Raw genomic sequence first — 72,089 nt, forward strand, 5'->3', positions numbered from 1 at the left:
GCCCCGGGTGAGGGCTCGTCAGCACATACTTAACACAGGCTGTTTACATTTAGTCTGACCCATGTTTCCTTGTGGCTTAAAAAAGAGAGAAGCCGGGGAAGCTGTAAAGAGAGTGGGCCTTATTTTACCAAATTTACCAGCGTATAAAAAGCCAGCACATTTATTTATCAGCTTTAGACAAAAGGATGAGCCCAGACTGGATTAGTAACAGCCAAGATAACCATCAAAAATTTCAAGGTCTACATCATAAAACTGGAACCTCACCAAATGATCTGATAGATTTCTCAGGTTGATATTTGATGTGTTCCAATATTAAAGACACTGCATGCATATTTAAGAGAAACAAATTTATCTTTAGCTAGATTGTCCTCATTTCGGTTTATGGAAAAAGCCCAGCTCTAGTGACAGAATCTTGAAGGGCTTGAAGGGATTATTTTGTTAACTTTGGGGGCCTTTCTTTCGGAAAAAATCTTGTCCACTTGATCCATCTTAATTCTCCATCTGCTCTGCGTGGAAAGAAACCCTCTGACTCTTGACCATGTCTGCCCCCTTCTGGAGATGGTGAGTGAAGACCAGGTTTATATTGGAGAAAGAAACGCTTTAAAATAACAGAGATATTTGCAAAGTGGGGCTTCCCTGGTGGCTCAGTGGCAAATAATCTGCCTGTAAGGCAGGATACGCGGGTTCTATCCCTGGGTCGGGAAGATCCCCTGGAGAAGGAAATGGCAACCCACTGCAGTACTCTTGCCTGGGAGATCCCATGGACAGAGGAGACTGTTGGGCTACAGTCCATGGGGTCGCAAAGAGTCAGACAGGACAGAACAACCAACAACAAGGAAACCCTAAGGCTCATCAACAACAACAAATTCTTTCAGGGTTACCTGTCAGTTGCTTATCTCTGCCTCTTGTCCTTCCATAATGTTGAGCTGGTCTTTTATTTATGGGCACTGTTGTCATCTAAATTTCTGTTCAAGCTTTTCCCCAGTGCAATTTCAAACACCACAAACAGATCTCTGAGGTCTCAGGTGGACGCGTTGTTTCACTTGATCCCGATTCTGAGGTTAACCGGCACACTGTTCATTTTTTCCATCTCAGCCAACAGACCCGCTGAGGACACCCTGCAGGCCCCCGCCTGCGACTTCAGATCCTGCCTCCCGTTCCGGTGATACCAAAACTACCCTTTCTTCTCTTGGTCCGTTTTGGTTTCAGAGTATTCACGTTTTGCCTCAATGTGGCAGCTTTCCCTGTCCAGATCATTGGTGGTGGGCCTAAACCAGTTGAGGTGACACAAGGGTCTCTGAAGATCAAGAGGTCTGAACAATGAAAGGGATAATCTGCTTAGTTAAGTGAAAACTTGGGAAACGATGAAATGTGGGGGCACCTCTGCTGATAACGAGCGTCTGTCGACATTGTAGTGTATACGCTGATGACTGAAGATGTCTGATATAAGTAGGATACTTCTGATAGAAGAAAACAGGTTAATGCCCCAGAAAGAACTTGTGTGAACACCCTGGGGTCTTTCTGCATCTTTTCTCAAAAAGTCTGAAGCCAAAGCCTTGTGGCAGGAGAGTGAGCCAGTCCTGGGTTACCCAGAAAGTGGTCAGTTTCCACCAGGATCCTTTCATGCTCCCGAGTTGCTATGGTTACTTCAAGTCTGCCCTTTTATTGGCATTTGTCCAGATAGCTGCCCAGGTCTCCTGAAAGACCTGTGATTTACCAGGTAAATGGCTTTGATTTGTTTTTTTTTTAAAGCACTTTTCCCTTTCCCCCAAATAAGAACAAACTGTGAGAGTAAAATGAGAGATGTGAAAATGATTTGGAAGCTGAATACCAACATTATTAGGACTACCTTATCAATAAGATGGGCCTGGTATAGCTCCTCCAAATACTTGTTAAAAAGTACAACAGAAGTTATACTTTCTATTTGAAATGTTCATCTCTTCTCACTTACCTGGCAAAAAGTCTCCCGTTTAGGCAAGCTCCAAATACATTTATAGATGCACTAAAGCTTAAAACTGTAGCAGGTATGGCAAATGTCAAGTTCAAGGTGTCAAACTGGGTCCAGGTTTTAAAGTGTCCGAGAATAACAGACCTAAACTGATGGTGTCCCATTGAAAGTTGTATTTAAGGGAAGACAAAAGAAGCTAACTGGTTTCTATGTTTACTACAGAAGATGTGGTCATAGATTAAGTCTAACATGAGGCTTCCTGTGACAAGAAGTCAAAACTAGGGAGAAGTCCCAGGGCTGATACCCTCCCACTCTGAACACACACAGGGCCTTCAGCAGTCTGAAGTCTCTCAAAATTGGTGTTTTCTCAGCTCTACAATGTCTCCGACCCAGGTTTGATCCCTGGTCGAGGAGCTAAGACCCCACGTACCTCGAGGCCAAAAAACCAAAGCAAAGACATAAAACAGAAGCAATATTGTAACAAATTTAATAAAGACTTTTAAAATGGCTCATATATATATATATTTTTTTTCATCTTAAAACAACAACAACAAAGACATTACAAGTGTCTTCTTATAAGACATCCTAGAGTCCTACCCACTGATACTAATTCCCACTAAAAAAGAAAAAGCGAAAGGGACAGGAGCACTGTCATTTTATGAAAATCTGTGCGGTCCTCTCTCTGGTCTCTTAAGTACCGTCCTGATTTCCTTGATAACCTGGTATGCACGTGTCTCCCCGAGGCCACTACAGACCACGCTGTGTCCTGAGACTTGTGCTTTTCAGGTCGGACTCTCTGGAGCTGAAGAGACCAACACCATCTCTGCGGAACAACAAGCAAAGCCAAGAAGCCCGCCTGCAGCAGGATCATGGTCGTCAATGACTGCACGCAGCCGACAGGCAAGTCAAGAGCATCTTTCAGGGGGTTTATGCTGACTGCTTTGGCTTCCTTATCTTGTACATATTTGGTTTTGAGAACGCAAGGAATTTGCTAGCTGAGCAAGTTTATCCACTGTTTTCTAAGCAGGCTGTTTCCCACTGAGATGTGTTTTTAAAAAATTCTCTCGGCAAACTTTGCTGCCAACGCAGCACACAGTTCAGTGGGACGGTTTAAACCTGAGACAAGTCCTCTCTAAAATCCTAACATGCACAGTATGGAAACAGACTGTGAAACAGAGGTACCTGGACTTACTATCAAAACTCACGGCAAAGTCTAGGAGGACATCAACCTTCCTCGTGCACAGGATTCATGAGAGGAGGAAGCCCACGGGACAGGGTGTTTGCCGAGAGCCCCCTGCAACAGGAGATATTACCTCATTCACTGGTGAGGTAACTGAAGATCACAGAAGTGAACCAACCTGGTCAAGTTAAAATCCTAAATGGCAGAACAGGAATTCAAAACCAAGTTTCACAGTATGAGACTGGTTGTGATACACAGGTATATTCCTTTCATCCCAACAGGCTGACCAACTCTGCAATTAAAAATCACTATAGACTTTTAAAGACCAGCAATGAGCTGGAGCACAAATTTATGAAAAATAGAAAAATCAAGGTCCAGATTAATGACCTGCCAAAATCATAAAATTAATGTGATTTTCCAGTTTGTAAGTGAGCCCTGAACACTGTATCTTAACCTTCCTTGGAAAATTAGTGATAACCTGGATACTCTTGGTTTTTCTTATATTTCATTTCTTCACATGTATCTTTATCAGAAAAACATACATTAATATATCTTATAGAGATGAATCCAGAAGTATAGGCTGATTTAATTACGGTCGGTTCATAGATAAGAATGGCCAAAAGCCAGGATAAAATGAAATAGAACTCTTGCACCATCTAGTGATAAAACTCTCTCTTTGCAGGAAAACCAACTAATGTATTTCCATTTTACAAATCAATCCCCAGAACTCTGAGCCTGAAGAATATTCATAAAATTGGCCTAAAGAAAAATGATAACAATGAATTGTTGTTTAGTTACTAAGTCGTGTCCGGCTCTTTTGCAGCCTCATGGACTGTACCCTTCCAGCTCCTCTGTCCATGGGATTCTCCAGGCAAGAATACTGGTGGGTTGCCATTTCCTTCTCCAGAGGATTTTCTGGACCTAGGGATCAAGCCAGCATCTCCTGCATTGACAAGTGGATTCTTTACCACTTGAGCCATCAGGGAAGCCCCAAGAACAAAGAATATAGAAAATTAAAAGTAGATAAACAGGAATAGTAAAATGGGACAGATTATTCTGTTAAGATTCTGCTAGAAGCTGGATATAAACTACAGTTCTACTCCTCAAATCTGCCATAGGTCCTTTTTACCTTTTTCTTTACACCCTAAAACTTTAGGTACTATTTTAGGAATTAGCAAATGTGGCTCTAGTGGTAAAGAATCTGCCTGCCAATGCAGGAGATGCAAGAGGTGCAGGTTCAGTCCCTGGTTGGGACGATCGCCTGGAGGAGGAAATGGAAACCCACTCCAGCATTTTTGCCTGGAAAATCCCATGGACAGAGGAGCCTGGCGGGCTACAGTCCATGGGGTCGCAGAGTCGGGCACGACTGAGCATACACACAACTTTAAAACACAGATGACCTAAGTGTCCACTTGATAAGTCTGAGATATTCCTCCTCCCCAAGAACTCATTCTCCATCGGAAAACAAGCTCAGGACTTCCCTGGTGCTCCAGTGGCTAAGATCCTGCCTGCCAATGAGGGGAACACATGCTGACCCCTGGTCTGGGAAGGTGCCACAAGCCACAGGGCAACTGAGCCCGTGCCACTACCAGTGAGCAGGCCTGATGCCACTACTGCTCACACTCCGTCTGCACAAGAGAAGCCGCCGCAGTGAGAGGCCCGCGCGCCGCAATGAAGAGTGGCCCTGACTTATCACAACTAGAGAAAGCAAAGCCTGCGTGCAGCACCGAAGACCTGGCACAGCCAAAAATATAAACTTTTTTAAAAAGGAAGAAAGAAAACAAGCTCCGTCTAAGAACTGAGGATCTTTCTTCTAGATTACTTTCCCCTCCGGTCTTATTCTAAATGGGTGGCAACAGATACAAAATCCAATGCTTTCTTTCGATGCTCAGTGAATTATCAAAATACCCAAAGACAGATTTCCTTTTACAAAAATACTTTAAAAATATTACTTCAAGAGCCCAAAAGAATAAAATCAAAAGGGAAAATTTTAATCTCAAGATTTTTATTTTAAGGAATTTTTAAGACTCATGGTCAGGAAAGAAAATATATTTAATAATTTTATAAATCTTATGGTTGAATGGAGAAGTTACCTAGAAATAAGAAAATACATTTTAATGAAGCGATAAATAAGTCAGTATATACGGGAAAAAAAAAGTTTACACTTTCTTTGCACAATTTTTAAAGTTAATCAAGTTTTCACACTAGCAGTGTTTGTTAACAATTACAGTGATTGGCTTTGTCATCCCCAATCTCTTCTTAGGCTGCAGATTAGTGGAACCTAACTGGGTAAGTTGGAGAAGGCAATGGTACCCCACTCCAGTACTCTTGCCTGGAAAATCCCATGGATGGAGGAGCCTGGTAGGCTGCAGTCCACGGGTTCATGAAAAGTTGGACACAACTGAGCAACTTCCCTTTCACTTTTTACTTTCATGCAATGGAGAAGGAAATGGCAACCCACTCCAGCGTTCTTGCCTGGAGAATCCCAGGAATGGGAGAGCCTGGTGGGCTGCTGTCTATCGGGTCACACAGAGTCAGACACGACTGAAGCAACTTAGCAGCAGCAGCAGCATCAACTGGGTAACTAGTATCATGTCTTAGGAATCCCTAACAAAAATTCAAAATATGCCTAGATTTGCCAATACAAATCCTGAGGATGATTTTTCAAATCCCCGTAATGCCATCTAGTCTTTGTCGTATCTCAATACACGGCTTCCCTGGTAGCTCAGTTGGTAAAGAATCTGCCTGCAATACAGGAGACCCCGGTTCGACCCCTGTGTTGGGAAGACCCCTGGAGCAGGAAATGGCTACCCACTCCAGTGTTCTGGCCTGGAGAATTCCATGGTCTGTATAGTCTAAGGGGCTGCAGAGAGTCGGACACAACTGAGTGACTGACCGATCTCATTACAGGCTCCCTGATACTTCACAGAAACCAGCACAGCACAGTGGGGGGAAAATATAGGTAATAAAGTAAGAAAAGCCCACCTCAGCATTATTAGCTGTGTGACCTTGAGAAGCTGCTCACCCTCTCTGAACCTCAAATGAGTCACTCATAAAGTAAAGGATTACCTTCAGAATTCTTAGTAATCCCCTTAGCCTGAAAGGCTACATAAGTGTTAAAGAATGCCTATTGAAAGTGAAGTCACTCAGTCGTGTCCGACTCTTCGCAACCCCGTGGACTGTAGCCCACCAGGACCCTGTGTCCATGGGATTCTCCAGGCAAGAATACTAGAGTGGGTTGCCATTTCCTTCTCCAGGGGATCTTCCCTACCCAGGGATCGAACTTAGGTCTCCTGTATCGCAAGCAGACGCTTTAACCTCTGAGCCACCAGGGAAGCCTCTAACAGACTAAGTACTCAGTAAAGGGTAGTCATTTCTTAACAAAAGTGACAATGGGCTCTTTAAAACAGTGATTCTTAGAAGCAGATGCTTATGTGGCCTGGCACTGTCCTCCATAAAACTGTGAAGTAGGCCGGGTTTGTCTCTTACATGTGATTAACTTGTCAGTGCTGTCTTCCAAATCCAGTGTAAAACTGACCCAGAAAACCTGACCACAGGGTAAGAGCAGACACTTAGCCTTGTGTCAGGTTTGAGTCTGCAAGGAATGAGTTGAAAATGTATGTCACAAAGAGTCACACGCACCCCATAAAGCTTTTAAAGACAGGTTTATTTATATATAAGTGCATGAAATTGAATACAGAAACTTTATTAAAATACTGTAATTACAAATTTTAACCCAATAAGTTTTGTGTAATGACACTTCAGTGCTGGACTCGCTTTTAACAGTTGTTCTGTGTGTATCAGTAAAGAGCTCACCCTGTCTATTACAAACAGGAGAGACACATACGGACCTCAGAAACGGTCCTGAGATTAGACAGTGTATGATGTTAATTGTGCATCTTTTCTTTAAAGCAATGAATTGGAACCTAGACCTTGTCTTTGCAGACCAACGTTCTGTAAATCAAAAATAACTTGCATATATTTATTGCTGCCCTTTGAAGAAAATGAGTGGTGGAAAATAATTTAAAAATAAAGATCAACATTTCTATGCTTACCACAATTAAACCTGATGCTTACTACAATTAAAAATTCACCGCGAAGTTTGTGTTCTCCAGGAAAGTAGACTATATACACCATGAGATTTGTACATGAGTTGGAAATAAAAAATTGCTTATATAAAATTAAAAATCAATAGTATACAATATTTACAGCTTGTTAGGTATTATAAATAAACATACTTTTTAAATAACCCTTCAAAATTAAACGGTATTATGTAAACATGCAGTACACATACTCATACAGTGTAGGTTACAGTCTTAACAGAAGGGGGAAAACTGTGTTCACATAATGCAGGTTACTTCATCACATACCCCTTTGTTCTGTGCATTACCCCTCCGAGGTCTCTTCTTCCTGTCTTTAAGTTTCACAGTACGTTAAGTATTTCTAGAGTAAAAAACAAAAAGTCCCTGATGGTAAACATATTCCTAAAAGTGACATGAAGTGTCTGCCCTTGAACTACAATACGAAGCTGACACTGTTCACGCTAGCATCTCTAGTTCACAACAAAACCAAGTTTTAACATTCCACATTTAACTGTCTTGACTACATTTTCTCCCATTTCAAACTTACTTGGAAAGAGGGAAAAAAAAAAAAAAAACACAAACACCACACATCATGATAATGTAATGAAAGCAGCTGTCATCTGTCAAGGATGAAATAACTGACTTTTTACTAAACCACAAGGAGTTAATTCAATTACATCCTTCCTCAGCTCTGAATTCCCAGCAACAGGCATACCAATCCTGAATTCTGCTAAATTCACTTTGCGAAAGTATCTTAACTTCCAAGGCACTAAGGCATCATTTAGCTTTTAAAAACTGCACTGTGGTTTACTAAATGATTCATCAGTGGTCTGAGTGTTAGCACAGTTTGTAAGTGAGTTTGTAATACCTATCAGGCAAACTATATTTCTGCTATGTAAATAAGAACGTTTTAGCTGATTGAGATAGAGTTAATCCCCTTGTTCTAGAATGATGAGAGTCAGGAGTTAATACTTCATGGTAGAATCCTATGAATTTTAACCTAGTTAATTAAATGACTCAAATGAAAAATACTGCAGAATTGTATACTGTTCATCTAAATATGCAGAGCTCATGTGTATGTGTGTGTTTGGGAGACAGCCAGAACTTTTAAAATTCCTCCAGTGTAAATGCATGTGATGTCACAAATACTAAGAAAGTGTCAACAATCAGACTATCAACTCATCCAATATTGAAAGTAAATAATTTTTGATTATAAGTCAAACAGGTGCCTCTCTTTTGCCTTCTATGGAGAAAACTTTAAAATGTCCCTACCCAAAGATACTTAGTGATGATGTATAAATACGGTACAGACAAAGGAAACTTCTCACCGCCATTAGTACTATCAAGTTACCATTCATTCATACAGGGCTACAAAAAAGTGATGAGCTTTAGAAATTACCTATGTGCAATATGTTCAGAAGAAAGAGTGTCATAGTTATGGTGATTATACAATATAGCTCCTCTTCCTATGTATTTATGTTACACTGCTTCCCAGTTTCAGTTACACTCTTAAATGCAGTCCCCAAAAGAGGACAGTCATGTCACCACTGAGCAGAGATATATATTGGTACAGGACACAATCCTAAAAAAAAAAGAAAACACGTAGGAGGTTCATGCTCTCTTGACTTGCTTATAGTATTTAATTTTCAGCAAGATTACAGCTGCATAACCGTAAGGTGTTGAGAATATTAACATTCTCTTCCTAACCAGTACTTCTGATTCTATCAACAAAATGTACATATGTTTAAACTATCCCATATGAGATTTGTATAGAAGAGGGAGGAATTTAAAAAAAAAAACAACTGCTAAATTAGTTCTCAAAAATCAAGTCAGGGTTATTATGAAACCTCAACATACGCGCAATGAACGTAAAAAACGTGAAAACAAGGCCCTTGTGCTCAGGGGAGGAGATGGTTACAGCTCAGTGTACTGAGAAATTTGGGTGTTGCCAATAATCTAATAATGTATCAACCGGTTTATCTCCACATTTACGGAAAATACTGTATATATTAAGCGTTACTTTCTCTAAACAAATTCATAAATAAATTTTTAGACAACAGCTTCAGCAACCTCCTTAAAAACACTGTGTTGCCAACGCTGAACAGAGATCTCTGAGTGAGTAGGACAAACCGACCATCACACGCACGAAACTGCAGAACGATTTCAGATGCTTTGTGCTAAGTTTAGTCTCACATATAAAGAAACACATTTTGCCAACATGCAGTAAATATACTCACACAGTGTCATCTGTAGTCTTAACAGAAGGGGAACCTGTGTTCACATAATGCAGGGTGTTCTGTCAAATGTGTCTGTTTTTGTGCATTACCCTTCTGACCTTTCTTCCCATCTTTAAACTTCCCGCTGCTATAAATATGACTACATGTTTGAAAAATTTTTTCATTTTTTAATCAATTAATGTCCTTTTTATGCTGTAGAGTCTTCCTCCACAATGTTATAAAAAGGACAGGAAAAGGGAAATTGCTAGTCAATTTCAACCACTGAGATTCTCAGCCTTGAAACCATTTACCCAGTTACCCAAGTGTTGCCAAACTTCTCTGCAATCTAGGTCACTAGAATTTTTTCAGTAACTTTCTACATTCTTCACATCTTAAAAACAAATAGCGACTCTGAAGAATTCTACGACTTTCGGAGAGGAACGTTTGTTACAAGAGTCAAGTGGCTTGAGAATATTTCAGAAAGTCCTCAACATCTTATTTCTTGAATTATAAAATGGACACAAATTTAAAATAAAAGTATTACCTTTTAAGTTAGAAACAAACAAACAACAAGTAGGGCTTAAGCACCTTTGCTCCAGTTCTGTTCTCCCACAGGCTGGGGTGGCAGGGGGGTAACTTCCCAACCCCTAAAATGGGCAGAGTAAGCTGCATGCAGTGGAGATTTAATGGGTATTACGCAGGCTGGAGAAAATAAGGGGTAAGTCCTGGCCACTTCTCACTTTTCCTGCTGTAACTAGTAATACGCACAGCCTGATACTGATTTCTGCTTGCCCTGGCCATTTCTATCACCACCAGCCCCCAGAAGCGCTCTTGGAAAAATATCTGCTGATTAAAAAAAAAAAAAAAAAGAGGTTGAAAGTAGGTAAAGAAAGCAACAAAAGAGAATTTTTTTTTTAAGTTTCCTTCTTAAAATGCATGTAGGGAAAATGTGGAAATGAAAGACAATAGATGATTCTTACAAAACAATGTATTTACTTGGTATTGCAAAGTTTAATTTAAAAAATTAAAATGACTATCTATTGATCATTTCCTATTAAATACTGAGAATTTTCTTAGTATCTACAGGGGACTGAGTCCAGGACTCCCATGGGTACCAACTTTGAGGATGTTCAAGGTCCTTATGGAAAATGGTGCAGTACTTGCATTTAACCCACACAGACCCTCCCATGTACTTTAAGTCATCTCTTGATTACTTATACTACCTTACACAATGTAAATGCTGGGTAAATGGTGTAAACACTATGAAAATGTTCTGTGAACTGTTGCCTGTGTGGGGCATTTTGCTTTTTGGAGCTTTCTGGATTTTCTTTCCAAATATTTCCATCCAAGGTTGGCTGAATCCCTGAATGTGGAACCACAGATATGGAGGGCAAACTATACATTTCCACCATAAACAAAAGGTCAACAAGTGAGAGGTCCTGGATTCAAATCTGTGTCACTGGTGTGCATTCCAGTGTTCTCGTTGCTATGCCACAGCAGTGGGATCTCAGTTTCTAAAATTCCATTTAGTGAATGAGAAAAGTCAGAACTGGGGGAGGCGGTGGGCTGGGGGAAAAGGACTTAAACTCTCAACTAGGAGCAGGATGTTCTCCCAACTGTTTTAGGATTTAAATCATCTCAGTAGCTCTCGGTGGACTCAAGCACAGGGAGATCCCATTTGGGGGCATCCTTGTGCTTACTACAGAAAATACTAGGCTCAGCACTTTGTATATATTAGATCCACCAAAAATGCTTACAAAATTGAATTAGTTGGTATGTAAGTGCCAGCCTGGGCACATTGACTTGGCAGCTCCATTCTCCCGATCTTTATTACAGGTTCTCTAAAGACGTTTTCCAAGAACATTTTTTTAAACTTGTTCTTGTTCCTTATACCACAAATAGGATATACAGGGTAGCTTATTTCTTTATTTCTCACTCAAAGCACAAACAAAATCTTCACATTTTGGGAGGATGGTGGAAACACACGCTGCAAATACCAAGAAAGCACACTGGGCTACAAACTGTAAAGCTGCTGGGTAAACACGAAGATCAAAAGGAAGAGTAATTGACTTGTGTGAACACAGAACATGGACAAAACTTAGGACTCACGTTATTCCAGACCACCAGTGGAATTGTCCAGGGGGGACTGCTGGCACCTTCTTCATTTAAAGGTTTTAAGCATCACTTGTAGCTCAGATGAGGCCCCTAACTCTGATCTATGGACATTTCTGACCAGTGTGTTAAGTAATTAATGATTAGTTTGGGCAGACAGGAGTCTCTTTCTCGAGGAACTGATTTCACTGTCAGCCATATTTTATTAGCATTTCTTAAGATAAAGATGTATAAACTGCTGAGGCTCTCAGCCCCCTTCCCTCTTGCATTTACCACACACACAAAAAAGTTTACTGCTAAATCACACACAAATTTTAAGAATAACCCAAATATATCAATATGGACTGTTGTTATATCACAAACAAGGATATTTAGCACTAAGAAAGCAAGAAAAATTTCCAATTCAAAAATCTCAAACTTCCTCAAATCTGTTTAAAAGATCATTCAGCTGAGCAAATACATTAAATTCTCCATTACATCAAAGTGTTCACTGAACAAAAGCTTTCCAATTAGACTCTATTCATATACAGCAGCTTTACATATATATGTGTGTGTGTGTGTGTGTATAATAACATATATATGTGTAGATATATATCATTCAATGGTTTCTTTGCCTCTATAAGAAAACCACTGACCTTTTAAAAAAAATCTCAGAAACAGCTATTAAAACATTTCATCCATTCACACTATCAGCTGCATTTCACAACATCAGAAGAGTAACAGTTGCACAAAATCCCAATGAAAGTAACTAAAAACAACGGAAGAAACCAAAAATTCCCCCAAAGTTAAAAGCACAGGTGCAGGCATACACACACACAGAGCTCGTAATATAAAGCAACTTGGTAATGAGATAATTGCAGGGCACTCTACAAACTGATCCACCTTCTTACACTTCTACCCGAGAGCAAAACAGGAGTTTAAATCTCTTTGGTCCATGCAGCCATACATTTAACATGTCCGAGTTATTTTCTGGCTAATTTCAGATTTTGAACCACGTGCCCCAGTTACCTTACCATGATAACTTTCTGAAAACATAAACTAATCATGTGTTAAAATAAATATTCATTTCTGTAGAATCTCAATTTCAATACATTATTGATAATTTCTCCCCAGGAATATGAACACTTTAAATTACTGGCAGAATAACCAAAGTAAAGGAAGAAAGTGATTCAAATCTAACAGAAAAGGATAAGTCAAGTTGACTTGAGAGATTTAGACCTAAATTTAAGAAAACATCAGGAATATAAAGAACATGTGAAACTAATTTCAGGCTGAACATAATGAAAATAATCCATTTTAAGATTTTCTTTAAAGATCTCTAAGAATGCATAGTTGCTTCTTGGCTTCTTTTAAAACAGATTTCCAAACCACAGTGTTATTAAAACTACCCTGCCCCAAACTGGCTTCATACTGGAAAAATACCCCCAACACATCATCGAGTTGCTGATATATTCTGCTTTTTGGTAGAGAAAAGGTGTTGTGGGTAACAAAGGTCTTAAATTTGATTGGGACCTAGCAGAAACTTACTTGTTACCAAGTTAGATTATAAAAGAGCGAGGCTAGAGTATGGAGATTATCTTTTGGACTGTCCATAACTTCCTATTTTCTGCAACTGGCTCTTCTTTTGAATTAACATATATATAATCATGGGCTTCTCAGGTGGCGCAGTGGTCGAGAATCTGCCTGCCAGTGTAGGAGATGCGGGTTCAATCCCTGGGTCAGGAAGATCCCCTGGAGGAGGAAGTGGCTACCCACTCCAGTATTCTTGCCTGGAGGATCCCATGGACAGAGGAGCCTGAGAGGGGCTGCAGCCTATGGGGTTGCAAAGAGTCAGACATGAATAGCAACTAAACAACAATGTACAATTGTATCTAGCGCTCAAAAAGTCTCAGGAGGGGACGAATTCAACCAGCTTCTATGCTTCCCTTACCTCTTATACTCTCAAATACAATTACGTATTGCCAAAACCTCTTAAAATGTCTTATACTAATAACTTTTTCATTCTAATAAATGTCATTGTAGATGCTAGTAAATTTAAATAACAAAATAAAACAAGAGTTGAAACACTGAAATGAATCACTTAAATATATGTTCAACACTATACTGATATGCTGAGAGTAACTGCCAAATTTTAAAATTATTCACTATATTCCCCAATTTTTACTTAGAGATATTATGATGCTACCATACTCAAAATAAGATCATTTATTATTCTTCCTATATGACTTGTTTCTTAACTTGTTCCTTACAAGTGATGCTTCTTGTTTTCATAGCCTAATTTAGGCCACTCTTTATATATATTTGATACTCCAGGATGAAAGACTGCTTACGTTTTGTCAAAAATCAAGATATATGCAATAAGCAATATAATCCCACTGAGATACTAGTTGTAAAGATGTTTTCTCCATGAGATACATGGCAGAAACTTTCTTCAGAAGGATCAAGAATAGGATGTGCATTTCAGAGTTTTCTTACAAAATTTATAAGAAAATTTTCAAATTAAATTTTCATGACACACAAACTACAATCAATATGTGTGACCCCAAAAGTTTTTAAATTCATAGCAACAGGATGTTTATGTATGAGGGAAACTATTAAAGAGTGTTATTTGAGTGAGTGAAAAGGATGCACCCTACAGATCTACTTTGAATCCTTAAAAGAGTCTAGCAGTTTTCCACTCAGTATTATTTTCCATGTAAAGTAAATAACAATAAATACCTAGTTTATATGAAAGCCCTAAATCCCAGAAACGTTCAACATTAAAAATCAGGTAATTTGTCTCATAAATGATTTGATATTCAGCACTCATACAGGATTTAGCATTACAAAACAAAATTTCTCACTACATCACCTGAATTCATGTCAAATATGTTCACAGCACTCATCTACAGCTACACTTGCAAATTTCACATGATCAATGTTAAAAAAAAAAAAGAGTTTGGCACATGTATCAATTCTTCAAAACGTCCCTGTAACTTAACACAACACTGTTAAGGATGATGATTCAACACCAGTGTTAACCTGATTGGCAGCTAAACAAGGTGCTTTTTCTTGTAGCTTCACGCAGCGGTGCGCCTTGCCCGGGACGGAGGCACGTAAGGTGCGGTGCGGTAGTGCAATCATTGAACACCAGAGGGCGATCTTCCCACACGGCCCAAGGCCTTGGGTTTCGACCTGCTCCTTCCACGTCCTTGTACGATCTCACGCCCACTCGCTAACGACGCCGTTTTCAGAGAATCTGTATGTCTGTTTCCTTGTGTGAAGTAAAGACATTCTCACAGAAACCTCAGAGTGTGGCGAGGATCCTTGAGAAGGAGATGATGAGCGTCAGTACTGTCTGTCCAACGCCCCACACCAGGGCTTCCAAGGGGGCCATGTTCTTCCCGGCCACTCGGTAAATGCCGGCCACGGCTGCACCTGGCGAGAGAGGAGAGACAACACGTTCACTCCCGAGGCACGCTGCACGGCTGGGCTCGCTTTCCCCGTGAGCCAAACAGCAAGTCACCAGGCATTCTCATTTTACAGTTTTCTAGGAAAGAGTTCGGAGAAGGCAATGGCACCCCACTCCAGTACTCTTGCCTGGAAAATCCCATGGACAGAGGAGCCAGGTGGGCTGCAGTCCATGGGGTCGCTAAGAGTTGGGCACGACTGAGCAACTTCACTTTCACTTTTCACTTTCATGCATTGGAGAAGGAAATGGCAATTCACTCCAGTGTTCTTGCCTGGAGAGTCCCAGGGACGGGGCAGCCTGGTGGGCTGCCGTCTATGGGGTGGCAGTCTGACACGACTGAAGCGACTTAGCAGCAGCAGCAGGAAAGAGTTTCCATGTGACTGGTTACCAGTTACACCCTACCATACCACACTCACCCACAAAACCGAATAACAGGCTTTTCAATTCGACTGCAAAACACGTATTTATGGTATACGCTGCTTAATTGACACAAGGTATGTTCATAAAAAATGAATCATTCATTACTGTAATCTCTCAGCTGGGTGTTGACTCGGCCAGATCCCATGAGTATTTTTAAAAACATATGACACAATATATTGATAATTATAAATAATAATATAGAAAAACCACACAATTTAATATAATTTCTAAATTATTCAAGAAAGTTAATATTAAAAAAACTTTTATTTCTTTCAGTACAATGAATTCTTACATGTCATAAATGATATCAGAATTTTGAATAATGTACTTTACAACCTACCATATAAAATGGTTTAAGTATTTGTATAAAACTGTAAAGTTATCTGGAGACTAGTATTTTGACATCTAATAAAAGTGGAAGATGAACCTGGCATCTGTTCCAGGAAAATTTTTTAGGTATCAGGCACTTCTGAGAATAAGAGAATCTCAGGCACCTTAGCGCCCTGAGGCTCTGGTTCAACACTTTTATCTTATTGCTATATATATATAGTGGGATCTAAGAGTCTGACTTTAAAAGTACACTCAGAAATCATAAAAGGAGGAAACATTTAAACTACGTTTACGGCATTTAACAGGTTGAAAAGGCCTTAAAACTTTTGTCTAGAAAAAACTGTCTATATATTCCTAGAATGGTCAAACAAAAGGAAAGAAGAACAGAAATGTTATTTGAAGACACTTGAATTACAGTCATTTGAGATAGAAATCTACTCACAAAAATTAGCTAAGAATTAATTCCATAGTTCATCTAAATTTTCCAAATAAAAATTATTATTCTCCTCTACAGAAGATACAAATAGGAAAAGCAAATTATTAATTTAAGCCAAGGGCTTTCATATACATATTTTAAAGAAATCAATTAAAATGTATAGTATATTTATAGTATGTAACTTGTCAGAAAATTTACAAATATCATCTTAAATATCATACCACTCCTGAGTATTATTACTTAATTTAAAGATGAAAAAAAGAGAGGTTCAGAGATTTTCAGTTACTAGTCCAAGAAAATACAGTTAAGTACAGAGCTGGAATTTCAATCCAGATTAGTCTGGCTATAAATCTCCAAATCATTCTATCATTTTACATTTACACCAAGTGAAAAAATAGAATAAGAAATTCAGTAACTGATAATTACATCAATATTAAATAAAATTCCTAGGAACACCAACATTTATTCAATCAAGTAGAAAACTTCACTAGTATAATTGGTCATATCCTTGAATTTTAATTTTTTTTTTTTTTTGGCTACACAGTGCAGCACACAGGAATTCAGTTCCCCAACCAGGGATCAAACTCAAACCCCCTGCAACGGAAGTGGGAGTCTTAACCACTGGACCACCAGGGAAGCCCTATCCTCAAATTTTAGAACTGGATAACAACCTGAAAAAAATTTAAATATCTTAGGCTTCTCTGTTATCAGAAAATATGTTAAAATAAACCTGAGAAATACTGGTTTTACTTTGGATTTTCCCTAGATTTCCATGACTATCTTCAATTTTAAAAACCACAATTTGGCCTCCATTTCTCCAGCACTAAATTCCCCTGGTGGCTGAGATGGTAAAGAATCCGCCTGCAATGCAAGAGACCTAGGTTCGATCCTTGTGTTGGGAAGATCCCCTGGAGGAGGGAATGGTAACCCATTCCAGTATTCTTGCCTGGAGAAGCCCCACAGACAGAGGAGCTTGGCAGGCTACAGTCCATGGGGTCACAAAGAGACTGAGCAACTAAAAAGAAAAAAAATTTCAAAAATGATTTAAGAGGTGAAAAACATAAGCTCAGGCTGCCTGGGAAGTACCAAATATGTTAATTCCAACAACTCATGCTTATATAAAGTTAGGAACATGGATTTTGGAGTTAGACTTGTGGGTTAAAATCCGAGCTCACTTATTAGTAGCTGTGTGACAATGAGCAAGCACCTAACCTCTCTGTGCCTTATTCCCTCAAATGTAAAATGTGTGGGTTTGAAGAGTAAGAGATATTTGGAAAGTATTTAGAATGGTGTCTGGTCCTACTATGTACTCCATCTTTTGATTAGTAGTTGTCTCAGTAGTACATGATAAATGAATTTCCAATCAGTGATTCATCATTCAATAAGTTCAGTTCAGTTCAGTCGCTCAGTCCTGTCCGAGACTCTTTGTGACCCCATGAATCGCAGCACGCCAGGCCTCCACGTCCATCATCAACTCCCGGAGCTTACCCAAACTCAAGTCCATCGAATCAGTGATGCCATACAACCATCTCATCCTCTGTCGTCCCCTTCTCCTCCCGCCTTCAATCCTTCCCAGCATCAGGGGCTTTTCCAATGAGTCAGTTCTTCACATCAGGTAGCCAAAGGATTGGAATTTCAGCTTCAGCATGAGTCCTTCCAATGAATATTCAGGACTGATTTCCTTTAGGATGGATTGCTTGGATCTCCTTGCAGTCCAAGGGATGCTCAAGTCTTCTCCAACGCCACAGTTCAAAAGCATCAATTCTTCAGCGCTCAGCTTTCTTCATAGTCCAACTCTCACATCCACACATGGCCACTGGAAAAACCATAGCTTTGACTAGACAGACCTCTGTTGTTAAAGTAATATCTCTCCATTTTAATATGCTGTCTAGATTTGGTCATAGCTTTTCTTCCAAGGAGCAAGCATCGTTTAATTTCATGGCTGCAGTCACCATCTGCAGTGATTTTGGAGCCCCAAAATACAGTTTCTCACTGTTTCACTGTTTCCCCATCTATTTGCCATGAAGTGATGGGACCAGATGCCATGATCTTAGTTTTCTGAATGTTGAGTTTTAAGCCAACATTTTCACCCTCCTCTTTCATTTTCATCAAGAGGCTCTTTAGTTCTTTTTTGCTTTCTGCCATAAGGGTGGTGTCATCTGCATATCTGAGGTTATTGATATTTCTTCCAGCAACCTTGATCCCAGCTTGTGCTTCATCCAGCTTGGCATTTCACATGATATATTCTGCATATCAGTTAAATAAGTAGGGTGACAATATACAGCCTTGATGTACTCCTTTCCCTATTTGGAACCAGTCTGTTGTTCCACGTCCAATTCTAACTATTGCTTCCTGACCTGCATCCAGATTTCTCAAGAGGCAGGTCAGGTGGTCTGACATTACCATCTCTTTAAGAATTTTCCACAGTTTGTTGTGATCCACAGTCAAAGGCTTTGGCATAGTCAATAAAGCAAAAGTAGATGTTTTTCTGGAACTCTCTTGCTTTTTTTGATGATCCAGCAGATCCTGGCAATTTGATCTCTGGTTCCTCTGCCATTTCTAAATCCAGCTTGAACATCTGGAAGTTCATGGTTCATGTACTATTGAAGTCTGGCTTGGAGAATTTTGAGCATATCTTTGCTAGCATGTAAGATGAATGTTGTATGGAACAATTGATAGCCATTTGGAAGAAATAAATTTAGGTCCCTATTTCATACCACTCCCCAAAGTAAATTTCAGATGGATTAAAAAACTAGATGCTAAAAACAAACAAATAAAATGAATTTTCCTTGGAAGGTTGTACTTACACAACCATAAATAATCCACTTTTCTTTATACTCTTTCAAGAAACAGAGGGTAAGATCTTCAAGCCCATGACATTAAGGGTAGAAAACCCAGTGTACAACTCCAGTTTCCAAAATCAAGGGAGACACTGTAGTGTTATACAGAAAATGAAATGAACTGCCGTCTTCCTCCCTGTGGATAATCAGGAACCAGTGTGTAAGTCATAGCTTCCCTCTGAAAGAAGCACTTCACAGTAGTTCCCACGGCCTCACGTCATTGCACAACCCGGAGGCACTAGTTAGAGAAGACTGTTCCGGTGGAACTCTTCAGGAAAAAGATCGGAAAGAAGACAGTTTTGTGTGCCTATTAAATGATTTTGGAAACACTGCTATTAAATACTGAGCACACAGGAAGCAGTATTTACAAAATATATGTAGATTATAAAATTAAAACCAACAGATGCCCAAGTACCATCATCCAAATGTTCACAGGAACATTACTGTTTCATGTGAGGTTCCCATGGACTCCCCTGTCACACCCCATTTCCTCCCAAGTTTGGTTTTCATCATTCCTTTGCTTTTCTTCAGCATTACCACCCACCTATATCCTCAGATATTAATTTTTTTAATAAGCAAATTTTATATAATTTGATACTGTAAGTATTTTGGAATTTTTGGCTGTTTGTGGCTCAGATGGTAATGAATCCACCTGCAATGTGGGAGACCTAGGTTCAGTCCCTAGGTTGGGAAGATCCCCTGGAGGAGGGCATGGCAACTCACGCCAGCATTCTTGCCTGGAGAATCCCACGGACAGAGCCTGTAGCCTGGTGGGCTACAGTCCATAGGGTCGCAAAGAGTTGGACACGACTGAATGACTAAGCACAGCACGTATGTCAGGAAATTATCCAGGCTGTTGTATAATATAGAGCTGTAATTCATACATTTCCACTGTTGTGCAGAATTCTTAGTATGGATATACCACAACCTATTTGTCCTTTCTAATGTGGATGACACTGTTTCTAATTCTTAACAATGACAAACCCTGCTTCTGTGAACATCCTTGTAATATGACCCCCAGCACACACACACTAAACTGAGTTTCCCTACAACATGTGGGTATGCCTGTTACGGCACTTTCAACTTTACTAGGTCATGCCAATTTGTTTCCAAAGTATTTGAACCAATTTATATTCCAGTTACTCCATATCCTCAGGAGCAGCTGATATCTTTAAAAACACTTTTTTTTTTTTTGGGTCAATCTGGGTAAGAGATGTTATCTCTGCAATTAATTTGTGTTCTCCTGATATTTAATGTCACAGAGCTTTTCCTCACATATTAAAATCTGACCATTAGGGTTTCTACTTTTATGAAATGCTTGACAAATCCTGTGTGCATTTTTCTACTGGACTGTCACTTTCTTCTTTGATTCATAGGGTTTTAAAAAACATAGTTTGGGTATTAATCTATTGACATTTATATAAGCTAACAAATGTCTAACTCCAACTTGTGCTTCAGTTTTCACCCTTGTTAAGGTATATTTTGCTGAACAGTAGCCGGCTGAAAAAGTACAAATATTCTGATCCTTATTTTCTTGGTGAAATATATGCAAGAATGAAGAGGGTAGAAGTGTAATAGGCTGCATGAAATAAATGAAACATGTTTGGAATGGCCACTGTGAACGATGGCAGAAGGTATCAGCTAGAAATAAGTAAAGATTCCCCAAAGCATTAGGGAGCTAGAGAAGACTGGCATAGCAAAGATGAAGTGGGGAAAACAATTCTGCTGAATTTTTTAAATGGTTTAAAAAAATCAAAGGAAGAGGATTATTTCATGATACATGAAAATTATATGAAATTCAACTTTTAATGTCCATAAATAAAGTTGCATTGGCATATAGCCACAGTCATTTCTGATACTGAACGATCTTTGCATTTCCAGGATAACATTTTTTTTTTTCAAACTTTAAACGTCTTGTTTTGTATTGGAGCGGAGGGGATTAGCAATGTTGTGGTTGTTCCAGGTGAACAGTGAACAATACATATGCGTGCATCCATTCTTCCCCAAACTCCCCTCCCATCCAGGCTGCCACATAACATTGAGTAGAGATCCGCATGCTGTACAGGAAACCCTGGTTGGTAGGAGAATATTCCCGAAGCAAATGAACCTATACTTTTCCATTTTTCTGTAGTCTGCATCTTGTTTAGCAAGAAGATTATACTGATTCAGCAAACATGCTGTGCACAGCTTTTAACCTTTCCATTTTCTGCAATAATCTGGATAAATAGGAACTGTTCCCGGAAAATCTGGTAGAACTCATCTGTAAACCTCATTTGAGGTTGGACTTCTTTCAGGGAAGAGGGATCTTCAATATTTCAACTGTTTAACAATATTTATTGTATTACTCATATTTTCTATTTCTTCTTATGCCAATTTTGACAATTTATACTGAGGAATATATAGCTGTGTATAAAACTGCTATTTTTATAATTTTTTATTCTACCTTTACTGTCAAGCCTGTACTTATTTCTTCTATTTTATCCCACATTTTATTTCTCTGTCTTAACTATTTTAGAGCTAAGGAAGCAATATATTCACCTTATTATCTCTCTAGAAAATCAGTTTTTTGCTTTGTTATTAATCTTTCATAAACTTCACTTAAAAAAACAGCAATTCTTTATACTAATAAAACTAAACAACATACCATGTACAACAACCATAATGTAATAAGGGTTTAGGAATTAACTTAATCAAAATGTATAACTCTCCAATTGGGAGAAAAAAAAACTTTTAAACTCTAATTAAAAAAAAACAAAAAATGACCTGAACAAATGGAGATACATTACATGTTATTGCATGGAATAATTTAATATGTCAATTCTTCCCAAATTAACCTCTTACCTTGTATTAAATCCCCACAAAAATCACAGCTATACTTTTTGAGGAATTCAGTAGACATATTCTAAAATTTATATGAAAGAATAAAGGTCCACGAATAGTTATGTGAACTTTGATAAAGAAGAAAATGAGGGACCAGCTCTACCAGATATTAAGAAAGAGTACAAAACAGGAGAGATAAAAAAGGAGGCCTTGCTGAAACAACAGCTAAAAAGACTAAAAAAATCAGAACAGAGTTCAGAGACAGATCCATGTACCTTGAGAACACAGTATACAACCAAAGATGGATCAATGGATGGATTTTTTAGGATGTGGTAAAAACTGACTTACTCTGTGGAAGGACAAAAAAAACACAACACCTGAAATCCTATCTAATTCCAAAAATGAAGACAGACTCTAGACCAGAAGGCAGATTATGACCTGAATGTTCAACATCTGCCTTTGCAAATAAAGTTTTATTGGAAGAAACCACGCCCATTCATTTACCGGTATCTATGACAATTGCACTCATCTCACCTGCTGGCAAAGTAATGCTCAAAATTTTCCAAGCCAGGCTTCAGCAATACGTGAACCGTGAACTTCCTGATGTTCAAGCTGGTTTTAGAAAAGGCAGAGGAACCAGAGATCCAATTGCCAACATCCGCTGGATCATGGAAAAAGCAAGAGAGTTCCAGAAAAACATCTATTTCTGCTTTAATGACTATGCCAAAGCCTTTGACTGTGTGGATCACAATAAACTGTGGAAAATTCTGAAAGAGATGGGAATACCAGACCACCTGACCTGCCTCTTGAGAAACCTATATGCAGGTCAAGAAGCAACAGTTAGAACTGGACATGGAACAACAGACTGGTTCCAAATAGGAAAAGGAGTACGTCAAGGCTGTATACTGTCACCCTGCTTATTTAACTTATATGCAGAGTACATCATGAGAAACACTGGGCTGGAAGAAGCACAAGCTGGAATCAAGACTGCCGGGAGAAATATCAATAACCTCAGATATGCAGATGACACCACCCTTATGGCAGAAAGTGAAGAGGAACCAAAAAGCCTCTTGATGAAAGTGTAAGTGGAGACTGAAAAAGTTGGCTTAAAGCTCAACATTCAGAAAACGAAGATCATGGCATCTGGTCCCATCACTTCATGGCAAATAGATGGGGAAACAGTGGAAACAGTGTCAGACTTTATCTTTTTGGGCTCCAAAATCACTGCAGATGGTGACTGTAGCCATGAAATTAAAAGACGCTTACTCCTTGGAAGGCCAACCTAGATAGCATATTGAAAAGCAGAGACATTGCCAACAAAAGTCCGTCTAGTTAAGCCTATGGTTTTTCCTGTGGTCATGTATGGATGTGAGAGTTGGACTGTGAAGAAAGTTGAGCAGCGAAGAACTAATGCTTTTGAACTGTGGTGTTGGAGAAGACTCTTGAGAGGCCCTTGGACTGCAAAGAGATCCAACCAGTCCATTCTAAAGGAGATCAGTCTTGGGTGTTCTTTGGAAGGAATGATGCTAAAGCTGAAACTCCAGTACTTTGGCCACCTCATGCGAAGAGTTGACTCATTGGAAAAGACTCTGATGCTGGGAGGGATTGGGGGCAGGAGGAGAAGGGGACGACAGAGGATGAGATGGCTGGATGGCATCACCGACTTGATGGACGTGAGTTTGAGTGAACTCTGGGAGTTGGTGATGGACAGGGAGGCCTGGCGTGCTGCGATTCACAGGTCACAAAGAGTCGGATGCGACTGAGCGACTGAACTGAACTGAACTGATGGCTGTTTTTAAGTCCTAATGGCAGAGCTGGAGAGTTGTGACAGAGACCATCTAGCCTGCAACATTTAAAACAGTTATTATCTGGCCTCTCAAGAAAATTTTTGCTCAGTCCTGCTCTAGATAAAGACTTTACTACAAAGGTAAAACTATAAAATTGACAAAACAGAATATATAAGAATATCTTTTGACCTTAGTGTGGGAGAGAACATAAATAAAATTATAAATTATAAACCACAGGCAAAAAACTCTTTAAGCTGGTTACAGAGAATAAGAATTTCTGCTCAATGAGCCATATCATGAATAAAGGTACTGCTAAAAGACAAAGAAGTTATTTGAGAAGTACAAAACCAACAAGACACCAATATATCTAAGAAACATCTATCATTTAATAAGGAACAAGGACCCCAAAAGAAAAGCACAGAATTAAACGTAGTAATTTGCAGAAAAAAAGCCTAAATATCTAATAAGAATAGAAAGAGATGTTCAAATACATTAGTAATCAGAGAAATGCAAATCAAACCAACAAAGAGATGTCACTAATTTAGCCCTCAGACTTGCTAAAATTAGACACCAACACAATGCCAAGCAATGGCATTATATAGAAACCCATTTCCTTCCAATTCTGGTATTAACTATCAGTACTAATTAAAATGAAAAGTCACCCTATTCTGGAAATAAAAATCTAAGAGGTAGTAAAATTTAACAGTTATGTATCTATATTCAGTCGGTCATCATTTTGCTGAATGGAATATATAGCTGTGACTGTGCTATCGCTCACAAAATGCATTTAAGAAAATAAATGCAGGTAAATATTCACATTGGATAGTTTTCTTAATTCAAGTGTTTGCAGGTCAGAAAATTAGCCAGAAGAAATTTGTATGTTTTATCGTTAACCTGGATACAAGTTTTTACTCGAAATTGTGTCAGACATATTTGTGATAGTCACTCAGTCATGTCCGACTCTTTGTGACCCCGTGAACTGTGTAGCCTGCAGGCTCTTCTATCCATGGAATTCTCCAGGCAAATACTGGAGTGGGCTGCCATTCCCTTCTCCAGGGGCTCTTCCCAACCCAGGGATCAAACGCCGGTCTCCTGCATTGCAGGCAAATTTTTACAGTTTGAACCACCAAGGGAGGCCAGACATATCTGTAAGGAATTCTAAATATGACAGTTTCTAAAATCATTAGTATGTTTTATTCTTGACTGAGTTGAAAGTAATGCACACACCCATCATTAGAGATACACGGAAGTAGAATAATGTTCTCTTTAAACGTTCACAGTGACTTATATCAATAAACACACGTGTAATACACACACTATTTTCGGCTTCTGAACAAGCTGTTCCCTCGTCCTTCCGCCTCTGCTCACGGTTCCACAGTTACAGCAGCGGCCACATCAAAAACACAAGCCGTCCCGTTTCAGGTCTCCTCGTACGTCTCCACAGCGAGCAACGACTCATCTGCACTCTCCCCTTTGTGACAGTCTTTGCAGCAACTCCTCCATCTCACTGCCACAGCCTATTTCAGATCCAGCCTCAAATTCAGACCAAAAATTAAAGCCTCAACTCTTTTTTTCTCCCTCTCCCCCTGCCCCCTCTTCCCTCCTCCACTTTCTTCTTCCTGCCTCTATGCTTCCTCCCTCACTATGTCCATCTATCCAACCAACCAGTATTTCCTGAGCATCTGTTACATTCCGGGGTCTGTTTTATTGCGGGAGATTCAGCAGTGATGAAGACAGGCAAGGCCCCTGCTCTCTCAGTTTCCTTTTGGTTCTTCCTTCACGTATATTTATTCTACATTCAGCCACAAAACAAAGTTTCCTAGTGAACTGCTCTGCCCCTTGCCAATCCCTTTCTAAAATATGTATTTGCTTTCTGTGGCCTGCAGAATAAAGTCCAAACTCTGGCTGACCTTCCAGGATCTTTGAGGATCTGGCTTGTCACAGCTGAATTTCCCATTACTCCACTCTGTACACTTGGTGCTTCAGCTAAACCTGATTGCTTGTTTTAAACCCTATGGCAAAGGGAATGAAGTAGCATACGAGAAAGTTACAGGTGAATACAGCAACAACAACCAAAAAACCTAACACAAGATGACACACAAGAATAGTAAATGAAGAAAGGAAGAGAAAATAGACTGCTCACTGCTTCCCACAGCTGTGCCCAGGGCAGACCCAGAGCCCCGGGCACAGGGCTTTGTTCTCAGGCAAGGCACACTGATCACTCCATGGAAAGGTGACTGTGCCACAAGAGGAGGGAGGCCACAGAGCTATGGTAGGAGCAGATTTCCTCTCATCTCTGAGCTGAGGAGGGTCTTGCACACATCCAGTGGTGGCAGGCAGCTGCCCTGACCTCACGGAAGCAGGCCAAGTGACCAGCAACAGAAGCACTACTGTTTGCTGGTGGTGATGAGACCACGGCAGCAGACGACAGCACCCAGTGTCGAGCAGAACCACGTGAAGGAAGCGGCTGATACCCCTCCAGGCTCAACAGGACACATCAAAGTCCTGACTTAACTAGCACAGCAGAACCTAAGGCTAGAGCTGGGGCCTCAATGCTGTGGTAAGAGGTGAAGGTCAGAGGGCATGAACCTGGGGCCTGCAGGACACACACATGAGGCAGGGAAGTGGAAAACCTCCAGACAACTGGAGGACGCCATAAAGTGGCTAACAGTTCCTAGCAGGCCAGGGGAGGTTCATGTCGTAACAACTCGTGTTTAAGAAGGAAGTGCACGATTATAGTCAATTAATCTCTGACAAAGGAGGCAAGAATACAAAATGGAGAAGAGACAGTCTCTTCAGTAAGTGGTTCTGGGAAAATTGAGAAGCTACATATAAAAGAATGAAATTAGAACCTTCTCTAATATCCCAAACAAAAATTAACTAAAAATGGATTGAAGACCTAAATGTAACACTGGATACTATAAAATGCCTAGAGGAAAACACAGGCAGGACATTCTTTGAAATAAATTGTAGCAATCTTTTTTTTCGATCCATCTCCTGGAGAAATGGAAGCAAAAGCAAAAATAAATAAATGGCACCTAATTAAACTTAAAAGCTTTTTGCATAGCAAAGGAAACACAAACAAAATGAAAAACACAACCTATGGACCAGGAGAAAATATTTGCTAATGATGGGACCAACATTTGCTAATGGTTTCCAAAATATACAAGCTGCTCATAAAGCTCAATATTAAAAAAAACCAATGACCCTATCAATAAATGGACAAAAGACCTAAATGGATATTTTTCCAAAGACGACATACAGATGGCCAACAGGCACATGAAAAGATGCTCAACATCACTAATTATTAGAGAAATGCAAATCAAAACTACAATAAGATATCACTTCACACCAGTTAGAATGGTCATTATTACAAAGTCTATAAATAATAAATGCTCGAGAGAGTGTGGAGAAAAGGAAAACCTACTACACTGTTGGGAATATAAACTGGGACAGCCACTATGGAGAACAGCATGCTGCTGCTGCTGCTGCTGCTGCTAAGTCTCATCAGTCGTGTCCGACTCTGTGCAACCCCACAGACAGCAGCCCACCAGGCTCCCCCGTCCCTGGGATTCTCCAGCCAAGAACACTGGAGTGGGTTGCCATTTCCTTCTCCAATGAATGAAAGTGCAAAGTGAAAGTGAAGTCGCTCAGTCATGTCTGACTCCTAGTGACCCCATGGACTGCAGCCCACCAGGCTCCTCCGTCCATGGGATTTGCCAGGCAACAGTACTGGAGTGGGTCACTACTGCCTTCTCCATGGAGAAGAAGTTCTTTAAAAAACTAAAAATACAGCTTGTGTGCGTGTGTTAATTGCTCAGCAGTGTCTGACTCTGTGACCCCATGGACTGTAGCCTGCCAGGTTCCTCTGTCCATGGAATTCTCCAGAATTCTGGATTCTCGGGAATAATGGAATACTGGAGTGGATTGCCATTCCCTTCCCCAGGAGATCTTCCTGACCCAGGAATTGAACCCAGGTATCCCACACTGCAGACAGATTCTTAACCATCTGAGCCACCAGGAAGGCCCCACATGATTCAGCAATTCTACTCCTGGTGATATAACTGGAGAAAACTCTAATTAAAAAAAGATGCATGTACCCCAGTGTTCATCGCAGCACAATCTAAAATAGCCAAGACACAGACGCAACCTAAATGTCCACTGACAGACGAATGGATAAAGATATGGTATACATACACAGTGGAATATTATTCAGCAATTAAAAAAGAATGAAATAATGCCATTTGCAGCAACATGGGTGGAACTAGAGATCAATGTACTAAGTGAAGTCAGACAGAGGAAGACAAATATCATATATCATCACTTGGATGTGGAATCTAAAATATGGTACAAATAAACTTTATTTACAAAACAGAAACAGACTCACAGACACAGACAGCAAAGTGATGTTTACCAAATCGGAAAGCAGGGGGAGCAATCAACCTGGAATTAACAAACTACTCTAGGAAAAACAGGTAACAAGGACCTAGTGTGTAGCACTAGGAACTACATTTAATATCTTGTAACAACCTATAAAAAAAAATCCCACGGACAAAGGAGCCTGGCAAGCTACAGCCCATAGGGTCGCCAAGAGTTGGACATGACTGAGTGACTAAGCACGCACGCGTGCACCCACACACACACGCAGAATAACCTATAATGAAAAAGCCCCCAACTGTACCTGCATACAAAATGACATTCTTAAAACAGCATCCACTTACTAGTGATCATCGCTCCAGTCACAGAAGCCAGAAACCCGATGCTGACGGCGATGACGGAGATGACTCTCCCTTGCCGATGCCTCTGCAGCATCACAAACATCAGCACTCCGGCAGCACCATGGACGAACAGAGAGGAGAAGAGGGCCCAGAGGAAGACCCAGTACCACATCTCTGAAAGGGAAGGCAAGGCGTTGAAAACTGTGCTGGAAAACATCTTGGAAAAATCCAGTGTAACAAAGCATGAGCACCCATGGTCTGGGTGAAGGTTAAAAGCGATCATAGATACAAACATGCCCAGTACAATACTTGATACATAGTAGTACTAAATAAATTTTAACAATTATCATCATTACTACAGCTTGATGGGGAAATCAACCTCCATGATTTCACCAGGTCAAAGCCACACTCCAATTTCCTCTAAATGTCCCCATGACACAGCTATGCTCTATTATTTTCTCTGATACACCCTCTTGTTTGCAAATCTCCTGGAATTATATGTTAATTAACTGCTGTCTGATATATGATTTTCTACACTAAGTGTCTAGACGCTAAAAAAAAAAAAAACTACCCCTTAATTCAAATAATTCCAGATGTGAGTCAATGATTTTTGTCTTTTACGATTTTAAGAAGTGCAGATCCTTTCCCTCTTGGCTCTCAGCTTTGTATACTAAAGAATCGTCAGAATGTTTTACGTGCTTTGTCTCAGGTCATATAGTGGTCCTTCCCCAGAACTCATCAATGTGGCCTCAACTGCTTTCACTGAAGTCGGCTACAGACACCCAATGGGCATGCCCTTCGGTCTCTCTCTAGCACCCACTCCCTTTCTTTCTGGCTACCTGTCCCTCCATCGTGCACACAGTTCCTGTGGAGACAGCCTGTCCTCACGCTGACTCCACCCCCCTGACCGTGCCTGTGGGGAGGAACATCTGGACAGGCCACTGATCCAAACTGAGTCCATCAGCCTTCCCCTGGGAACTCTGAGCTGGGACCAAACAGAGCACCTCAGTCTTTATCCTTCAGGCTGAACCTGAAGGCCTCAGGCTTTGTGAACAGGCATCTCATCATCACGTGATCAAACCCATGGTAACAGGATAAAAGAAAAACAGAAGCATCAAAGGCAAGAGACAACCAAATCCCTTATTCCAGTGCTACATACAGCCCTGCCATGTTAATACCCTTAGATTCAATGTGATAAAATCTCCTTGTAATGCAATCCTTTTTAATTGGCCCATGTAAGGTTTCTGTTATTTATAGCTGAAAGAACTGACTCCAAAATATTTAGATGTCACCTTGAGGATCAGCCTTGGTATGCAAACATTCTGCAGTGCAAAATATCTCATCTGCTATTTGCGCTATTTGTTCACTCTCTATCAAGTGAAAAAGATGGGCAATAAAAACGTCATGAATAAAGAGAACAAAAATGGATTAATTGAAACTTATTTACTCAAACATCACTGGAGTACAGATATACACTGCTGGTGGGAATGTAAAACAGGGCATCAGCTACGGGAACAGTGTGGTAGTTCCTCCAAAATTTAAAAACAAATGATCATTTGATCCAGCAATTCCATTTCTGGGTATAGATCCAAAAGAATTAAAGCAAGATTACGAAGAGACAGTTGCACAACTATGCTTACAGGAACATTATTGCCATTGCCAAGAGGTGGAAGCAACTTAAGTGTTCATCGACGGATGAAGTAATGAACAATAAGGTTTATATATACAATGGAATATTATTCATTAGGAGAAAATTCTGTCACATGCTACAGTATGTATGAATCTTCTGGACATTATGCTAAGTAAAATAAACCAGGCACAAGAGGACAAATACTGGTAAATTCCACTTCTATGAGGTATCTAAAGTAGTCAAGCAAACAGAAACAGAAAATAGGGTGGTGGGTGCCAGGGGCTTGGGGCAGAGGAAATGGGGGACTTCTTGTCTTAAAGTGGGTACAAACACAGGGGATCACTGCAGCAATGGAGCTGTTCTGTATCTTGATTGTGGTGGTATGCACATAAACAAGTGGTAAAACTGTAAAGAACTAAATATAAACACACACGAGTACAGATGTAAATCTGTAAAAGGTTGGTGGATGTTATCAAGGTCAACATCCTTGTTTTGATATTACACAGTGGTTTTTCCAAGATGTTCCCACTGGGTAACTGGGGTATAGCTCAGTTGGTAAGGAAGCCGTCCGCAATGCAGGAGTGAAGTCGCTCAGTCGTGTCCGACTCTTTCGACCCCATGGACTGTAGCCTATCAAGCTCCTCCGTCCATGGGATTTTCCAGGCAAGAGTGCTGGAGTGGATTGCCATTTGACCCCAGTTCAATTTCTAGGTCGGGAAGATCCCCTGGAGAAGGGACAAGCTACCCACTCCAGTGTTCTTGTGCCTTCCCTGTGGCTCAACGGGTAAAGAATCTGCCTGCAATGCGGGAGACCTGGGCTCGATCCCTGGGATGGGAAGATCCCCTGGAGAAGGGAATGGCTACCCACTCTAGTATTCTGGCCTGGAGAATTCCATGGACTGTAGAGTCCACGGGATCGCAAACAGTCAAAACTCAACTGAGCAACTTTCACTTTCACTTTTCAACTGGGGTAAAGGCCACTTGGGTTCTCTCTGTATTATTTCTCACAACTGCATGGGAATCTACAATTATCTCCAAATTAAAGGTTGAATTTTTAAAAGGGAGGATATATAGCAAACAGATTTTATTAAAAAAAAGAAAAAAAAAATCAGTTTCACCCTGCCAAATTCATAAGAATTGACACTTAGAATGGACTGATAATTTCAAGGAAGAGAAATCTGATAAATCTCTGTGTTAAAGTACTACACATGCTTCTCTATGGCAGAAGAGAGAGACGCTCATGATTAAGGAAAAACAGACAAAGCTTGCCTTTCAGAGGCTTCTCTCTCAGCTTTCAGGGAAACAATGCTTTCATGCTGTCACTCCCAAACAAACAGCTTCAATTTATAATAAATGCATTAAAGACAAAAGCGCTTAACTTGCCCAGATGATATTTGTATTTTAAAAGATATAACTTTTCAGACTGAATCTAACAAAGTGAGAATATAAGAGAACAAAAATAGGGGGTGGGGAGGTTTTCATCAAGGGAGCTTTGAGATGAGGGAAGAATCTGCAGCAGGCAGCAGGCGCCCGCTCTTAATAAGAGGCAGGCATCAGGCATTTGCCTTGATCCCCAAGCCTGCTTCTTACCAGACTGAGCCCCCAAAGCACTTTTCTTTGTTGTCCTTGTCATGCAGGTGGGGTGAAAAATTTCTTGATTGTATGTAACACTATGAACAGGAATTATTTGACATTATTAAGTAATGTTGTCTGCCTACTGACGATACAGCTATTGACCTCAACAATAAATTTGCCTAGTAATTAGGAAAAGTAAATTTTTAAGTCTAATGTCTTATAAAATCCCCAGATATCAAAGAATGATATAACCAAAAGGCAGAATCTCAAACAGTCCTGTAAGGATCAGGCCAGGATTACCCCTGAAGCAGACAGAGCACAAGCTGCTGCTGCTGCTGCTGAGTCGCTTCAATGGTGTCAACTCTGTGCGACCCCACAGACGGCAGCCCACCAGGCTCCCCCGCCCCTGGGATTCTCCAGGCAAGAACACTGGAGTGGGTTGCCATTTCCTTCTCCAATGCAGGAAAGTGAAAAGTGAAAGTGAAGTTGCTCAGTCATGTCTTGACTCCTAGCGACCCCATGGACTGCAGCCCACCAGGCTCCTCCGTCCATGGGATTTTCCAGGCTGGCGTGGGGTGCCATCGCCTTCTCCGGAGCACAAACTACCTAAGCTCAAATTTATTTTTATGTTTTTTTTTAATCACACTATTTGTCACAGAAAAAATAACCTGAATGCTGCTCAGAATATCTAGAATTAATTTAGGTTGCATGTGGTTACTACTATTTTAAATTACCTGATAGATCAATACCAACCACCCCATCAGTGAACAAGGAGGGCCTCTGAAGACGTGGATAAACAAGTCTAAGGCCTGACTTCTGCAAATGCAGGACACCTGGAGAACTAACTGCAGGCAAAGACAGATGCCCCAGAGCCCCAGAGAAGGAAGAGGTGCCGAGACCAGGAGAGGAGGGGGACCACCTTTTTTCAATTGGTGTGCACTGCACGGCTCACACGAACAACCCCAAGGCCCAGTCTGCTCTTGCCACTCATGCCCTGCCTAACCTGCACTTCCAGCAACTGAGCAACAAGGAAAGGAGGAAGCCAGAGGGAGGCTTCTGCTGGTGCTAAACAAAATACAAAACAAAAAAAATCAAAAAACACTCTACAAAACAGAAGCATGCCATCCCTTCAATCACGGCCTCGATAAAGGGAATGAAAACAGAGTTGTTTAGGTCCATCATCTAGAGATAGTTTCAGCTGCTCTGTGGGTAATTCTTGTGAGCAGCCTGGGTTGAGAAGCACTGGCCTCACAAAGCATCTTCTCCTTTGATGAATTCTAGAATGAAAAACTATTTTTAAAAGACAGTGTATCTGCAGTAAAACTGTGTGTGTGTATGTGTGTGTGTGTGTGTGTGTATGTTTACCTTCAGTGGGATCAGAGGCAGGGGAGCTGTGATCTGTTCCAGTGTGTGTGTGTGTCTGTATGTGTTTACCTTCAGTGGGATCAGAGGCAGGGGAGCCGTGATCTGTTCGCGCGCGTGCGCGTTTGTGTGTGCTGTGATCTGTTCACGTGTGTATGTGTGCTGTGATCTGTTCAGGCGCGTGCGTCTGTGTGTGTGTGTGTGTGTGCGTGCACGTGTCTGTATGTGTTTACCTTCAGTGGGATCAGAGGCAGGGGAGCCGTGATCTGTTGGCGCGCGTGCGCGTTTGTGTGTGCTGTGATCTGTTCGCGTGTGTATGTGTGCTGTGATCTGTTCAGGCGCGTGCGTGTGTGTGTGTCTGTGTGTGTGTGCGCGCACGTGTCTGTGTTTACCTTCAGTGGGATCAGAGGCAGGGGAGCTGTGATCTGTTCCTGTGTGTGTGTGTGTGTGTGTGTGTGTGTGTGTGCTGTGATCTGTTCACTTGTGTGTGCCGTGATCTGTTCAGGCGTGTGCACGCGCACGTGTGTGTGTGTGTGCGCGTGTGTCTGTATGTGTTTACCTTCAGTGGGATCAGAGGCAGGGGAGCTGTGATCTGTTCCAGTGTGTGTGTGTGTGTGTGTGTGCTGTGATCTGTTTGCGTGTGTGTGCTGTGATCTGTTCAGGTGCATGCACGTGCACGTGTGTGTGTGTGTGTGTGTGTGTGTGTGCACGCGTGTCTGTATGTGTTTACCTTCAGTGGGATCAGAGGCAGGGGAGCTGTGATCTGTTCCGGTGTGTATGAGTGTGTTCGTTCTTGTCATGTATGTGTGTTCATTCTTGTCGTGTGTGTGTTTGTTCTTGTGTGTGTGTGTGTGTGTGTTTACCTTCAGTGGGATCAGAAGCAGGGGAGCTGTGATCTGTTTCAGCCTTCAAGCAATACTAGAAATAGCCTCGCTCCCAGTCTGGATCTCTCATCAGCCCTGCTTGCCAAGTCACTAGAAATTATCTTCTGTGCTTTTGTTTTTAATCCTTGGACAAAATTATTTCTGGGAAATGAATTTCTCTAGAGTATATTTAACCAAGTAAAAACAATTCAAAGAATGGTACATATTGTATGACCCCATATTTGTTAAAAATAATAGGTACAGAGAAAAACAGAAAATAATGGCTATCTTCTAAAAGTAAGAGAGGATATGCGCGATATTTTACTCTTCACTGGTTATGTTTTAGCAACCAGCCTGAAGTTCTATTTGTTTTACTGCAGATACACTGTCTTTTAAAAATAGTTTTTTGTTCTAGAATTCATCAAACGAGAAGATGCTCTGTGAGGCCAGTGCTTCTCAACCCAGGCTGTTCACAAGAATTACCCACGGAGCAGCTGAAACTATCTCTAGATGGGGGACCTAAACAACTCTGTTTTCAATGCCTTTAATCAATCATGACATGCGATAAAGATAGAAATCACTTCTCTAGGCTAAGGTTACACAAGAGGTACCTATAAAAAAAAAAAATCCCAAAGGCATAAAAACAACAAAAACGTATCTTTCTAGACAAACACTAAATATAATCTTTAATCCTCTATAGTGGATCTAACCCTTCTAAAAAAATCATACTGAACACTTCATGTACTCAACATACTCTAAGTCTTGAGGTGACTATAATACACCAGTAAGACTAAACTTGGGGGCTGCTCATAGTTTCCCTCTTCTTAACAGAAATGGTCCTCACTGTACATTTAACTAATCTGTGTTCAAATTGAGTTATCTCAAGCTTCCAGCAAATCCAAGGTGTGGCAAATGCCCCCCTTAGTTTCTGACACGAGATCTCTCTGTCTTGGGGATGTGTCCCACACTGGCGGCTCATTCAATTTCAGGGAGATGATGCCTTTATAATCTGAGAATCACCTAGCGTAGGGATTGGCCGAGTATGATCCACGAGTCCTAACAACCACCTGACTACGGGGCACATATTACCACAGGGACAAAGAACCAGAGGACGAAATATCAAGAAAGATCCCAAGAGAATCTGTTACCACCTGAATTGTTAATAAACAGGACTGAACCACTGAACTGAATGATAAAACATACTGGAGATGGAGGAGGGTGCGGGGGTGGAGAATGGCTCATGGTTCTCAGGCCTGGCTGGTACTCAGGCCCAACAACCTCTGGTTTGGCTACTGCCAAGAAATACCGAGAGAAGATGCTCTGGATTACAACGTGGGCTGGGACCAGAGAGGCTTTTGTTGCAGAGGGGAGGCTGCTTATAGACACTAAAGATATAGTCTTCATCACAAAGGCTGAAGGTAATAATGAGCCAATGAAAGACTTTAAACAAGGAAGTGATACAATCACATTTATCTTTGAAAACAAATTGAATATCCTGGCAGATATGGGAGAGGGGGACTAGATGGAGATAAGAGAATATCAGAATGTTTCAAGAATCCAAAGAGAAACTGAGGCCTGGATTTAGGCAATGGCCAGAGAGTTGAAAAGAATGTGAAATATCTGGACTGGCTGACAGTCTGGATGATGGAGGAGAGGAGATGCGATGTCTGGCTTCTCCGATTCCTGCTACAGACACAGTTGAATAGAGCACAGGCCATCAGGTATGGCAACATGGGAAATATATTCGGTACATCTGCAATATATTCAAATGTTGATGAGCAGCAAACAGTGAAGAAGCTAAAGGAAAGAAAATGTCAAGTAGAAAAATATGAAGATCACGTATACATTTATATTATGGGATGTGTTTTTAAAAAAGAGTAAATCTCAAATTTTTAGTATCTCTAATCTTCCTAACTGTGTGACTTGTCAAATTTTAAATCTATGATTACTAAAACAATTCTGTTATTAGATACAAGTTTGAATCAAACTTACTATAAGGAATGTCATTGTTACCCTAACAATGAGAAGAAGATAAACTACAAAATTACAGCTTTTTTAAGCCTACCAGTCAGGTGACCCTGCAAGATAACACAGTAACATGAATTCCAAAGAGGGACCCTCCAGGGAAAGGGTCTCCTGTGGCAAAGCACAGGAGCAACAAATGGGTACCATGTGAGCAGGAAAGAAGATCAGCTGAAATTCTAACTGAAAGTTGAAGTTCAGGTATGTGGTTAACCTGTTAGCCTGGAGTAAGTGACACGGGAAAGCACAGGGTCCCTGTAAGCTCTCTTCCACTGGCCTCTACCAAGCATTCCCTGGAAATTCAGGATCTCGGGCAGGAGACTGACGAGAATAAGCAGCAAGGCTGTGACTGGGGGAACGTGTGTGGGAAAATCTCTCCCAGGCAGGTCGTGGGCCTGCAGAGATGGCTAAACACTGGCAACACAGCACTAACACCGCAACGACCCCGCAGCACTGGCCCGCGCCCCACGCACAATGCGCAACACCACCTTCTAGAGAACTGGAAGCCTAACCACTAACAAGAAAGCTCAAACTCGGAGCACTCCTGAGTCAGTTAAATGAACCTGAACCCCACCTGGCTAGCTGAGGAGGCCCATTTCCAGGCACAAATGTGATTCACCTCAGTCACTATACATGTGAAGGCCTGAATTCAATAAAAAGTGTAAGACACTCTCAAAAATAAGAAAAACAATTCATCATCAAAAAATTAAGTGATCAGACTCAGATGAGCAGACAGGGACTTTATAACCAATATGTCAAAGACAGTCATAGAACAGGTGAACAACTCAAATGAACAGATGGGGGTGGTTCAGCAGAGAGACAGAAAGTCCAAGAAAAAGTCAAATGAATATCCTCAAGAAAAAAAAAAATCCTCAACACAACAAAAGACAAACTAAAACACATGATACCAAAGATGAAGACTTCCTTCAATGGGCTCACCAGTAAACTTGACACAGCTGAGCTAAGAATAGGTGAGCTCGTCACTGCAGCACTATTTGCAAGAGTCAAGACATGGAAGCAACCTAAGTTTCAATTCACAGATGAATGGATACAAAAGATGAAGTGTATATACACGATGGAATATCACTCACCCATAAAGAGAATGAAATAATGTTAGAGATCATCACATTAAGGAAACTAAGCCAGACAGAGAAGGACAAATGTCATATGATATTGCTTATATATGGAATCTAACAAAAAATGATACCAATGAGCTTATTTACAAAACAGAAATAGACTCAGAGACACAGCAAACTTACGGTTACCAAAAGGAAAGAGAGGGAAGGATACATTAGGAGTCTGGGATTAAAATATATACACTACTATATACAAAACTGATAACCAACAAGGACCTACTATATAACACAGGGATGTACTCAGTATCTTATAGTACCTTATAATGGAAAATAATCTAAAAAGCAACGTATCTGTATAACTGAATCCTTTTGCGGTAAACCTGAAACTAACACAACACTGTACATCAACTATATTTCAATAAAAAATGTAAAAAATAAACTATCAGCGAACATAAAGGTTGACCAACAGAAATTACTCAAACTGAAATACAATGAGAAAAAGGAAGGAGGAGGAGGGAAAAGAGGAACCATACAAGAGCTATGCAACAATTCAAATGGTATTAACATACATGTAACTGGAGACCCAGATGGAGAAGGAAGAGATCACGCAGAAGAAAAATACTTAAATAGATACTGGCTGAAAAGCCTAAAAATGATGAAAGATATCAAACCACAAATCTAACACTCCCAGAGAACCCCAAGCAAGATAAGACCACCCAAAAGAAGTAAAAAACAATAAACCAAAAATAAACCACGAAAGCATCCTACCTAGATACACCACCGTAACATGACCTAAAACCAAAGATAAAGGGAAATACTAAAGAATAAATAGGGAAAAAAGAAAGAGAGGAAAGAGACGTATTACCAAGGGACAAAGATTAAGAAGCACCACAAGCTTCTCATCAGAAACCATCAAATCAGAAGACAAACTAGAGCAACACTTCAAAAGACTAAAAGGGAAAAAAAACTGCAAAGCCAGGACCTATATTCAAGAGAAATAGTTTCCAAAACTGAAGGTGAAATGAAGTTTTTTTCCAGAAAACAAAACAAAACTGGGAGAATGAACTGCCAGCAGATCTGTGCTACACGGCCTATTAAAGGAAGCTCTTCAGACAGCAGGGTAACATGAAATGAGAACCTAACTCTCCACAAAGCAATGAGCAACAAAGAAAGTTAGAATATATTGTTTCTTATTCTTAATCACTCTAATATTTTAACTTGATTTAAAAATAAGCTGCTGCATTTGTTCACTTGAAGCCTCATTTAACGCAGAAGTTAAAGCTATGATAGATATTTAATAGCTATCTGCTTCTACTTTTAAAAAGGGGCAAACACATTAGTTTGAAATTTTAATTGTGACACCTTCAAGAGCTACTTTAGTATACTGCCTCTCTCAGAGCTTATCACAATACTGTTTATTACCTACTTAAACTAAATTACCTTTTTATCGACTTTTAAACTGTAAATTACAGTACTCATCATTGAACAGAAAAAAGAAAATTCTTAGAAAAACAAGTTTTTAAAACAGATCATTTTTTATTTAAAAAATCAGTTCAAAGCTATTTAAAATAGTTCCAAAATAGCACTATCTTCCTAAAAAATGCCAATTTGCTCTTTTCATAACTGATTAGTTACATAGTTATAAATGTACAGGGTCAAATGTCAAAATCTGAGTCTATTATGAAAATAGAATAAACAATAGTTTCTATTGTTATTATTTATACACCTTTAAGCATCTTAAATTATACATCCTACCCCCCCCAAAAAATCAGTAACAATGTATTTGTTTGAGTTAGTCCCTGAACTAAAAAACACATCTTTTCAGGGATTGATAAAATGTTTTACAACTTCATGATACAGTATTTCCAAGGGATATTTACACTGAAGACTGAAATAGGAACTCTTTACATCAATGAGCATATCTTCTAATGAAACTCTCAATGTAACAAATTTCTAAAGTTAAATCTAAATAAGAGTCCAAATGAAGGACAGATCAGAAGATAGTACTGAAAGCACAATGGGGAAAACAAATAATGCACAGGCCTGGTAAGAAGAGTCACACCTTTGACAGGATGATAGCAGTGCTGAGGAAGCAGTCATGCTCCACTGAGGTTAAAAAACAAACAAAGACGATAATCTCAGAACTGGAAAGGATCTTCAGATACTGAATCCAGAGTTTCCTAAATCAAGTTTTAAGAAAGCCCAATTCTAAAAACTAATTATTAAATGGTGTTTAGAGCACCAAGAGTTTTCTACGTCTTAATCCTCGCCTGCAATGAAAAAGACGTAGGTCTGATCCCTGGGTTGGGAAGATCCCCTGGAGAAGGAAATGAGAGCCCACTCCAGTATTCTTGCCTGAGAACGCCAATGGACAAAGGAGCCTGGTGGGCTACAGTCCATGGAGCAACTAAAACAAAAACAAACCTCACTCTACAAATTAGCAATATTAAAGGTCTGAAGCCCCACTTCAAAAAGAAAGCTTAATTTTAAAGATTAAAAAAACAAATTTATATGCAAATGGGTAAATGTTTTCCTTAACTCACAATAAAATCTCTCAACTTTTTTCTTAACTCAATAGTTTTAGATCATTTTTCCTTTAACATCAACATGAAAAGTGTTGTCATTGCATGGTCTTATAAATGAGGAAACAGAGGCCTGGTTAAATATGTGGTTTTTCAAGTATAAGAGCAAATTAATAGCATTCAAGGATAAAACTCAGTTTATTGACTCATAAACTCAAGGATCCTATCACTTCTTTAGACCCTTCATTTGCATACAAAAGTCTAGCAGGATCCAATTCATCCTAGTAGGGGGCAAGTTCTGATACCTGCACATCATGTAAGTATTTACATAAACATTGTTAATGTTTAGTTCTCCCATATATATAAACTTCAGATTAAATATAACTTTAGATTAAATATAACTAAAGTGCTTAGGATTTCTTTTAAAATACCATTTAATAAGAATTCTTCTCTGTTGCTAATAGCTCATATAAATAAAACATTTTTTTAAGATAAATCCTAATATTACCCTCCGGGTTTTCCTGGTGGCTCAGATGGTAAAGAATCTACCTGCAATGCGGGAGACCTGAGTTCAACCTCTGGGTTGGGAAGATCCCCTGAAGGAGGGCATGACAACCCACTCCAATATTCTTGCCTGGAGAATCCCCTTGGAAAGAGGACCCTGGCGGGCTACAGTCCATGGTGTCACAAAATGTTGGACACAACTGAGTGACTAAACACACAATATTATCCTCTAATGTTAAAAGGCAGTCACTTTTTAAAAAACTGGGTAATAGCATCCTCCTGGAAATGAGTCACTTATGTTGAAATTTTAATAAATCTTTAGCTATACTACACACTCCAAATTTAGATTGCATTATATATCACAAGACAGTTAAAATATCACACAAAAAAGCTTAATTTGTTGGCGTTCCCAATCCTTGAGCTCTCAATACTAAAATCACCTTAGAAAGTGGAGTCACTCAATTGTGTCCGACTCTTTGAGACCCCATGGACTGTAGCCTACCGGGCTCCTCCGTCCATGGGATTCTCCAGGCAAGACTACTGGAGTGGGCTGCCATTTCCTTCTCCAGGGGATCTTCCCAACCCAGGGATCGAACCCGGGTCTCCCTCATTGCAGACAGGCGCTTTACCATCTGAACCACCATGGAAGCCCCCCAAAAAATCACCTCAAGAACTAGTTAAAAATGTACCTTCCTAGACTATGTTCTCAAGGGTCCTAATTCGAATCATAGCAGTGGACTGGGGCTATGGACTGTACCCTTAACCAGCCCAAAGTAACTATGACATGTAGCAAGATTTAGAAGCCATGCTGGATTACAGTCATTCATGGAAGGGGAGGGACAGGGAGAGAATTTTAAAGTGAAAACTGACTCACTATACATAATACCCAAGAGTAATATTATACTTTTAAATTTAATCAAAACCTGGTAGTATCCTGAACCATCCTAAAAGCAGGTAACATCCTCTCCTTCATCTCCATCATTCCTTAAACACGTTCTTTCTCTACTCTCTACCTCTTCTGTTGACTTCCAAGTCCCATTATCTGGTTCTCTCTGAACTCTACAAACCACCAGAGTACTATTAACCTGAAGGTTAGTTAGCATTTCTACACTATGAACAACCTATGGATGACTGACATTTTCATTTTTGTTTATCAGTGTTTACCACAGAGACTGACAAATCACTCAAGATCAAGAAATACCCAACAAGACTGACCCTTGAAAATGCTAGCTGCTGCTTTTTAGTATAAATCCTCTACACACATTTAATGAAACAATACATTATAGGGCCACTTTGATTATAGGAAGGGAAATGCATGCGAAATGTTTTGCACAGGACCTGACATGCAGTAGGTGTTCAGTAAACAGGGCCTCATTAGAATTATTCATCTGATTCTAAGGTAAGTTCAGTGGTTCTGAATTCTCTGGGCTCTCCTCTTACCTCTGACCATTCTGAATACCAGTTTCCTACCCTGATTCCAATTCCTCTTCCCCATCTCTACCTCATCCTTCCTCTTCTGTTCAGGATTCCTTTCTACAGGAAAAATGTCTCCAGCTATTCCAAGTCCTCTTTGTGAATTATCTTACTTTTCTGGTCATTCCTTCCAATCACTATGCAAGAAAAGAGAAATGCATTTATATTCTGATAGTTAACTATTCAAGAATCAAACTCATAGCCTACATAGTCTCAAGACTTATCTGGAAATTGCTTTAGGTTTAAGAAATATCTGGACCTCGGACATGGTATTGCCAGAAGATACAGATGAATCATTCAAAGATAATGAGGTGGGAATTAAGAAAGTAAAAACCTGAAGATGACAATTCTAAGTTTTGAAAAATGATAGTGGCTTCATTCTTGATCAAGATATACAGCTAGGTCTTCCAAATGACAAAATCCTATAGAGTAAAAAAGTCACTTATTAATTGGCTCAGCACCACAAAAGAATAAGGGATTGTTCATGTTTTCAGAAAAAATGAATTTGAGGATCAGGCACAAATACTGAAAAGTAGCACACTGTCTTTAAGACTACATTTACACTGAAACATGTGTATCACCATATGTGAAACAGATCACCAGTGCAAGTTCAATGCGTGAGACAGGGCACTCAAGGCTGGTGCACTGGACAACCCTGAGGGATGGGATGGGGAGGGAGGTGGGGAGGGGGTTCAGGATCGGGGACACATGTACACCTGTGGCTGATTCATGCCAGTCATGTATGGCAAAAACCACTACAATACTGTAAAGCAGTTAGCCTCCAATTAAAATAAATAATTTTTAAAAACACTACAGTTTCAAAACATATCTGTAAGTGGACATCTGAGATCATTTTACCTACATCAACTCACCGGCTGTCATAGATCATTTAGGAATGGGACTTTACAGTACAGGATAACACCGAGGGACGCAAACCTGTTCGGGAGCACCGCCAAAGAAAGGTGCCGGCTGCACAAGCCCAAAGTGCTGCTGCTGTTGAGTCATCGAGTCCTGTCCAATTCTTTGTGACCCCCTCAAACTGTAGGGCCCACCAGGCTCCTCTGTTCATTGGATCTCCTTGGCAACAATACTGGGGTGGGTTGCCCTTTTCCTGCCCCAGGGGATCTTCTTGACTCAGGGATCGAAGCCCCAGTCTCCTGCTTGGCAGGCAGATTGCCACTAAGCCACCTGGGAGGCCCAGTATGAGATGTGAACAATTACAAATATGCACAGCACATACCAAGTTGTTTTCCCTCTTTTTTTCTGATAATCCGATTAACACTAAAGTGGCTTAGCAACTACAAAGTCTAAAGGGGGACTATAATAGTGTGTATGTATACAGTGAACATAAGCACACGTATATTTTATAAACACACACACAGACCTCTGACCTTCATTCCAGTTTTAATTCCCAGTCTCTCGGTGTTTGTATCAATACAGGAGAGAGCACCAGCTCCCACATTTGCTGCTGACACTGAGAGGGGTGCAGCCTACCTTCGCTTTTTTTCCTGGGGACCAATTATTCCTTTTCCAACACCAACTGGGCTGTGTTTATCCAGGGGTCTAAGGATCCTGCCTTTTTTTAAGTAAAAAAATTCTCTAAACTCTTAGCAACCAAACTTGGGTGGGAACACAAGGTTGGGAAGAAAATAAGGATACATTTCACTGTAGATCATTTTTTAAAAGTCAGGTTAACCATGAAACTGAAAGACTATATACATACTGACTCTAATTTTAAGTTGTGGCAAGGAGGAGGGCTTCAGGACGTATTCAGAGAAAGAAAACAATTCTTGAGAAGGAAGGAAACCACGTATCTCTCTACTTGAGTGAGCTGAATAAGCATATAACCTACATACAGTTAACAAACAATTTGGGAATCCTGAGAATCACACACACTGGGAAGTGGCAAACACAGAAGAGGACCCTGGCAACAGTTGCTAAGTGACAAAGATGGGGTCTCTAGGGGTTAATCTCTATACGGAATCCCCATACTACTGTCTTCCTGCAAGGAGAAAAACACAGACAGAAACTGGTATAATTTCTAAAACTAGATGTATAATATGGGTCACTAACTTTTACAGAGACTATGGCAACTTAACATTTTAGAAAGATTATTACTATTATTATCACTAGTCAATATCTTACAATGTCCAGTATCTTTTATTTCTGGAAAAACTTAGTTCCATTCACCCATTCTTGGGCTCATTTGGGGTGAATACTTACACAACGACTTTTACGTGCCTTAAGATTTATCATCTCTCAGACCTGCCTGAGTTAAGAACTGATGTGGAATAAAACCAAAAGGTACAGAACTGAGAGTCAGTGAACATCAGTTCTAGTCCTGTCCCTGGTCATTAAATGACTGTTTGGTCCCAGCAGTGTTTATTTCAGTAATTCTAAAATGAAGTAACCAAACTTTATAACTTCTATCTCTAAAATGCTAATCTAGTTCTAATTTCTAGTTCCTATCACTTTTTAAACATGTATTTCTATCAAAGCAATACATTCACAAGACTAGTTTCTAAAAGCTGGTCTTTAGATCTAAAATCTACATCAGCCTGGTTCTACACTATGCTCCTTACTAGTTTCATTTCCAAGTTTATGATGATGACAAAAATGCCTTCTGACTTAATATGAGTCATCACAATCTGAAAAAGTAGCAGTTTTCACTTATGAGCTACCTGATCCAAGCAAGGCACTCTACGCTTCAATGTCTGAATCTATAAAAGGACAAACACTAACCTCTCTCAAAATGGTTGAAAAGATGAAATAAAACACATGAAAGAATGGCAACTAGCAGCAAAAATAGCATTTGTATGTATTAAAGGTATGACAATTATCTCCATAAATTGCTTAAACACCTTATGTCCTCCTTAAAAGCACATTCACTCCAACAGATGTAGCTGAAAAATAAGGCAACCAGAATGTTTTAATCATGCATCTGTGAAGTATTGTTTTAAAAGCTCAAAACACATGCATTGAGCATATACTATGTGCCAGATATAACATGCTAGGATTCCAGAATTCCGTAATTACGGCAAGGACCCAAACTTCAGAAAGCTCACAGTCTCGAAGACACGAATAAAACAGAAAATGTAACTGAAAACGTAACAACAAAAGCATGTACAAGGAGCAGAAGTACCAGGATGAAGCGAGTAATTCACCTCGTTTGAGGACAGAGAAGTAGCTAAAGCAGCTTGGAAAGGGAGAAGGAGTGGTTCTGCAGGCAGAGACCAGGGCTTCAGACCCGCTTAACCATTTAGAGCTACATGATGTGGGTCAACTTAATTTACCACCCTGAGCTTCTTTGTAAATCTACTGTATTCTGATGATTAGAAGTAATTATTTGTAAAGCGCCTGATACATAGCAGGCATTCAAGAAACAGGAGTTATCTTGTTTCACAAGTCGGGTTTGACTACTTCTTTTCAATAGACTGAGTTCTAAATGGCACTGCAGGTAACATCTCTTAACTAAAGATCAAGCTGCATATGGGATCAGGAAGGTCACCAGCATGGAGAAGGCCACAAGGAGCCACATCAGAATGTCACCACCAGCAGAGTCCGTTTTTTAGCAGTGATGCCGTTCCTAACATGTGGTACATTCACCTAGTGGTGAAGCCTATTTCTAATCTGTTTTCTCCATTTTCACAGAATTTTGCATACTCAAGATTGTATTTATTTCCTAGAAGAGGTTCCCATGCTCCTCAGTCCCACCTGAGTCCTGGTTTTGGATATTCAGCATATCCCATATTCTTTATAAAATGGCAAAGTCCAATGAGAAACTGATGATTATTAAGATTACATAAGGAGATAATCAGAGCTAACTGTGGGTTGAGACTACTATTGTTAACCTAATGGTTGACCTATGGGAACTGTAAGCCACTATAATGATTCAGAATCTTTAAGTATTTCAAAATATTGTTAACTCTGGCCAGGAGATTAAGTTACATTTACTCTATGGTCCCAAAGTTACTTTTCTCTAAATATCCCCTGATGAGCTAAGACAGTCATTAACAGATATAAATACATATACTCAAATCCTTGTTTTTCATTTTACAACATTTGAAATATTAACAGTGGATAAATACAAGGAAAGCCCTAAGTAAGATAAAGCGGTCTATCTCAAAATTCAACTGAATTATAAAATGGTTTTATGTCAATTTAGGTCTTTCAGGACTAAAAACATGTTCCTGACCTGCGACACACAATGCCTTTAAAGTCAGCCCTCAATTTTTCTCTATGAATATCTGAATTCCATATATGCTAGATTTTATAATATCATGTATCCTATCAAGACAGGTTATATTTATAAAATAGTCATCATCCTCTTAACCAGTTTAACATAATGCATTTTGAAATACTAATGCTCTATCAAAATTAGCTGTCTTATACAAGAATTCAATCCTGAGTATGTCTGTAAGATTTTTCACTGAGAAGCAGGCACTGAGGGGTCATCAAACCGCAACTGAAATCACTTTCCTGTAAGCACTTGTCTTTAGAGGGTATGTTTTAAATTCAGGGTATAAGACAAGCATTTCTATAGTAACCAAGCCAGAAGTTTCTTCACAAAGCAGACCTACAAATTCGATTTTTAAAGTCTGAGTATTATGGCTCACTTTTACAACCAGAAATTGATGTTAATTATTATAACATTTTAAGTCCAATTCCCTCCTGATAGCCTGGACTTGTGAAGGGAAATACACAAAATTATCAAATGTCACAGGGGCAGTATGGGCAGAGGGAAAGAGACAAAAGGAGATAGAAGAAGAAGACATACAATAAAAGCAAAAAGTGCTTAGAACGCGCTAGACCTTGGTCCAGCCCGTGACCTAATATAATCTACTTAAGGAGTCATTTATATCGCCAAAAAAAATTAACAACTGAACCAAACTGATCAATGCGAGCTGGTAATTTAAGTCCTGCATTCGACTTGAGATTTGCTAGAAAGAGCTAAATCAGAAAAAGATCGCAAGAGCAAGAAGCGCGTGTGTGCGCGTGTGTATGCAGGTGGGGAAGTGTGTGTGTATGCGCTCGCGCGTGTGTCTGTATGCAGGTGAGGGGGGGCATAAATAAAGGCTAAGTGTACTAAGACTCGGCGCTAAAGCAGTGCCACGCGTACTACGGAGGCAGGGCGGGAGGGAGCGAGGCGAGGGTCGTGGACTGTCTGCAGCCACTCTGGAGCCCCGGGGCGGGGGGCGCTAGTGGGGCCGGAGTCGGCGCCCCCAGAACGGGCACAGACCGGGTCCCATTCCCATCCTCCACGCCGGGACCGGGGGCCGCGAGCTCCGGAGCCAGGGCGGCGCGGGGATCCCGAAGGCGAGGGGCGGCGCCGCGTCCCGCTCCCCACCGGGCGCATCAATTACCCGTGAGGTTCCTCAGCACCGTCCCGTGGGCCCAGAGGCTCAGGACCTGCTGCACCGACAGGTTGATCATGGAGGCGTCGCCCCCCTCCGCCTTCATCTTCCCCGGGGGACGCCCGCCGCCCTCTCCTCGGGCTCCGGGGGCGGCGGCGGGTGCGCGGCTCCTCCAGGCCGCCGCCAACGCCGCCGCCGCCGGGGGAGGCTTCGGGGCGCTGGGCTGGTCGCTGCTGCCGCCGCCGGGCCTCCGCCGGGGGACCGATCAGCGCGTCTCCCAGGCAGCCCCCTCCCCGCCGGGGAGACATTGAGGACGGCCGGCCGGCGAGGGGCGGGGGCCGGGCGCTCTCCCCGCGCGGCCCGCGAGCGAGGAGGACTCGGGGCGCTGTGGAGGCCGCGGCCTGTCAGGGGCCGCGCGGCGCGCGTGAGGAGGCCGAGGTCACGCCGCGAGGGCCGGGGTGACGGGCAGCCGGCAGGTGCAGCCCCCGACGGGGCCCAGGCATCACCGCGCGAGGACGACGAGAACCGCGACGCGGACGAGCCGGCGGCGGCGGCGGCCGCGGCCCCTCCTGCCGCCCGCCTGCCCACTCTCCTGCCGCCGACACTCGAGGACCCGCCCCCTCCACCCGCGGCCGCCGGCGGGCCGCTCGTGCGCGCGCACACGGGCCCCCTCGCCGCCCGCACGCCCCGCCCTCGCCGAAGCCACCGCGCATGCTCACTCCCGCGACCCGCCGCCCTCCGACAGCCGGCCGGCCCCGAAGCCCTCCTCCTCCTCCTCCCCACCCCGCCCCCTGCAACGTCTCGAGCGCGCGAGCTCGCGTGGCTAGCGGGGCCGAGCCGGCCCCGCAGTGAGGCGGGGGAAGCGCGGCCTACGTCACTAGCGCCACCGCCGGCCCTCGCTGCTGATTGGACGCTCCGAGGGAACCGCCTCCACGCCCTCCCTCCCTCCCTCCCTCCCTCCGCCTCCCGCCCCGCCCCGCCCCGCCCCCCGGCCGCGGGCGCGCGCCCTGGGAGACTCCCCCGCCCCGCGGTACCCGGAGCCCTAGGCCTAGGGCTGCGGAAGGGACCTAACGCTGCGGGAAGCTCAGTGTCCAGCTCCCACAGGTGGATTCAGTAACGGTTCACGTCTTTGGTTTCGAATGAAATGCTTTGAATAAAAAGGTTTGAGTACAACTTTTGTTTTTAACTGTAAATACCTCAAAAGATTTGAAATATGTCAGTTTGCGAGTTTATTTATTTTTTTTTTTGAGAGCATCAGATGACCTGCAGAATATATTTGAAGGCCATTGAAACAGACCCACTTAACGATTCATCCAGTGGATTCTTCCTACAGGAAGACCCTGGGCCTCGCGTGGTTCCGCCCATCTGAAATCACCGACGGTGCCCGGGGCTGGGCAGGTTTCCCACACCTCAAGAAGCGGGCTAGCTCTGTTTTTTCCGTGACAGTATTCTTTGTATGTAAATTATAGACGTCTCTATTATTTCCACCCCCTTCCCCATCCAGGACTTAAACTAGATCTCACTTCCTATGGTTAGCTGCCTATCTTCATGTCCATGGGAGGCGGAGGAACTGTCTAAAGTTCAGTTACAACAAACTAAACTCCTTCAAGTTTGAAACCATTTATTTTGAAAACTATTAAGTTTGGGTAATAAAAACATATGCACTAGGCAGCCACCCCTCCACATCCTTTTGCGAAGGAAAATCTGCCAAGGACACCAAAGCTCTTTGCTGAGCAAAACGCAGAAAGGGTGAATCACCTGTAAAAGAGTGTTCTTTGGTGACTGCTTTAATATATATATTTATATATATATATATATATATACGTATAGTTATGTATTTGTGTTTATGTGAAAAAAAAAAAATGTACAGCCCAAGAATGGTGAGTTAAGTTTCATCTGGGGCAGAATGAAGACTATAGCCCGGGAGACAGCCTCTCAGATAACTGTGAGGAACTGTTCTGAAGAGGTGGGGCAGGTCACTGTATGTGACTTCCATGAATAGGATGCTTGCACTTAAGCACACATTTTGGCAGACAGTTACTGCTAGTCACAAGGAGCAGATATCTCCATTAACGATTTTAGTGCTTTTCTAGATAGGTGAAGATGTGCAAGAAACTGGGCTCATAAAGTCTTCTGAAAGGCTCTAACTATCTGAAGACCTGTTCTGCTAGTTTTTCCTGGAGATTAGAGTGCTTCATTCCTGATCTCTTCCCTTATCTCCTTTCAGGCATCCATTGTACAGGAGACAGGGATCAAGACCATCCCCATGGACAAGAAATCCAAAAAAGCAAAATGGCTGTCTGGGGAGGCCTTACAAATAGCTGTGAAAAGAAGAGGAGCGAAAAGCAAAGGAGAAAAGGAAAGATATATGCATCTCAATGCAGAGTTCCAGAGAATAGCAAGGAGAGATAAGAAAGCCTTCCTCAGCAATCAATGCAAAGAAATAGAGGAAAACAATAGAATGGGAAAGACTAGAGATCTCTTCAAGAAAATTAGAGATACCAAGGGAACATTTCATGCAAAGATGGGCACAAAAAAGGACAGAAATAGTATGGACCTAACAGAAGCAGAAGATATTAAGAAGAAGTGGCAAGAATACACAGAAGAACTGTACAAAAAGGATCTTCACGACCAAGATAATCACGATGATGTGATCACTCACCTAGAGCCAGACATCCTGGAATGTGAAGTCAAGTGGGCCTTAGAAAGCATCACTACAAACAAAGCTAGTGGAGGTGATGGAATTCCAGTGGAGCTATTTCAAATCCTGAAAGATGATGCTGTGAAAGTGCTTCACTCAATATGCCAGCAAATTTGGAAAACTCAGCAGTGGCCACAGGACTGGAAAAGATCAGTTTTCATTCCAATCCCAAAGAAAGGCAATGCCAAAGAATGCTCAAACTACCGCACAGTTGCACTCATCTCACATGCTAGTAAAATAATGCTCAAAATTCTCCAAAGCAGGCTTCAGCAATACGTGAACCATGAACTTCCAGATGTTCAAGCTGGTTTTAGAAAAGGCAGAGGAACCAGAGATCCAATTGCCAACATCTGCTGGATCATGGAAAAAGCAAGAGAGTTCCAAAGAAACATCTATTTCTGCTTTATTGACTATGCCAAAGCCTTTGACTGTGTGGATCACAATAAACTGTGGAAAATTCTGAAAGAGATGGGAATACCAGACCACCTGACCTGCCTCTTGAGAAACCTATATGCAGGTCAGGAAGCAACAGTTAGAACTGGACATGGGGGACTTCTCTGGCAGTCCAGTGGTTAAGACTTTAACTTCCAAGGCAGGGGGTGAGGGTTCGACCCCTGGCAGGGAGTTAAGACCCTACATGCCTCAGGGCCAAAAAACTAAAACACAAAACAGAAGCAATCTTGTAACAGATTCAATAAAGACTTTTAAAAATGGTCCACATCAAAAACAACAACAACAACAACAACAACAAAGAAACAAAACACCTTAAAAAAAAAAAAGGACTGGACATGGAACAACAGACTGGTTCCAAATAGGAAAAGGAGTGCGTCAAGGCTGTATATTGTCACCCTGCTTATTTAACTTATATGCAGAGTACATCATGAGAACGCTGGGCTGGAAGAAGCACAAGCTGGAATCAAGATTGCCAGGAGAAATATCAATAACCTCAGATATGCAGATGATACCACCCTTATGGCAGAAAGTGAAGAGGAACCAAAAAGCCTCTTGGTGAAAGTGAAAGTGGAGAGTGAAAAAGTTGGCCTAAAGCTCAACATTCAGAAAATGAAGATCATGGCATCTGGTCCCATCACTTCATGGGAAATGGATGGGGAAACAGTGGAAACAGTGTCAGACTTTATCTTTTTGGACTCCAAAATCACTGCAGATGGTGATTGCAGCCATGAAATTCAAAGACGCTTACCTCTTGGAAGAAAAGTTATGACCAAGCATATTCAAAAGCAGCGACATTACTTTGCCAACAAAGGTCCGTCTTGTCAAGGCTATGGTTTTTCCAGTGGTCATGCATGGATGTGAGTGTTGGACTGTGAAGAAGGCTGAGCACCGAAGAATTGATGCTTTTGAACTGTGGTGTTGGAGAAGACTCTTGAGAGTTCCTTGGACTGCAAGGAGATCCAACCAGTCCATTCTAAAGGAGATCAGCCCTGGGTGTTCTTTGGAAGGAATGATGTTAAAGCTGAAACTCCAGTACTTTGGCCACCTCATGTGAAGAGTTGACTCATTGGAAAAGACTCTGATGCTGGGAGGGATTGGGGGCAGGAGGAGAAGGGGACGACCGAGGATGAGATGGCTGGATGGCATCACGGACGCGATGGACGTGAGTCTGAGTGAATTCTGGGAGTTGGTGATGGACAGGGAGGCCTGGCGTACTGGGATTCATGGGGTCGCAAAGAGTCGGACACTACTGAGCGACTGAACTGAATAGGAACTGAGCCAAAACTCATAATGTGGAGTGATTTTCTTCTGAGGACTTAGAATTAATTAGATCTTAGTTTAAGATTTTAAAATATCAGACGAAAGAGGCTTTACCATTTTTTAAAATTCACTTTATTTTGCAGATAGGGGAAACTTATTTTGCAGAGTTGACTTGACCAAGGTGACACCACTTTGCAGTCCAGTTTCTGAATTCCTTAACTCACTGTCAACTGCATTCTGTTAAGGTTCTCGGTGAGAAGATGCAAGTTACCTAATGGTTACCAATAAGAGAGTTGACATTATATAATTAGTGATATTGGAGAATGTGACTACCTTCAATGTCAGGTTAATGGTAAACTTTCTAAACAGCAGCTCATCAAACTCACATCAGGAATGTTTAGCTTTCATGGAATCACTGAGGTTCTTATCATTACATACTATTGTTTAAAACATGGTAGCATGCATTTAAAATATTCAGAACCTGGGACATTGTCTAACAAAAGGTATTCATCAAATATTTGTTGAATGAACAACTGGATAAGCTTCATGGAAAAGTTAGCATTTTTCTTGTTTCTTGTAATTTTTAAAAATGGAACCTAAGTGTTGATTTCTGGAAATGAGAAAGTAAGACACAGCAAGGAAGCCCCAAGGCGTTAATGTACTTTGATAGCCAGACAACTTTTCCCCTGCTTTTCAGTTCAATTCAGTCAGCATTTCTTTGGCATCTCTTATCTGAAATAACATTCTATGCTAAGAGTTATCTGTAAGATTTAAAGATCATAAGGTCACAGTTCTCTAGGTTAATACCTTGCATTTAACTTGTGTTTGCCTTGATAAAGCTAATGGTACTCACTATATTGAAAGCCTATATTTTTAAGTGAATTGACAATTTTCCAATGGCTAGGGTTATGAAACCCAAACTGAATTAATGCAGGTGGAAGTTGTATGATTTCTTGCAGATTTTTGATATTGAATTAATGTACCAGTCAAGGAATGGCTCAGTTACATTCCTGCCAGAAATCAGGGAACACCCCCAAGTAAATCCTGGAGGTCTCCTTTAGCCCTGTGGCCTTGAATGTGAAATAGATAGCAATTCACTAAGAGTTCCTGGTTTGTTTCTTACCCACCGGTAAGGGAACACCCATAAGTCTTAGCATGTTATTAATTGTCTGGAAAGGGCCCAGAAGAAAGCTTTTAAAATCAATTAGAATATAAAATGATATTGATCCTTTGAGAAAAACATTAACCACTGAGGACATCTTTTTCTCCCCTTTATTATCTTTCTTTCCTATTGTAAGGTACTACATCATAGAGTCACAGTACAGAGGCAACCTAATCTCATCTTGCTACACGTTTCACACCTTAAGTAGGATATGTGATATGTATTGTATGAATCTGTTTCCATTTGTGAGTAACCTTTTAGCTTTAACTCTTTGGTCTTGTAGAAATTTCTGATATACTATGTTGTCAGCTTTTTGTTTTATGGTATCTGAGTTTTCTGCTTTAAAATGTCTTTTCCCTGTCTCAGATTTTATTTTATTTTTTTAAGTCTCATATCTTTTCTAAAAACTTTATGGGTGTCTTTGTTTACACCTTTGGCTCACTTGGAATTGTGTTAGTACAGATCTAATTTTGTTTTTCCAGATGGCAACTGAGTTGTCCCAAAATATTTATTGAAAAATCCATCCTTTTCCCACTGACCTAAAATGCTAGCTTTATCATGTACAAAATTTCTATATATACTTGGATTTATTTCTAGACTTTCATTTTTGTTCCATCTATCTGTTCATGTGTCAGCACCACACTATTTTTATTTTCTTTAACTCTACAGTGTGCTTCAGGTTCTGCTAAGATAGGTCTTTGTTTTTTACTCATTTTCAGTTTTTTTCCTGATTAATCCTGAATGTGTGTTATTCCAGAAGAACTTTAAAATCAGCTTCCTAGTTCTAAAAGTATTACTGGTTCTGTTTTCATTTAAATAATGTTACATTTATAAACAAATTTAGGGGATATCGAGAGATCTTAATGTTTTCTTTTACTAAGAAATTTGATTTTGAAAAGACGTGTAATATGTCTTTTTTAGCATCTATGGATATGCATGTGATTCCTTTGATTCTGAATACATGAGGATTATATTCAAATATTTCCTAACACATTTTCTTTGACTTTCTGGAGTTAATGGCACTTAGTTATGAACTCTCATTTGTTTAATATGCTACTTAATTCCATGTCTTAATCTTTTACTAGAATTATGTCATCAATATTGTGAGTGAAATTGATCTATGCTTTTCCCTTTAGAGCTGTGCTTAACTTAGTTTTGTGGGTTTTATTTATTTTTTGCTAATTAATGTTGTGTTGGCTTTATAAAAATATTTAGGAGCTGTCTTATTTGGATTTTTCTTTTCCTTCAGCTTTTTGGTGAAATTCAACTGTAAAGCTGCTGTCAGTGCTTTAGGAAAGCAGCTCTTTGTCCATTTTCTTCTATGCAGTGTGTTTTTTTCTATGGCAGTTGGTCCATTTAGACATTTTTTTCTCTCCCTGATTTCTTTCTGTAATTCTTTTACTTGGCTTGTTTTCATCTGATACAATCTTAAAAAATAATTTGCAGTGTTAATCAATACCTCTTTTGTAAATCTTTTCACTTCTCCAACACATTGCTTATTTTGTGAATTCACTTGTCTTATCTTAATTGTATTTGCTAATCATTCTTTATTTTTCCCAATTAACAAGCTATTCGATGTATTTATCCGTCCTCTGTGTTTCTTTATATTAATTCACTTTTTTCTTTTATCATTATCCATTATTCTGCTTTTCCTTGAGTTGTTTTGTTATTTTCTGTAAATTTTATGCTAGCTCCTTGGTTCATTCACTTGTATTTCTTCTTGCTTCTTCTGCATTGACAGGCGGCTTCTTTACCACTGAGGCACCTGGGAAACCCTCTTCTTGCTTCTTAATGTAAGTATGTAACTTTGAATTTGCCGTGAGCACTGCTTAGGTTGTACCCTGTAGCTTTTGATGCATAATGTTCTATTAACATTTTCTATTGTTATCTTCTAGAAATTCTGCCAGTTTACCTTTGATTTCTATTTTGAAGTCATGTAAAAGAGAGATTCTTTTTGTAACTTTCAACTTTCAAAGGGAGGCAGTTCTTTATTTGTTAGCATTTCATAGTTTAATTACAGTGTAGTCAAAGACTGTTATCTATACCATTTCCACTTTGAAGGATATACTGATGTTTTCTTTGTAGCCTAGTATATGGTTAATTTTGGTAAGTTAGTACGCAGTACAAGAAGGTGTATTCTCTGTTTTGGGGCTGCCCTGGTGGCTCAGGCAGTAAAGAATCTGCAATGCAGAAGAACTGGATTTGATCCCTGGATGGGGAAGATCCCCTGAAGAAGGGATTAGCTATCCACTCCAGGATTCTTACCATGAGAATTCCGTGGACAGAGGAGCCTGGCAGGTTGCAGTCCATGGAATCACAAAGAGTCAGACACAACTGAAGGACTAACACTTTTACTTTTTTCACTTTTCTCTGTTTTCAGGGAATAGTGTGGTCTGCATGAGTAAGATCTAACATATTTATTACATTACTAAAGGTCATCTATAATCTGACATTTTTGTCCACTAGATCAGTTCAGTTCAGTCCAGTCACTCAGTCATGTCTATTTGCGACCCCATGCACTGCAGCATGCCAGGCTTCCCTGTGCATCACCAACTCCTGAAGCTTACACAAACCCATGTCCATCGAGTCGGTGATGCCATCCAACCATCTCATCCTCTGTCGTCCCCTTCTCCTCCTGCCTTCACTCTTTCCCAGAATCAGGGTCTTTTCAAACGAGTCAGTTCTTCACACCAAGTAGCCAAAGTATTGGAGTTTCAGCTTCAGCATGAGTCCTTCCAATGAATATTCAGGACAGATCTCCTTTAGGATAGACTGGTTGGATCTCCTTGCAGTCCAAGGGACTCTCAAGAGTTTTCTCCAACGCCACAGTTCAAAAGCATCAATTCTTCAGCACTCAGCTTTCTTTATAGTCCAACTGTCACATCCATACGTGACCACTGGAAAAACCATAGCTTTGACTAGATAGACCTTTGTTGGCAAAGTAATGTCTCTGCTTTCTAGCATGCTGTCTATGTTGGTCATAGTTTTCCTTCCAAGGAGCAAATGTCTTTTAATTTCATGGCTGCAGTCACCATCTGCAGTGATTTTTGGAGCCCCCCAAAATAAAGTCTCTCACTGTTTCATTCTTTCCCCATCGATTTGCCATAAAGTGATAGGACCAGATGCCATGATCTTAGATTTCTGAATGTTGAGTTTTAAGCCCAGTTTTTTACTCTCCTCTTTCATTTTCGTTAAGAGGCTCTTTAGTTCTTCTTCACTTTCTGCCATAAGGGTGGTGTCATCTGCATATCTGAGATTATTGATGTTTCTCCCAGCAGTCTTGATCCCAGCTTGTGCTTCATCCAGCCTGGCATTTCGCATGATGTACTCTGCATATAAGTTAAATAAGCAGGGTGACAATACAAAGCCTTTACGTACTCCTTTTCCAATTTGGAACCAGTCTGTTGTTCCATGTCCAGTATTAACTGTTGCTTCCTGACCTGCATACAGATTTCTCAGGAGGCAGGTCAGGTGGTCTAGTAGTCCCATCTCTTGAAGAATTTTTCACAGTTTGTTGTGATCCACACAGTCAAAAGCTTTGGCATAGTCAATAAAACAAAAGTAGATGTTTTTCTGGAACATTGGAGAAGGAAATGACAACCCACTCCAGTATTCTTGCCTGGAGAATCCCAAGGACAGGGGAGCCTGATGGGCTGCCATCTCTGAGGTCGCACAGAGTTGGACACAACTGAAGCAACTTAGCAGCATCAGCAGCTTGCTTTCTCGATGATCCAGTGGATGTTGGCAATTTGATCTTTGGTTCCTCTGCCTTTTCTAAATCCAGCTTGAACATCTGGAAGTTCATGGTTCACATATTGTTGAAGGCTGCCGTGGAGAATTTTGAGCATAACTTTGCTAATGTGTGAGATGAATGCAATTGTGTGGTAGTTTGAGCATTCTTTGGCATTGCCTTTCTTTGGGATTGGAATGAAAGCTGACTTTTTCCAGTCCTGTGGAACTAGATCAGCTATAGGCTATACCTTAGGTTTCACTAGACCATGCTGCATAACAAAGAAACTTCAAATCTCGTTGGTTTAAAAAACAAATCTTCTTTCTTGCTGGTACTGCATGAGCACTGCATCCCTACTGTGGTTCCCCTGGGATCTGCCTGGTTCAGCCTGGCCCAGCTCCACAGTCTTCTCACTCCAGATACAGGGCTGAACGAGTAGCTACTCTCTGGGTTCATACTGTCATCATGGTTCAGGGCAGGAAGCAGGGCCACCAGCGGGAAACTTGCCTTGTGTACAAAATTTAAGAGGACTTAAAAAAAAAAAAAAACAACACCTCAGTGATCAGGATAAATGAATTTTCTAATGCAATGTTTTAAAAAATTAAAATTAATACAAAAATCCATGATGAACAAACATAAAATTTTTTAAATAAAATCAGAATATGACTCTGCACTTGCATGATCCTGCTTCCCCCACCCCACCCTCCCCCTGGTCCTGGTAGAACAAGAGTTGCAGGGTCAAACCGTGCAAGTGCATTTAAAGTTTATGCTCAGATGGTCCCTGTCATGGGGGTGTGTGTGTGTGTGTGTGTGTGTGTGTGTGTGTGTTAGTCGCTCAGTTGTGTCTGACTCTTTGCAACCCCATAGACTGTAGCTTGCCAGGTTCCTCTGTCCATGGCATTCTCCGGGCAAGAATACTAGAGTGGGTTGCCATTCTCCAGGGGATCTTCCCAACCCAGGGATCAAACCTGGGTCTACCGAATTGCAGGCAGATTCTTTACCATCTAAGTGACAAGGGAAGCCCATATCACATATACTCACACTCTTTTGGGCAGAGGGGGTTGTGTGGTCAAAATGAAAGTAAACAGGATAAGAGGTATTCTGTCTAAAGAAAAGAATGACAAAGGAGAGGTGGGTGGAGGCAACAGATGATTTGAACACATATAACACAGTTTAGCACAGGTGGAGTGAGATATGTCTCTTACTAGTGATATATTTGTGCCTATTTCTCTCTCTTCTTTTTTTTTTCAGTTTGGGCTTTATGAACTTTGATTCTATATTTTTGATGAATAGATATTGAAGTGTGTTGGATTTTAATTATGATTCTACTTTTTAATTTAAAATGTCTTAATATGTATTATTAAGTGATGGACAGGGAAGCCTGGCATGCTGCAGTCCATGGGGTTGCAAAGAGTCGGACACAGCTGAGTGACAGAACTGAACTGAGCTGAATGTAAAGGTCATGACTTTAGTAGAAATGTTAACTTCTTTGTTGTTTGTATCTGCGAAGTATATCTTGCGTGCATGCTGAGTCATGTCCTACTTTGTGACCCCGTGGGCTATATAGCCCACCAGGCTCCTCTGTCCATGGGATTTTCCAGGCAAGAATACTAGAGTGGGCTGCCATTTCCTCCTCCAGGGAATCTTTCTGACCCAGGGATCAAACCCACGTCTCCTGTGTCTTCTGTCTTGGCAGGTGGATTCTTTACCACTGTGTCACCTGGGAAGCCCCTTTAAGTATATCTTGGTTCTTTCTTTTCAACCTTTATGAATCATTTTGTTTTAGGGATTCTCTTGCTGAATTTAACCATTTGATCCAATTTGAGATTCTTATTTTAATAGGAGAATTTAGACAATTTCTGTTTGTTGATTTAATAGGTATATGGTAGCAGTTGTATCAAAGTTGTATTATTATTTATATTTTTGTTGCTTCTTTTTAAAATAGTAATTGACACGGTTTGTTTCCTTTGCTTTTTTTATGTGTCCCATATAATTTGAAACGGTTCTGTTTTTATTTTTCATGGTAATCTCTATCACCAACATTGCTAAACACTTCATCTGTTTACAATATATCTATTGATCCACTCTAAGCAACCCTAATATTATATACCTTGACTTTCTCCCATCTCCTCTTTTCCATCAAATTCTTCCTCCTCTTCTCCATCAGGTTATGATATGTTTTCTACTCTTTACCCTCTAAACCCCAATGGGATGGTATCTAGAGATTGGGCCTTTGGGAGGTAATTAGGTTGTGAGGGTGAAGACTGCGTGAATGGAATTAGTGCCCTTATAAGAAGAGGCACAAGGCAAATGATTTCCTTCAGGCATGTGAGGATACGACTGGAAGGTGGCCATCTACAAACCATGAAGAAGCCCTTCAGCAAACATGGAATCTTGCTGCCACCTTGAACTTGGACTTAATAGTCTCCAAAACACCAAGAAACATTGTTGTTTAAGATACCCAATCTATGACACTCATCATAGCAGCCCTTGCTAACTAAAGTTGACCGCCATCTAGATGCCAGAGTGACACCTAGGTGGTGTGCGTGTTGGAAAGCTCCAAGAACCACTATGAAGGACTTGAACTACAACCCTCAGAAGAATGATCTGAACTTTGTGCCCTGAACTAGACCACAGGGATTGCTCATGCAGACTTTTGGACTCTGAGGGAGAGGGAGAGGGTGGGATGATTTGGGAGAATGGCATTGAAACATGTATACTATCATGTAAGAAACTAATCACCAGTCTGTGTTTGATGCAGGATACAGGATGCTTGGGGCTGTTGCACAGGGATGATCCAGAAAGATGATATGGGGTGGAAGGTGGGAAGGGGGTTCATGTTTGGGAACTCATGTACACCCATGGTGGATTCATGTCAATGTATGGCAAAACCAATACAGTATTGTAAAGTAAAATAAAGTAAAAGTAAAAATTTTAAAAAAAAGTCATTATTATCCATAAAATTTTAAACAAAATGCAGTTTTACAATATTTTAAATGCCCAGGAAATAATCTGATATTCCTGGACATATGAAAAGCCAGGAAAATTTCAGTTTTCACAGGAAAAAAGACAATCAACAGCTGTCAACTCCAAGATGACACATATGTTGTAATTATCTGACAAAGGTTTTAAAGCAACTCTTACAAAAATAGTTAAGGAATTAAAGACAATCTCAACAAAGAAATGGAAACTATAAAAAAGTTAAGTGGAAATTTCTAAACTGAAAAACACAATAACATTCATTGGTTGCAACAAAGATTCCACTCTGGTATGAGATGTTGATAGTGGGGAAGTCTATGGTGTTTGGGGGAAAGAAACATATAGGAACTCCATATTCAGTGCTTAATTTTGCCATGAACTTAAAACTGCTCCAAAAAGGTAAAATCTATTGAAAATACATATCCTCAGAGAAAAACATGATCTGAAAGGATACATACACCCCACCGTTCACGGCAGCACTGCTTATAGTAGTCAAAGCATAGAAGCAACCTAAATGTCCATCGACAGAGGAATGGATAAAGAAGATGTGGTGTGTATATATATATGATGCAACATTACTCAGCCATTAAAAAGAATGAAATAATTCCATTTGGAGCAACGTGGATGGACCTATCGTCATACTGAGTGAAGTCAGAGAAGGAGAAATATCATATGACGTCCCTTATATGTGGAATCTAAAAAGAAATGATACAAATGAACTTACAAAACAGAAAGAGACCCACAGACTTAGAGAGCTGAACATATTGTGGCCAGGAGAAGGATGGGGAAGAAAGATAGTTAGGGAGCTTGGGATGGACATGTACACACTGCCATATTTAAAATGGATAACCAACAGAGACCTAGTGTATAGCACATAGAATTCTGTTCAGTGTTATGTGGCAGATTGGAAGGGAGGGGTATTTGGGGGAGAATGAATACATGTATGTGTGTAGCTGAGTCCCTTTGCTGTTCACTGGAAACTATCACAACATTATTTATTAGCAGGCTATACTCCAATACAAAATAAAAGTTCAAAAAATACATATCCAAAAAATATAATAACCAAAACTAAGAACTTATTGGATGGGTTCAATAGCAGAAACTTTACAGTATATCTATCCATAAGCACACAAGATCGCCAGGAGAAATATCAACAACCTCATGCAAATGTCCTTCAATAGGTGAGTGGATGAGTTGAGTTGCACCGCAAAATATGTGCAAACTATACAATCAAATACTACTCAGTATACAAAGTAATAACAAAACTACTGGTACACTCACACAACTTGAATGAAGCTTAAAGGCATTATGTGAGTGGGGGAAAAAAGCTAGTCTCAAAAGATTGCATATTGTCTGGTTCCAGAGCTCCATGTTTTGGTCAGAAGCCCGAAAAGGGGAGCCCCAGGAAACTGAAGACCAAACTATAGTGACGGAAAACTGATTTGTTCTCAGCAGTTGGGGTGAAGGATAGCTTTGACTAAAAGGGGATAACACAGGGAATTTGGGGAGGTGATAGAATTATTCTGTATTTTCATTGTGGTGGTGCTCACATGAATTAATATGCATAAAATGCATTAAAATGCATAAAAATGTGTATCAAAAAGTTCAATTTGACTGCATCTTAAAATACAATTTTTTTACAAAATCAGTGAGCCACATTTTCTTCACTGAGGAGTTTCAGTTTTTTATCTATTGTCCTGGAATGGACTGTGGCTAAGAGAAGCTAACTTTCTTGTTTTCATAGGTACCTGATATTTTTGCCTGGGTGCCCACAGAATTATTTTCTTATCTGGGAAGTCCAGTAATTTTACCAGGAAGCATCCCAGACATCTAAGACAAGAAGCAACAGTTAGAACCAGGCTTGGAACAACAGGCTGGTTCAAAATTGGGAAAGGAGTACGTCAGTTGTCAAAGGAGTACATATACTGTCACCCTGCTTATTTAACTTATATGCAGAGCGCATCATGCAAAACGCTGGGCTGGATAACTCACAAGCTGGAATCAAGATTGCCAGGAGAAATGTCAACAACCTCAGAGACACAGATGGTAACACTTTAATGTGAAGGGCAACTAAAGAGTCTCTTGATGAGAGTGAAAAGGCTGGCTTAAAACTCAACATTCAAAAAACTAAGATCATAGCATCCAGCCCCATTACTTCATGGCAAATAGATGGGGAAAAAGTGGAAACAGTGACACATTTTATTTTGGGGGGCTCCAAAATCACTTTGAATAGTGACTTCAACCATGACATTAAGATGCTTGCTCCTTGGAAGAAAAGCTATGACAAACAGTGTATTCAAAAGCAGAGACATCACTTTGCTGACAAAGGCCTGTACAGTCAAAGCTACAGTTTTCCAGTAGTCATGTACAGATGTGAGAGTTGGACCATAAAGAAGGCTGAGCACTGAAGAACTGATTCTTTTGAATTGTGGTACTGGAGAAGACTCTTGAGAGTCCCTTGGACAGTGAGGCGATCAAACCAGTCAATCCTAAAGGAAATCAACCCTAAATATTCATTGGAAGGGCTGATGTTGAAACTGAAGTTCCAATACATTGGCCACTTGATGCTAAGCTGACTCATTGGAAAAGACTCTGATGCTGGGAAAGATTGAAGGCAGGAGGAGAAGGGGGTGACAGAGGATGAGATGGTTGAATGGCATCACTGACTCATGGATATGAGTGAGGGAAGCCTGGAGTGCTGCAGTTCGTGGGGTCACAGAGTCAGACACCACTTAGTGACTGAACAACAGCAATCTCAGAGTTAATCATTTTGAATCAGTGTTTTCCTAAGACATATTATAGGTTTAAGTCTTTGCTTATTCCTCTGAAGTGCAGTTTCAAATGATCTTTTTTGAATATTTCTCCTCTTCCATTTGTTTTGGTCTCTTCTTAGAAGAGATCTTATTTGTCTGTCTTCCTTAGCTGTCATTTTTTTTTTTTTTTTGGTCCTTTTGGACTGTTCATTTCACTCTCATTGTGCTCACTAATTAATTAAAGGACATTATTCTGCCCTTCACTGTGTCTGCAGAAGGGTTCGTTATGTTTCAGGCCACTTCCGTTGTACCTTCACAACGGATTTCTCTTCTTTCCAAGGTCTGCCAGTTCTTATGTCCTCTCGTTCTGTTGTATTGACAGATATTCTCCAAGCTCTTATTTCTTAACTTCAAGCTTTATGTTTCATCAGATTTTAGAGTCCAGTTCAGCATTACTAAGGCCTGGAAGACCATATGTCAGCTAGTCACCCTTTTTCTTTCTCTCTGAACTCTTTGCCTTCCGCTCTTTGTCTGCTGCATTTTAGCAACCCTGACCTTCCTTGCTCTTCCTTCCACTCTTGAACACACTCCATCTCAAGGTCCTTGTAGTCACTGGCCTCTCTGCCTGAAACACCCCACCCCAGAGGTCTGCATAGCTTGCTCCTCACTAAACTGCTCTTAAAGAAATCTACCCAATGCCAACCCGCAGTATAGATCTTCCATGATATCTCAATAGTGTCCCTACCACTGAAGACTTTAGCACTGGTTTAAGAGAATAAAACACACATTAGAAACAGCAAGAAGACAGGTAACAACCCAGGACTGAGTATACACGAGCATTACATAGTTATGTACACAGACGTAAGAAACCCGGATGCAGGTCAGGCAGCAGCAGTTAGAACCGGACACGGGACAGCAGGCTGGTTTCATATCAGGAAAGGAGTACATCAAGGCTGTATATTGTCACCCTGCTTATTTAACTTATATGCAGAGCACATCTTGCAAAATGCCAGGCTGGATGAAACACAAATTGAAATCAAGATTGCCAGGAGAAATATCAATCACCTCAGATATGCAGATGACACCACCCTTATGGCAGAAAGTGAAGAAGAACTAAAGAGCCTCTTGATGAAAGTGAAAGAGGAGAGTGAAAAAGTTGGCTTAAAGGCAACATTCAGAAAACTAAGATCATGGCATCCGGTCCCATCATTTCATGGCAAATCAATGGGGAAACAATGGAAACAGTAAGAGACTTTATTTTGGGGGGGGGGCTCCAAAATCACTGTAGACGGTGACTGTAGCCATGAAATTAAAAGATGCTTTCTCCTTGGAAGAAAAGCTATGACCAACCTAGGCAGCATATTAAAAAGCAGGGACATTACTTTGCCAACAAAGGTCCATCTAGTCAAGGCTATGGTTTTTCCAGTGGTCATGTATGGATGTGAGAGTTGAACTACAAAGAAAGCTGAGCACCAAAGAATTGATACTTTTGAACTGTGGTGTTGAAGAAGACTCTTGAGAGTCCATTGGACTGCAAGGAGATCCAACCAGTCCATCCTAAAGATCAGTCCTGGGTGTTCATTGGAAGGACTGGTGCTGAAGCTGAAACTCCAGTACTTTGGCCACCTGATGTGAAGAACTGACTCATTGGAAAAGACCCTGATGCTGGGAAAGATTGAAGGCAGGAGGAGAAGGGGATGACAGAGGATGAGATGGTTTGGTGGCATCACTGATGCAATGGACGTGAGTTTGAGTAAGCTCTGGGGGTTGGTGATGGACAGGGACGCCTGGCGTGCTGCAGTCCACGGGGTCACAAATAGTCAGACGTGACTGAATGAGTGAACTGAACAGATATATGTGAGTGTATTATGTACATGTATAAAATATGATACATAATATAATACTATCTGTTATACATGTATATAATGTACAATTTTTGTATGTATTCTATGTAACATGTATATAATATATATGTCTTATGTATTATAAGAATAGTATATATATTTTATATGTTGCATAATATTTTAGTGTACTTAGGAAATATATTACATATATGTATGCCCTTTTATATATCCATACAATGCAAGTGTGTACTCAGTTACAGACATATATATATATATATATATATATATACATATACATGCCATACATATATATATTCCATAAATGCTGATGGTTTTATAAGAATAGGACAGGATTAATCACAGCCATGTGACCCAGTTGCAACTTTGAGAGAAGGTCATATTATGTAGGGCACTCCACTTCCTCTCTCAGTTCCTCCATCTCTCCTGATGATCAAAGGAATGGGAGACTGTGTCTTCAAATCAAGCTAACACATCCTGATTGAGAAAGGAGTGAGTTGGGCAATGGTTGAACAGATGTCATCTCTCAGAATCAGGCCAAGAGTTCTGTGAAACCAATGAGTTGCACAACCAAATGCAACTTCCGTTCTGCAACCAGGCAGGGCACATTTTTTGCTTCTCAGAATCTGGGCTCTGGGGGAGCCTCCTCTTTTATTGCAACCTCCTTCTGTTCATCCTGGATTTCCAAGCTCAAATAAAGTGCAGGTTAGTGTTTCACTGTGAAATATGGCGTACAGAATGCGATAGAAGGATGGATAAAGAATTTAATTTACTCCATGGTGAAGGTTAAACAGCAAAAAAATTCGTGATTCTTATGTACTAAAAAGCCCATTTTAAAAGATCTCATTTTAAGCAAAGTGACTTTTTTGTTAATGGTCTATTTTTTTTGTTTGAATGGAAACTCCGGGAAAGTTAAAATGGGAACAAATTAAAGATGACCCTTTCCCCCTTTGCTTGCCCTTCCTCTCTGAAAATCTGAACATGATGTGAATAGTTTACTAAGCATTTTAAAATCATTGTTTATTCCTTTCTGTTCTTTGTAAGCCTTTGGAAAACAAAGCCGTTTCTTTCTTGTGTATCCTGAGGTATGAGATATAAGGAGGAAAAAAATAAAGCCATGTACTTAAATGGCTTACTTAGAAATAGCTGAGTGGATTTCAGTTGGAAATTCACCAGTAAAAATTCCATCATTGCTTCCATGAGTAGCCAGTTAGGCCTTAAGTGTTAACATATCTGGGGAAAAATTGATATATATTTGTTTTAAAAAACTTTTGTCAAAACACGTGTCTAGTTTGAAGTCATCAGGGTTTGATGCCAACAAGTTTGATATTCTATTTGAAATCATAATGTTTTCTTCCAAATTTTGGTATTTAAGACTACTTTGATAAATATTTGGTACACTTTTTTAAAATGCCCTCAACCCTCAATGGTGCTAATGTTTATAATTTCAGGGTGGACTTGGCATTTGGAAATAGAAGTTGCTTGGTGTCACGTCAGTTGAGTAAACAGCCTGGGAAGATATGTATTTTGATAAAGAATGAGGTGTATCATAATTGGTGAGAACTTTGTCTGTTTGGTTTGAAACTATGTGGTTTGGAAGAAAGTTAAAAGGTATTTATGGTAATGGCAATGCCATTAGAATAGCAGTCTACCCTCCAGAACATCATCTCTGAAGGATAATATCGTCCTGGGACTATAAGTGGTAGTAAGTCATTAAAGTATGTTGTCTATTACTTTATAGTCTCATCTCTTGAAATCTCTCATTTGCGCTGGATTTGGTCTTTGACAAAGATTATATTATCTCCAGATTCTTTAGTCTATCCCTCTCTCTGGAGACTTTCTTTATTTTCTGTTTCAATATGCAAGCCTAAGTGCTGTTTAAAAAGAAACAATAACAACATTTACTTTACCACATGTATGGCTTATCTAGGACCACTTTTTCCTTTCTTCCACACCAAATTGTTCAAAGAAAAATATATGACAACATGTAACTGAGCTCTTGCAAGGGGACAGACACTGAGCTAAGCATTTTTAATATTATATTTCCAACCTTCCGGTTACCAAGAATATTGGTTTACTGGAGCTGCCATAACAAAATACCACAAAATGGGTGGCTTAAAGCAACAGAAATGTATTTTCTCACAGTTCAGGAGGCTAGAAGTTCAAAATCAAGGAGTCAGTAGGACTGTGTCCTCTCGTTCCTGAGAATCTGTCCTGGGCCGTTCTCCTAACTTCCAGGGTTGCCCGCCGTCCTCAGCTTTCCTTGGCTTGCAGCTGCAGGTTAACTCCAGTCTCTGCCTTCATCCTCAAGTGGTTGTCTTCCCTGTGTGTGCATCTCTGTCTGTCCTTTCCTCTTCTTATGAGGCCAGCAGCCAAATTGGATAAAGGGCCCACCTGCTGTAGAATAACCTCATCTTTACTAGTTTATATCTGTGAGAACCCTGTCTCTAAATAAGGTCACATTCGGAGGTTCTGGGAGGGATGTGAACTTGGCGGGACGCCGCTCAATCCCATGCATGGAGACTTAGGGCAGCGTCTGTGTGTTAAGTTGCCTGGTCTGGGTGGAGCCAGGATTCAGGTGGAGTTGCTCCCAGAGCCTGTCCTCCCAGCTGCTTTATAATTCCGCCTGTGTCCTCTGGCTCCTTCCCTCCCTTGTCTACGTGATCTGGTCTCCAGTCCCAGATGGCTATTGGTTATTAACTCTTCTCCTAAGGTCCTCATCTTCTCGCTCCTTCACCCCCCTGCCAGCACCAGTGACAGAGTCCTCCTCCTTAAGCACCCTGCTGCTTCAGTTCTCTGATAACACCATCTTTTAGTCTCACCTCCATCTCAGATCATGTGTTTCCTCTTCATTGGCTCATTTTACTTGTCCTGGGCCCTCCGTGTGGGTGCCTGCCAACTTTCATTTCTCTGCTCTCTCCTTCACATCCCTTCTTTGATGATGCCTTCCTCGTTCTCTTGGCTTCAGCTGTTGCCTCTGTGTCACTGACTACTAAATCTGTGTCAGTCTTCTCTGAGCTGTCTGCTTCCCTAAGCTCCAGCCTCATATCTCCCAACTCCTTTCAACAAGAATTTCTACTATCACCTCTGACTCAGGTTGCTCAAGATCAGATAGTTTTCTTTCTTGGAAAGTGCTCATTGGTCCTCCTTAACATGGCCATCATCACCTCGTGGAAGGATCACTATGGCAACGCCCTAGTTACCATGGCAGACTCCAGTCTTCACCCTTCCCAAGCACCTTTCATGACCTTGCTCAGCTGCTGCTGCTGCTGCTACGTCGCTTCAGTCGCTTCGGTCGCACTGACTCTGTGCGACCTGATAGACGGCAGCCCACCAGGCTCCCCCGTCCCTGGGGTTCTCCAGGCAAGAACACTAGAGTGGGTTGCCATTTCCTTCTCCAATGCATGAAATTGAAAAGTGAAAGTGAAGATTCTCAGTCGTGTCCGACTCTTAGCGACCCCATGGACTGCAGCCTACCAGGCTCCTCCGTCCAAAGGATTATCCAGGCAAGAGTATTGGAGTGGGTTGCCATTGCCTTCTCCATGCTCAGCTAATCCCCCCAAAGCAATTTTTATCCTGTTACCCCTCTTCTCAGCATTTCCCTATGTTCTTCATGTTTAAAATTCTTCTCTTTTTTCCCATCATGCTCTCCCAGTTCTCTTTCCTATGACTTCCAACGCTAGTAAGGTTCACTGCTCCTCTTCAAAACTAAATGTATTCTCATCTCCATACTTTGGCTTATGTTGTCTCCATGAACATTTATCCTTTCAAATCCTGTCTCTTCCTTCAAGTCCCAAATCTAATCCAACTCTCTACGAAGTTCTCTCTGCCTATTTCAATTTCAGTTCATTTCAATGGAGCCCCAAGAAGGGAATGACAAAAAGGTTGTCAGAAATGCAAGATGCATGCTCTTTCTTTGCATCCTCTGGTCTTAGCTTCTTTGTTTACTTTATTTTTTTTTTTCCCATTTCTTACCGCTGCATCTCAGGACTTCTAAACATCAGCGTGAACATCTTTGCACAGTGTCTGGAGTTATTACCGTTGTTCTGTGTCTCTTCCTAACTACTTTACCAGGTAAAGGAGGGCATCTTTTGTTTCTATCACATCTAGATCACCTAGCCAGTGTTGACTATTTTTTGAATATGTTTTGCTTGATTCCCTAATTTAATAAAGTTTTACCATAGTTTGAGAATGTGAAGAAGCCAAGTTTCTAAAACCTAGTATGTTCTACAAATTGGTTTTATAAACTAAAAATATTTTACCCGAGGTAGAACAGAGTCTGCAATATGAATAGTAAAGATAGTTTCTAAGAAAATGTGATGAAAAAATATTAGGACATTTTAGGGTTGGATTACTTCTCTGTCTTTGGTTTTCTAGACATATCCTTTGAACTACACTAACCAATACAAATTACATTGGTAATGCTGGAATTGTTTAATTTAGCAATGTGAGTGAATTTTGCCTTTAGTCACTAAAAATGTGTTGTGTAAATTTATGACTCACCCAAGGCAAATTTTTGAAAACAGAACTCATCGACATTCAGAGGCCAAAAAAACTGAAGTGCCTTATTCTCACAGTATTAAAATTAGTGACTACCTTGGGAATGATCAGATCAGATCAGATCAGATCAGTCGCTCAGTCGTGTCTGACTCTTTGCGACCCCATGAATCACAGCACACCAAGCCTCCCTGTCCATCACCATCTCCCGGAGTTCACTCAAACTCACGTCCATCGAGTCGGTGATGCCATCCAGCCATCTCATCCTCTGTCATCCCCTTTTCCTCCTGCTTCCAATCCCTCCCAGCATCAGAGTCTTTTCCAATGAGTCAACTCTTCACATGAGGTGGCCAAAGTACTGGAGTTTTAGCTTTAGCATCATTCCTTAGTAAGACAAATAAAAGTTGATTTCCTTTCTAAGAACAACACAAAGGGATTAGAGTTAAAAACTCACCTGAAGGAGTCACTGAATATCAAATCCTATATATTTTCTGACAATGTGCTCTCTCAGATCAAGAAAGTATACATGAAAGTTTGACATTGATATTTCAAAAGAGCAGCAATGATCTAAGTAACAATACAGTCAGCACCCTAGTGGATGAGCGGGGACACTGCAAGTTTACAGCTATCATGGACCCTCAGAGGGAGGGAATAGATGAGAGAAGGACTTCCGTCCATGGGTAAAACCAAAGGATACTCGGAACAGGAATAGGGTTGGTTGTTTATGGGATAAAACTTCCCATAGTCCATTTCGTTTCTGTGTTATTTGGGCTTCTTTTAACAAAAACTTTATTTGACAGGAAAAGAGTGAGAAGTTGGGTATGACAATGACTGAGGGGTTTCACAGAACCCAGAGACAGGAATGCACCTGCAGTTGTGAAAGGAAGTAAAATCAGCAATTAGCAGCTGGCAGAATCCAGGAAAAGCTCTTGGTTCATATGTGCTTCTCCTTTTTCTGCATTTCCTTCCTTCTTCTTTCTCTTTGAAGACTCCACTTCTCCAGTCTTCAGTCTCTAGTTGTAGGCAAACTTTCCTCCGAACTTAATTTTGGAATTCCTGAGGGACAGCGTTATCGGCCCATTTGTTCAGGTTGTCAGAACTTGAACAGTCACTCGTGGCCTTGGAACAGATTTTCTACTGTAAATTTGGCTGCCCAGAGATGGCTTCTGTGGTTTTACTTGTAACAGGATATTTTAAAACAATTTTGAAATGCTCAGTTTTGTGACCTGCCCTGAATTTCATCAGGGGTAAGAGAACAACTAAACACACAAAATAAATTTAAAGTAAGAGTTTAAAATAAAATGTTCCATGATTGCTTCTCTGAGTCATGCTTGTTCAGTAGTACAGTTACATTTTGGATAGGGGAGGTTGGCAGATACTCCAGAAATAGATGTCTGTTGGAAGTGCAATCTGAATGTAGCTTACAATGAAAATTTATGTCTTTAGGAAATGCGATTACAAGTGTCATAAAAATATGCTGAAAGCTAATATTGTCATATTATAGGCAAACAGTAATAATAATAAAATCTCAGAGTCTTGAAAAAATAAAATTACATGCAAAATAATATTAGCTTAAAAATACATCATACAATTTTTATAACACTAGATACAAAAAGACCAACCCCAAAGGTCAATTTGGATGATTTCTGGGTTGTGTAATCATGAGTAATTTTTGTTGACTTTATGCTTTAAAATATGAGTTGTCATAAATGAAAAACTAGCCTTTGTAACTTAAAAAAGTTATTTTCTAAAAGGAAAACTTTTCAGTGGAAACATTATTTTAATAGTGGAAATGGTGCTTTGATTCTTTAGCAGCTGAGCCACAAGGGAAGCCTGATGCTACATTACTGATGTGTAAATAGAAAAGGAAAACATCAGATTAGTGTATTGAACAAGGGCAAAGCTGAAGAACATCCAGGTTCCTTTTGAATAAGCACTTCCTAGTTGAATATCTATTTATTCCAGTACTTTTCACTCTAATATTCCTACTGGGATAATCCCATGGACAGAGGAGCCTGGTGGGATATGGTTCACGGGTTTGCAAAGAGTTGGATAAGACTGAGCATTCATTGAAAAGATTTTGCTTGCCCCAATGTATTACTTTGGTACCTTTGTTGAAAACTAATTGATTCAGTGTGAGTCCATTTCTGGGCTCACTGTCCTGTTCCGTTTATATTTCTCAGTGCTTATGCCAGTATCACACTGTCTTGATTTTATGTAGCCTTGTGTGTGTTAGTCACTCAGTCAAGTTCAACTCTTAGCTACCTCATGTACTATATAGCCCGCCAGGCTTCTCTGTTCATAGGATTCTCCAGACAAGAATTCTAGAGTAGGTTGCCATTCCCTTCTCCAGGGGATCTTGTTGAAATAGTGTAAATCCTCCAACTTGTTCTTCTTTTTGAGGTTCATTTAAGTCTTCTAATCCATGAACATGGTGTTGATACACATAGCCGTTTATTTGGACTTTCCTTAATTTCCCTCAGTAATGGACTGATACTGAAGCTGAAACTCCAGTACTTTGGCCACCTCATGCAAAGAGTTGACTCACTGGAAAAGACTTTGATGCTGGGAGGGATTGGGGGCAGGAGGAGAAGGGGACGACAGAGGATGAGATGGCTGGATGGCATCACCGACTCGATGGACGTGAGTTTGAGTGAACTCCGGGAGTTGGTGATGGACAGGGACGCCATCAGAGTCAGACGTGACTGAGCGACTAAACTGAACTGAACTGAATGTTTTGCTTATTTTAGCAGAGAGATCTTGCATGTTTTAATTTATTTCTAAATATTTTATGTTTTAGTTGCTTTTGTAAATGAAAATTTTTATAACTATCAAACCAGTAAAATATAAAAGAACAATTGATTTTAGAATATTGACAGTGTACCCTGCAGCATTTAAAAATTTGCTAATTAGTTCTAGTAACCGCTTATAGTTCAGTTCAGTTCAGTCGCTCAGTCATGTCCAACTCTTTGTGACCCCATGGACTAAAGCACGTCAGGCTTCCCTGTCCATCACCAACTCACAGAGATTACTCAAACTCATGTCCATCGAGTCAGTGATGCCATCCAGCCATCTCCAACACTACCGTTCAAAAGCATTGATTCTTCGGCACTCAGTTTTCTTTATAGTCCAACTCTCACATCCGTACATTACTGCTGGAAAAACCATAGCTTTGACTAGACAGACCTTTGTTGACAAAGTAATGTCCCTGCTTTTTAATATGCTGTCTAGGTTAGTCATAGTTTTTCTTCCAAGGTGCAGGCGTCTTTTAATTTCATGGTTGCAGTCACCATCTGTAATGATTTTGGAGCCCCAAAATATAGTCTCTCATTGTTTCCATTGTTTTCCCATCTATTTGCCATGAAGTGATGGGACCAGATGCCATGATCTTAGTTTTCTGAATGTTGAGTTGTAAGCCAAGTTAAGTTGCTTTTAAGATCCCTAGAATTCTCATGCAAACACATTATGCTCTTTATTTCATTTTCTTGCCCTAGTCCACTGGCTGGGGCCTCCATTACAACATTAAAAGGAGATATCTTTACCCTATGTCCAGTCTGAGAGGAAAACCACTTATTCTCTCACCGGTGAGCATTATATTAACCATAAGATTTTCATAGATATCCTTCATTGGTTGGAGGAAGTTCCCTTCTATTTCTGGTTTACTTTGAATTCGTTTTAATACTATGAGAGTTTTTAAAATCTGTCAAGTGCTTTTTACACATCTATTGAGAAGATCCTATGGTTTTGTTCCTTTAGTCTGTCACTATGATGAGTAATACTGATTGACTTTTGAATATGAAACCAACCTTGCATTCCTGGGATAAACTCTACTTTGTCATGGTATATCATTCTTTTAATATATTGCTGGATTCTACTTGTGAATATCTCATTAAGGAGTTTGCATCTATGGTTATAGAGGGGTATTTTTGTGTAATTTGCTTTAAGAAAATAAAATTTACATTTAGAAAGAT

General features: G+C 40.6%; 1 protein-coding gene across 1 annotated transcript; it reads right to left on the reverse strand.

Moving 5' to 3' along the window:
* Positions 1–14,824: 14,824 nt before the first annotated feature.
* On the reverse strand, positions 14,825–46,827 carry TMEM170B (transmembrane protein 170B). Its single transcript, XM_068961128.1, has 3 exons — positions 46,731–46,827; positions 28,344–28,514; positions 14,825–14,955 (listed from the first exon to the last, which is right to left on the reverse strand). Exons 1-3 carry the CDS (start codon positions 46,825–46,827, stop codon positions 14,825–14,827), a joined length of 399 nt encoding a protein of 132 aa, XP_068817229.1.
* Between the last annotated feature and the right edge of the window lie 25,262 nt (positions 46,828–72,089).

This window comes from Capricornis sumatraensis, chromosome 22 (assembly GCF_032405125.1).
Source record: "Capricornis sumatraensis isolate serow.1 chromosome 22, serow.2, whole genome shotgun sequence".
In the NCBI taxonomy this organism is placed as follows: Eukaryota; Metazoa; Chordata; class Mammalia; order Artiodactyla; family Bovidae; genus Capricornis; species Capricornis sumatraensis.

Coding starts and splice junctions, on each gene's coding strand:
- TMEM170B (XM_068961128.1), bottom strand. CDS start 46,827: ATGAAGGCGGAGGGGGGCGACGCCTCCATGATCAACCTGTCGGTGCAG. Junction 28,515..46,730: donor GGTGCTGAGGAACCTCACGG/GTAATTGATGCG, acceptor CTTCCCTTTCAG/AGATGTGGTACTGGGTCTTC. Junction 14,956..28,343: donor GACTGGAGCGATGATCACTA/GTAAGTGGATGC, acceptor CTCTCTCGCCAG/GTGCAGCCGTGGCCGGCATT.